The sequence below is a fragment of the Bidens hawaiensis genome, unplaced genomic scaffold, assembly GCF_021521415.1.
Source record: "Bidens hawaiensis isolate Kalapana, Puna unplaced genomic scaffold, B.hawaiensis_p1.1 tig00021511_1, whole genome shotgun sequence".
Classification (NCBI taxonomy): Eukaryota; Viridiplantae; Streptophyta; class Magnoliopsida; order Asterales; family Asteraceae; genus Bidens; species Bidens hawaiensis.
Genome location: NW_027493345.1, coordinates 217,841 through 289,929, shown reverse-complemented (window position 1 = coordinate 289,929; position 72,089 = coordinate 217,841). Strand labels below are relative to the sequence as shown.

At 37.8% G+C, this 72,089-nt stretch overlaps 1 protein-coding gene and 1 pseudogene across 2 annotated transcripts; both read left to right on the top strand.

The window, feature by feature from the left end:
* The first annotated feature begins 6,330 nt into the window (after nucleotides 1-6,330).
* LOC143563732 (serine/threonine-protein kinase STY13-like) lies at nucleotides 6,331-7,902 on the top strand. The gene is made up of 2 exons (XM_077051211.1): nucleotides 6,331-7,282; nucleotides 7,493-7,902. The coding sequence occupies exons 1-2, from the start codon at nucleotides 6,381-6,383 to the stop codon at nucleotides 7,830-7,832; spliced, it is 1,242 nt and encodes a 413-aa protein (XP_076907326.1). The 5' UTR covers nucleotides 6,331-6,380; the 3' UTR covers nucleotides 7,833-7,902.
* A 33,319-nt stretch (nucleotides 7,903-41,221) lies between these two features.
* On the top strand, nucleotides 41,222-61,670 carry LOC143563741 (lupeol synthase-like; annotated as a pseudogene). The gene is made up of 19 exons (XR_013140718.1): nucleotides 41,222-41,247; nucleotides 41,591-41,795; nucleotides 45,092-45,277; nucleotides 45,385-45,474; nucleotides 45,558-45,758; nucleotides 45,887-45,971; nucleotides 53,212-53,378; nucleotides 53,468-53,656; nucleotides 53,730-53,843; nucleotides 53,943-54,064; nucleotides 54,805-54,925; nucleotides 55,131-55,229; nucleotides 55,328-55,384; nucleotides 55,493-55,539; nucleotides 55,641-55,784; nucleotides 56,484-56,661; nucleotides 56,744-56,824; nucleotides 61,368-61,450; nucleotides 61,560-61,670. The product of XR_013140718.1 is annotated as a lupeol synthase-like (transcript).
* Nucleotides 61,671-72,089: the final 10,419 nt, after the last annotated feature.

Here is a 72,089-nt window from a genome sequence, read left to right as displayed (position 1 = left end):
AACCCTTGGTTCCTCAAACGCAACTCTCCATTCCCAAAATCAGTGGTCGCCGTAACCCAACCCTTCACCGAAATCCAGATCCATCAGTCTTTTTGGTTGTCGGGACTGGAATTGAATAGAAAATCGGGACAAAATTATATTGATTAGGGTTAGGGTTTGAATGAAAGATTGTTGGATTGAAATGGGTTTTGGGTGAAATCGGAAGTGGGACTGCCTTGACCTGAAGATAAGTTTTTGACACACCAAAGCAGACACAATAGTCAAAAAGTATGTAGCGACAATCAAGCAACAGAAGATGGGTTCAAGACTTCATCTACCTATCAACCATCACAATCTCACTCTACTTCCTCCAGCTTTCAATCCTATCCGACCGATTAATAATATCCCATCACAACAAAATCACCCTCAAGAAGCATCCCAATCTTCCGTTACGCTTCAATTCCGATGGCCCACCCCCTCTCTCGAACTACTCAGTTCCGACAACAAAAAAGACTGATAGATCTGGATTTCGGTGAAGGGTTGGGTTACGACGACCACTGATTTTGGGAATGGAGAGTTGCGTTTGAGGAACCAAGGGTTAGGCTTTTGGTGGTGATGGGTTTGATGGTGGTGACTGGTGATGATGAAATAACCCACTTTATATATTTTTTATTTTATTGAAAAATAAATGTATTTTTTCAAAAGGTTAAATGTTTAGTCTAATGACACAAACAGTCCTTAAAAGGGTAAAATGACCACACTGCCCTCAAGTGCAAGGCACATGACCAGATTTAACAAGAAAAATTAACTGGGTTAGTGACAAAGGACGTAACGTGAAACAAATTTGAAACATGAGTTATGCCTTTTGCTATTTTTTTCATTAAAGGATGTCTAATGAAAATCAGGTCAAACATAAAGAACGTCTTTTGTCATTTTGTCTATATTAAACCATCATAGATAAAGAAAATAATACAAGATACATTTACAGATCAATCAGCCTTGTCATGTGTGAAGTCGTGAAGATTAACTCTTAAGCTATGTGTTGTGGGAAAACTAGCAACTAGCAAGAGCTAGTTATTGTGTAACGTTATTGTCACATAAGATAACTAGCCATTAGTTAATTTAAGCTCGGTTAACTAGCTAATATACCACAAAATAACAATTAAACTATATAAAAATTAAAAAGAAAGTGATTTAGTGGGCTGATATGGATTTTATTGGCTGGTGCATACAATTAATTCGTAGACCAAAAAGTGGGGTCGTGAGCATAAAATCTGGGTGGCGCCTTTATGGGGATGATGAGAGTGGTCGTGACGCCACTTGATGAATAGCTCGACACGGTGTGGAGGACACCATCATGCCCATATGGTTTGGATAATACCTACACAACACGCAAACTTAATGATATTATAATATATTGTTTTATTCAATTAAAGGGTGTCTAGTTCCTACGTTCCCTAACATTTTAAAGATGGTTTTAATGGCTACGCTGGAGCACTTTTTGTACTCTTTTTTGCTTTGAACACCTAAACTAACCGTAGTGAGTTTTTCTTAATAATCTTAAAAAAATGATTGGATTAATTTAGGGTTGAAAATGAGTTGAGTTGCTCGCAAGCTAATCAAGGTCGGCTCATGAAAAGGTTTGATTGAATCAAGCTTAAACGAACCCTACCTGAGTTCGATCTTGAAAATTTAATCATGAGCTAAGCTTGAGCTTTCGAATTTAAAAATATAGATTGAAACAAGCAGAGCTCGAGTTCAAACTCTACTTAAATTGAACAAGCGAGTCGATCTCGTGTTCAACTCGACTCATTTGCACCCTTGTATACAAATGATATTTAATATTATTATTTTTAGACAAAATAGCAAAAGACGTCCGTTATGTTTGCTTATTTTTTCAGTGGTCGTCCTTTAGCAAAAGAAATGGCAGAAAACGTACTTCATGTTTCAAATTTCTTTTACGTTATGTCATTTGACACTAACCCAGTTAATATTTATTGTTAAATCTGGACATGTGCAAGGCACATGAGGGTATTTATACATTATTTAACAAATAAAATATACTCTCATATACTCTCTCTCCCCCCCCCCCCCCCCCTCTTTTCCTTTCTTTCTCTGCAATTCATCACCACCACCGTCAAACAACCTAGCAGCCACCAAACCACCACCGAACTACTGCTAAATAATCGAAGTTGATGCAGCCACCAAACAACCGCGGAGCTATCGGCACCAACCCTAAGCCGCTGAACCCGCCGGAAAAAACTGTTGCATGAACTTCGGCGGTATCGATCGGACACCAATTCAAGGTAATTAAAACAGAAATGTACTCGAATTTGCATTACGAACAAAAGCCCTATCATATGGAGCATTAATTTTGAAGCAAATTTGATGATAGTTTCTAGGGTTTTAATGAAAAAGATAAACTTGTTGAGGCGGTTGAGTGGAGAGAAATTGATGGGTTAATTGATGAAATTAATCATCTGTTGCTACCCAGCCACTGGTGGTTATTTGGTAGAGATGGTGGTTGCAGCGGTGTTTGGGATGGTGGTTTCGTCAACAAATGTTGGATTTTGATGGTCGATGCAGCAGTGGTTGAGGACGGTTGGAGGTTAGGGCGGAGATGGTGGTGATAGCAATCGACGGTCGGAGTTTATGGTAGGGTGGAGATGGTGATGGTGATGGTGATGGTGATGGTGATGGTTGAGTGATGGTCTTCAAAGTGAGTGAGAGGGAGCGAGGAGAGAGACGGGAAAAGAGAGAGAGAGAGAGAATGAAGAAAGAAATTGTATATCTTTTATTTTTTTAGTTTAATTATTAAAATATCTTTATTCTTTTTGTTATATCTAGACAGAAATACAAATTTTGTCCTCTAAACATTGCTAATTTACGGATCAGGTCATTTAAAATGTTTACTTTCAGACGATGTTCTTTACATCGCATGATTATTGACAAAACATAAAAACTAGTCCTTTATTTTTGCACTTTTTTTCAATGGTTGTCCTTTCGCAAACTAAATGGCAAAAACCATCCTTTTTATTAAAAAATTATATCACGTTAGGTTCTTTGGCTCTAACCCCGTTAAATTTTTTCGTTAAATATAGTCATGTGCAATGCACTTGAGGGTATTTTAAATGACTCTTGAAAAATTAAAATCAAATAATATTATACACACACACACACACACCCCCCCTATCTATCTCTCTCTTCCTCTTTCCTTCCTTCCCGGCACCGCCCACCACCACCACACCACAACCACCACTTGCTTCTTTATTTCCCTCGTTCCTTCTTTAAATCTGCCACTACAAACAGCCACCGTTATCACCGTTTTCGCGACTACACACAATCAGCACAATTATCGTCACTTCACCGTCTGTCGTTTATCGGAGAAGCTTTGCGCCTGGGTTGCGAGGTACACACTCAATCCGCACCAAAACCCTTCACCATTGCCCGATCTGAGCCAAGAATTATCACTGCCGCCGTCACTGTCGTTGCACGGCGGCAAAACCCTAGCTCCTTGCCATGAAAGGGAACAGATGATTACCACCGCCGCGCCACCATGGCTCGTCAACACCGCGTCTTTTTATCACTCTCTTCGCCGGAGTTGCAATAATCATCATCAATCGCCATCTTATTTACCGTTGCCATCACTGAAACCCTATTACAACTTCAAATCGCCACAGATTTCGTTCTTCCTTACTTGGTTGGGTTTTCCAGCGATAATGAAGAAAAAGATCCAGAATTACAAAAAGGATTGTGGTCCCGATTTTCTTCAGGGTGGTGAAATCAAACGGGGTTTGTTCAACGGGCTTGATTTCGCTAGTGGGGATTTGGGTTTGGTCAACGGGTGTGATGTGTTTTGCAAATATTTGGGCTGAATGGTCGAGAATGATACCTGAGTTGTGGCCTGCTAGATTCCAGTAGGTGTGTTGTGCTAAACTAACCGGGGTCGGTTTATTCTTGGGAACCGCTTCCATGTCGAGACGTAATGTGGTTTTTGAAGTGAGAGTGTAAGTTGCGGTGACTGAAAGATTTCTAGGGTAACCTAATTGCAACAACAATACTCATAATCAAATTAACAGGAAAAAAATGTTTAGTTTGTCAAGAAATGGTGTGGTTGTGGTATGGTGGTGGTGGGTGGTGCCGGGAATGAAGGAAAGAGGAAGAGAGAGAGAGATAGGGTGTGTGTGTGTGTATATGTATTTAATATTATTTGGTTTTAATTTTTCAAGAGTAAAATGACTAAAATACCCTCATGTGCATTGCACATTACTATATTTAATACAAAAATTTAACTGGGTTAGAGCCAAAGGACCTAACCTGATATAATTTTTTAACAAAAAGGATTGTTTCTACCATTTGGTTTGCGAAATGACAACTATTGAAAAAACGTGCAAACATAAAGGACTAGTTTTGATGTTTTGTTCATAATTATTTGATTTTTGCCTTTTTAACTAACCGCCATCCATTTTCTCAGTTAAGTTTTAACATGTGCTAAACTTTAAGGGTAAAATTGTAATCACATATTTATTAAAAAGAAAGAAAAATTGCATTAGCCTCTTATAACTCATCAGATCTTCTCATCTCCTATGTTTAACAACCACACCATCAGTCCACCACCACTCCGCCACCTGCAACCACCACTACGACGACGTCTCTAGAGCTTTGACGAAAAGGCATTTTGGACCTTGATACTACCAATCGCCTCCTCTGTCAACCGAATCACATTCACCGCCTCTGAAATCACGGCGGAACCCTAGCAGCTGCCGCTAGAATCGTTGGAGTCCGTCAGCGAAACCCTTACCCTTTGCTAAAAATGCATACTTCAATCTCCTCGTAATCGGACCTTCATCCTTCACAATAACCCTAATAACTATTTGAGCGATGTTGGGTCATGCCCTCATGTTACAAAAGCTGGATTGAAGAAGACGATGATGGAAATCGAAACCCTAATCAGGCCTAATCGAACTATAATGGAGGCGGCCCTATTATCTGCAGTTAATCACTTCACAATCTTCGGCCGGATTTGGGAAAAAGGAGGATGAATGGGTATTTTCGTGGTGATGTTGTGGTGAGACTCTAGAGAGAGAGAGAGAGAGAGAATAGAGAGAGGGGTTGTGTGGACAGATTATTTATTTTGTTCTAAATTAATAACAAAATTTGTTAGTATATTTTTTTTTTCATTTTTCAAAGATTTTGTAGATTGGAAATTACAATTATGCCCATCACAAGTTTGACACATGTACCTACTTAACTGAGAAAATGGATGGAAGTCAGTTAAAAGGACGAAAATCAAATAAACATGTCATGTAAAGGACACCGCCTGAAAGTAAACTTTTTAAAGGACATTTCTGTCTTTTATTTATTAGATAATGTGTAAAATTACTATACTACCCTTATGCGCCTTACACATGTCCAGATTCAGTGAGAAAATTTAACCGGGTTAGTTTCAAAGGACGTAACGTGAAAGGAATTTGAAACATGAAATACGTTTTCTGCCATTTTCATTTGCTAAAGGACGTCCACTAAAAAAACAAACGAAAATAAAATACGTCTTTTGCTATTTTTTTTTTAATAAATGTTCATTGGATTACATCGAAACAGAAGACAAGCGGGCAACAAGCTGCGCCGCAACCCCTTTTTTCTTACTTTTATTTTTGTCTAAATAATTGACACATAACCTAAGATTTTCTTTTTCGCGAAAAGAAATTTGGTAAAACTTAGAGAAGACTTGTTATTTGGTTTTTCTTTTTCTCGTCTTCGTTCTGTCTCTCTCATCTTCTTATTATTAGTCTCTCTCTCTCTCTCTCTCTATCCCGTCACCGTGTTTTCGTCGGCGACATCCGTCCACCAAAAGAATTTGATGTCACACCAATCTTCTATAACCCTTCTCCACAATCATCTGTAATCACAATCGCAGTCAAGAAGCTACCAACACCGCCCCTTTATTGATCATCATCTGTAAGTCCTTTATTATTATTTCGTAATTGGGTTCATGGCTCTCTCTTTAATTTCTAACTTTAAGCTCTTCACCTTTCAAATTTCGTTCATTTTTGTCTGTTAAACTATTTAGACTTTTCTTTTAGGTTGTATTGGATAGTTTTAGTTGCAGTTAATTTGGGGATTTAGTGTTTTTCAGGGTTAATTGAATTGGAATGAGATCAACTCATTTGGGGATTATGGGTTAGGGTTAGCTAAAATTTATTATTAGGGTTTACTTGATACCTGATTTTCTTCCATTCGAATCGATTCAAAACAGGTAATAATATGTTATGCTTTTGAAGCAGGTATTCAGTTTGAGGGCTTTGGACGTTACGGTTCGTAATAAATGAAGCGTTAAGGAGAACATTGAAGGTGGTTCTATACTTCTATAGTTCTGTTGTTGTGACTTATTAGATAAAAAGATGTTGGAGGGTCAAAAGTTTCCGGGTATGATGGGTGTAAATAATGGGAATGATAACTTTGTTGACCTTGGAAATGTGTTCTACCATAAGCTCGGTGAAGGCTCAAACATGTCAATCGACAGCTTCAACAGTTTGCAAATGAGCAATGGCGGCGGGTCGGTCGCAATGTCGGTTGACAATAGTAGTGTGGGGTCCAACGACTCGCACACGCGCATATTAAACCACCAAGGTTTAAAGCGCGTAAAGACTAATTACATTGACGCGCAAAGTGTGAATAAGGTAAGAGTATCACAAGGTTTAAGTGATGATGCGTTGGCTAAGGCTCTGTTAGATGCACGTTTCCCGACACAAGGGCTTGCAAGCTTTGATGAGTGGACGATTGATCTAAGGAAACTTAGCATGGGACCTGCGTTTGCACAGGGTGCGTTTGGTAAGCTTTATAAAGGTAGTTACCATGGTGTGGATGTTGCTATTAAGCTTTTGGAGAGACCAGAGAATGATTTAGAACGGGCCCACTTGATGGAGCAACAGTTTCAGCAGGAGGTTATGATGCTTGCAACATTAAAGCATCCAAACATTGTTCGGTTCATTGGTGCATGTCGCAAGCCTATGGTGTGGTGTATTATAACAGAGTATGCTAAAGGTGGTTCTGTTAGGCAGTTTTTGACTAAAAGACAAAACAGATCCGTGCCTTTGAAATTGGCGGTTAAGCAAGCGCTTGATGTTGCACGGGGAATGGAGTATGTGCATGGACTCGGGTTGATTCATAGGGATTTGAAGTCAGATAATCTTTTAATATCTGCTGATAGATCGATTAAGATTGCTGATTTTGGGGTTGCTAGAATTGAAGTGCAGACTGAAGGAATGACACCCGAGACCGGGACCTACCGTTGGATGGCGCCGTAAGTTTTCGATTTAGCTGGAATGCAAGTTTTATTACGAGAAATTGCACAATTGGTCCCTGTTGTGGTTTGACTAGGTTACAAGTTTGCTCTCCCACAGAATTTTTAAAATCTAGGGTCCAAATCTGCAATATGGTCAAACTACAGGGACCGTTTGTGAAATTTTCTTTTTCGTTAATGAAATTAATAATAGTATTATTGCTATTGCAGGGAAATGATACAGCATAGGCCTTATACACAGAAGGTGGATGTTTATAGTTTTGGTATTGTTTTGTGGGAACTTATTACAGGGATGCTTCCATTCCAGAACATGACCGCTGTCCAAGCTGCGTTTGCGGTTGTTAATAAAGGAGTCCGACCCACTATTCCAAACGACTGTCTTCCGGTTCTGAGTCAAATAATGACTCGTTGCTGGGACGGGAACTCGGATGTCAGACCGTCGTTTACCGAGGTGGTCAGAATGCTTGAACATGCTGAGACTGAGGTCATGACCACAGTCCGTAAGGCTCGGTTTAGGTGCTGCATGAGCCAGCCCATGACTACTGATTAATGTGGGTGGAATGGTTAAAAGGCTAGATTTGAAACTGAAAAAGAGTGTGTATCTACTGCTATTGTAATATTTGAAGGGTGAAAAGAGGAAAATTGTGATATGATATTAACTGCTGGTTTTGTTTGTTGGATTATTTTTTATTTTATGGATTGTTTTACTGAAGTAGTAGTAATGGAGAAGATTTTATGTATTTATACATGATCTTCTTGATATACCTATATATTGCCTTTCCTATTTTGTTCAAGTTCATTAGCACTTTTAGGGTATTTTGGTCATTTGAATCGTCTATTATTTTTATTTATTTATTTATTTTGTTGATTTTACCTACAGCAGAGTGTTAGTAGTTACAAAATGCTTGTCTTCATATGATATTGGTATAAAAAATACCGATACTGAATTTATGAAAAAAGTGAGTGTCAATACATTTATGAAAAAGGTGAGTATGGTATCGGTAATCGGTACCAAATAATCATTCCTGGTGTAGAGGGGCTTCAAATGCCATTATCTAATTATTTTGTCTTTATACGGCATTGGTATTGAAAAATACATATACCAGAATTACCAAAATTCTGGTAAAGTGGCTATATCTGTATTTGTTAATAAATGATCATTCATGGTTTGTGTATGGAGAGGCTTCAAATGTCATTATCCAATTATTTTGTCCTATAATCAGTTAAAATATCATTTGATTATATACAGGTTTTATTTGGTAACTTAGCATTCATGATTTGATAATCCACTTGGAATACAAACCATTTTATGAAATATATAGACAAGAAAGTCGGAGGTGGTGCTTTGATAGTGAACAACATTTGACGATGGTCGTTGGATAGCAATTGGCAAAAAACTATGGTAAACGGAGGTGATAAACGTGCTGGACGGTAGGGCATATGATAGTTGGTAATGGTACACAATTATAAGTATAATGATCTACGAGATCTCCCAGTTAAAAATCACTTATTGTAGAGACATCCTCATAAATGGACCAGAACTCCAATAGATTAAACTAGGGTTGATAGGTACTATACAGGTACCGGTATCGAAAATACTGGCATCAAAAATTGTAAATTTTTGGTATAGGTACTGAAATGTTCAGTTCGGTACATGTATTTCATACAAAATTCGGGAAATACCAGTATTCTACCGAACTGTTCCGGTACCAAAAACTCAAAACTTGGTACTGATCCAGTACCGACAGTACCAATTCAATACCGGTACCGAATCTACTCATCCTAGATTAAACTTAATCCATGTAAGTACAATCTTGGCAAGTCCAAGTCGAAGGTGGCTTATTAGGGGTAAACCCACCAAACTTTTATAGATACATGTTTTTCTCAACATTCACCAAATTGTTTTTCCTCCCAATACTTCTCTATATACTATTACAACAGATTGTTTTTCCTCCCAATACTTCTCTATACAAGTAAACAAAGGCCGAAATACTATACTCACTTGAGTATCAGAGGGTGGTCTAGAGACTTCAGTCTCTGAACCCTTCGAACGAGTGCTTTGCGGTCTTGCAGATTTGAAATGAGACAGAGATGACGAGATGTGGTCGGCTTCCTCATTATCGAAGAGCATTTGCAGTGATCAAGACGTGATATGGATTTGCTTCTTCACTTATCTACTTCCAAATCAGATATGGACCCCCTAACTTAACGTGTCGACCTAGATGTACTTCGTTTATCAACGTGTCGACCTTGATCTATGTCAAAATAACGCTAAACATATATAATCCGACGAATAAAAAACCTACTTTGAGCGCATTAGAGCTGAGGGCGTTTGATTCTGTTAAGGTGTTATGGAGTTTCCGACGCCAACTGAGGAAGCTCAGTGTTTCCGGAGTTTCCGACGCTCAAATCCGAGTCTTTATTTTTGCAGATATGTTGGCTAGACCTGTTTTTTTTTTTTACAACAACGCTTTTAGAAGGATTTTATTAAAACGCTTTTTAAAAAGGACGTGATAACATAAGGATTTATAAACGAAGAAAGTATTCAATTGTTACCATTTCACATTATCTTATTTCTTTTAGCTTATTTCATGTAGTTGGAAAATTTCTTCTTAGGTTTAGAGAGCTCTCAAAGGTATTAAGGTGCAACATGATGTGAGCACTGAGTTCACTATTTCAGAGCTTTATCCCTTTCTTTCTCTGGGTCTATCCTCTTATCCGGAAGGTGGGTCACTCCTTATTAAAAAAAAGAGTTAATTGCAAATATGGTCCCTATGATGGAACCCTCTACGCAGGTTGCAACTCCATGGTGCCATTTTCACAGATATGAGCCCTGTGGTGGCACTTTTATATTACTTTTGGTCCACCGTCAAGAAATGGCTTTAACCAAAGTGTGGAATTACTATCTTACCCCTTCTCAACAGATTTTATTCTTTTTAACCTAAAAGGTTGTTCATTTCCCCTCTCCAATCTGTGAACTCGTCGCCGCCATCTTCGATCTTCACACCGGCGATGTCTCAGCCGTCTTCTTCTTCATCGAAATCGTACTCCAAGTATGATGTGTCGAATGCAATATGTTGATGTGGTGCTACTACATGCTATCGATTTTCCAAGACTGAAGCTAACCCGGGACGTCGGCTCTTGTGTTGTGTAAGTGTTGCAATTAAGTTCGTTTATCTTACTTCAGTTAGGTTATTGTGGTCAATTAGGTTAATCAATTTGGTTAGTATGTTCAGTAAACTGATTCTGTTCTTGATTCTCCATATTTGATTATAGAAGGGGAGTTGTGGTTGGATTAGATGGGTTGATCTCTTGAATTGCAAAAGATATGAAAAGATAATTCCTGCTTTGACTAGGAAAATCAAGAAGCAAGAAGAATTTACCCAATAAAAAGCTAATGAAGCCACTAAATGGAAGATATATTTAGCAGTTAGTTGGTTGTTGCTTGTTTTTTATGTAGTGAAGTTCTAAGCAATAGTGTTTGCACACTTTGTTTATGTAGTGTTGTTCGTATTATGTTTGTTGTAAGAACATATTGTTAAGACTATGGTTTTAATTTAACATTTAAGTTGTTTATGCAAAATGTTGAGCCAACTATTCATATAATATTTTCATTTTGATAGACATCTTGTAAGCACACTAAAGCTGATGAGGAAGAAAAAGAAAACTTAGAAGTAATACAAGAAATAGTGAAGAATCTCAAGTCATTATGGAAGATACACAAAAAAGTATTGAACCAATGGATCCAGAAGAATTTTACTGTGATCCATGTAAAGATTACGACCCTGAGGTGTTGAAAAGGGCTCGGGATTATGATTCTCCTGAATTAGATCACCTAGACTGGTACCATGATCTGTATCCTGGCAAGCATTCCTTTGACTCAGAATGGTCAAATGATGAATAAGACTGAGTGGATGTGTTTGCTATTTGTAATGTCTTGTTTAATGTTTGACCTTAAGAAGTACGTACTTCCAGCTTATCATGTATTCAAGAATGATTTGATATGCATAACAAGTCATGTAGCATTTTGACATAAACATAAAAAGTCTTGACATAAACATAAGTAGTCAAGCATTGTCTTGAACAAACATAAACATAGTCAAACATAAAGGATTTAAAGACAAACTATTGTCTCTAGCATAAGAAAACATTCAACAAACAAACATTGTCTACACTCTCACATTCAACAAACAAAGAGTTAAACAAACATTGTCTCCAATCACACATCTTGACTTGGCATTGGTGCACCTTGTGTTGATGATTGTATTTCTGGTTGAATTAGTGCACCTTGACCCTTGCATGTTGTAGAGTTGTGTCCCATATTCCCACATTTCTTACAAGTGATTGTACCCCCTTCCTTGTCATTTTGCCTCCTTTATCAAATTCAGATTCTAATTCATCCAATGACATCCGCCTCTTCTTTTTAGGCCTTCCAATCTATTCAATTGACCAAAAATTCACATTAATGATCTAAATTGCATACAAAAGAAAACCTGGATTTGTTACCTGCTTATGATGCTTTGGAGGAGTTAGTCAGCGAGCCCAAAAACCTAGTCCCTTGATTGTTCTATCACATTCTTGTTTACCTTTTTCCATATTCTTAGATAGTAGCATGGATCTACCCATTTTTCACGTTCACCTGCTGCAATGTCATTGTCTGTCATGTTAAGATTGTTGCAACAACATGTTTACAAGGCATCCCTGTTAAATCCCATCCCCTGCAAGCACAAGTTCTCAATTGGACATTGACCACAAACTGGTACCTTAGGTCACTAACCTGATATTTTGTAGAATCCACAACTAAAACATTTAACTGGGTGGCTCATGTTTTTATTTGGTCAAAGTGTGACTGAGCTACTGGTGTTGATGAACCAGGAGCCTTTGCTTGAATTTTCCTCACATTAACCATCCTTTTGGTCATGAATTCTCTTATGTACTTTAAACATGTGATTATAGGCTTGTTTCTAGCACTCACTAACTGCTTGTTAAACACTTCACATCCGTTGTTCAATAGCATGTCACACTTGGCCCTACCAGTAAAATGTGCCTTTGACCAGCTGGTTGGAGGAATATCTAGAAGCCATTATGCTAAAGTTGGATCTGTTTTCTTTATGTCTTCCATAGCATTGTTGAAATAGGGCATGCTCACGAGCCGCCCTACATGCCATCCCTTTAAGGAGACCTCCACATCACTTCTCTTCATGTTTTGTAAAATATATCTAAAACAAAACCTGTGCTCAGCTCTGGGGAACATCCTGGCTAAAGCTGGTACGAGTCCCTACATACATGGACCAAACAAGATAAATAAATTAATACAGCAAAAAACTTACAGATGAATGATTCAATTAAATGTTGTCAGGATCGGGATTTTGTGCAACACACAATAGTTGACAAGAATAGACACGAAATCGATTTGCAAAGACCCACTGAAAATATGCGGCGGAATCAGACATAATCAGGACGTTAGTGATGTAGCATGATTGTAGATATTACACACACGGTTCACTCAAAAGATTTCCAATATATTAAAATTTTCAGTCAAGAACAGTAGAATCTTTTAGGGTTTCATGCATGGAACGTCTAGAGGGTTTTTCTTAATGGCGGCAGACGTACTAGGTTTGTATGGGTTGAGGTCTTAGTCTCTAATATCGTTCAAGCATGCGTGTCCGATGATGTAACCTAGTAGTCTTTATATATGCCCACAGACGTTCCTTCTAGAAACCCTAATGATTATAAAATACAATAAGAAAAACATAAGTGTAAACCTAGGTCTTCGAGTATGAATTTTCCTTGTCGAGCAGACTTGTAACCTTGAGTATGCTCGAAGCATTTCTTTGAGTAGACTTTACTTAGAATATTTTCCTTAGAAAATATTCTATTCCAACAGACTTCATTCATTCTGATTAATTCTAACTTTGCTCGAATCATTTCCACGAGCAAACATATTCTCCTTGATCTCTTCAATCTTCATTAAGGATTATTAAGAATAATTCCAGTATACTCGGGTATCGAAGTTTGCTCGAGACTGAACCATGCTCGTAGTTTTACTTAGAACATTCTTGAGATCATCCTTTATTGTATCCTTGCTCGACCCACCGAAACACTTGTAATATTGGTTTAAGCTTGTATAATTCAAGTGTTTGCTCGAATAACAAACTGTGCTTGATGATGAACATCCTTGCTTGACGAAGTGTAGCTTACTCGAAGCTTAAAACACTTAGAGGAACTTCCAGAAGATATCCTTACACGAGTAAGATATCATGCTTGAGCTAGTAAAAGTCGTGCTCGAAGATCCAAGCTTTCTCGAGTTCCATACTTAGCCATTTTCTAAGGAGGTTGAGAAGATTCCAATCTTCCTTATCAATTTTATGATTCAACAATCTCCCCATAGATTAGAACAAACTTAAATGCACCAAAACATCCCTGTGTTACTTATACTTTGTTTAAATACACATCAAATTTCAAACATAAATCAATTACATTACAAGAGCAAATTCCGCCTCAAGGGTATTACACATCAAATACATGAAACCATAAATTACAAAGTGACATAAAATTACAAGCAATATTCAAATGATCATTTCAGCATGATACTTGAAACCTTACCTTTGTTCTTGTCATTTTGCTATGTTTATTTTCCTATTTCTAACAGCTGTAGCTCGCTGCTGGAACATGTCTAATTCTACATGGTCCGGGTGATCTAGTGGTATCTCCCATTCCTTGATGTCTATAAGATCACTGACACGTGTAAACTCTAGCTCAGAGTCATTTTCAACTATCCCAAAACTTTACCTTCAAAATTTCTCAGTGTAAAGGTACCACTTCTTTTGTTGTAACCAATGCCAGTAATCCTGTCATTCCTCTCAACTTTAGCATTTGGCACAGTCATCTCCCATCTCATACTTAGGCTCTCTCTCAGATTTCTTCTTGGAGGGTTACGAGCTTGTACTTGTACTTCCTTGCAAATTTCTTTGTTAAGTTCCTTGTCTTTCTGATTGTAGAAAATCTAACCTCTCTCAATCTCTTGCTCCTTCTTGCTTTCTCAGCTTCTGAGTAATAATACCTTCTTTTCTTGTCAAGGAGAGAGAATTTATCTTTGTGTTGGCCATGCAGGTATTTGGAAAGTTCATTGCGTTGTTGACTTGCAAACATGTCCCTATGTTGACAGTCATATAGTTTAAGTGTTGCCATCTCATTTAGTTGTTCAAGTGAAAAATCTCTGAAGTCATCTTTGAATATTGTTGGGTTAGAAATTGGACAAGAAAGATTGGAATCTTCTCAACCTCTTCAGAAAATGACTAAGTATGGAAATCGAGCAAGCTTGGATCTTCAAGCACGACTTTTGCTAGCTTGAGCATGATATCTTACTCGTGTAAGATTATCTTCTGGAATTCTTCTAAGTGTTGAAAGCTTCGAGGAAGCTACACTTCGTCGAGCAAGGATGTTCTTCATCAAGCATAGTTTTCTATTTTGGCAAACACTTGATCTATCCGAGCTTAAACCAAAGTCTATGAGTATTTTGGTGGGTCGAACATGGATACAATAAAGGGTGATCTCAATATGTTCTAAGTTAAGCTTCGAGCATGGTTTAATCTCGAGCAAGCTTCAGTACCCGAGCATACTACAGTTGTTCTTAATAAACCTTAGTGAAGATTGAAGAGATCTAGAAGAATATCTTTGCTCGTGGGATTTGTCTGAGAAAAGTTGGGATAAGTCATGAAGATTGAATTCTGCTGGAGTAGAATATTTCTAAGAAAAAGATTCAAAGTAAAGGTTTTCTCAAAGACATGTTTCGAGCATACTCATTGTTACAAGGTCTGCTCGACAAGGATATGTCATACTCGAAGACCTATTTTACACTTGGATTTTTGTTAAATGGATTATGTAATCATTAGGGCTTCTACAAGGAACGTCTGTGGGCCTATATAAAGAGTCCTAGGTTTACATCATAGGGGCGCGTGCATAAACAATGAGAGACTAAGACCTCATTTATGAAAACATAGTACGACCATAATTGAATACTAAACCCTAGACGTTCCATGCAAACCTACTCGCTTCCACTGTTCTTGAGTGATTATATAAATATACTGGAAATCTTTTGAGCATATTTGTGAATGTTTTTCTACAATCATAGTGCTATTCCAACATCCTGATTATAATTGATTCTACCGGATATAATTAGTGGATCTTCATATATATTGATTTTGTGTGTGTGTTCTTGTCAATTGTTTTAAAGTGTAACACGAGATCCCGGTCCTGACAAGTGATATCAGAGCTTTGTACGCTCTTTGAAGGACACTAATTTGGAAACATTGTGATTGTGAAAGGTTTTTGTATCAGATCTAAGGTAGTCAGAAAGTATGGACGATCAAGAATTTTCTACTAACAAGATCCCGAGACTACTAGGCCAAGAGAATTATATCAAATGGAAGGTTCTGTAGGTTGCGGTTAATTATAATGACACAGAGCTTTGGGCTTCAATTAAAGATGGTCCTTATGTGCCATCAGATGTACCAAATGCTAATCAAGTTCTTGAAAGACAAATGAAGAGAAGAGATAATAAGGATATTTCTATCTTGATTTAGGGTTGTCATGGGAAATACTGACTAGTGTGAATCATCGCGCAAATGCTAAGGCCATGTATGATGCTGTTGTTGAAATGTTTGAAGGGAATGTGGAGCTTAGAGACATTAATAAGGACATATTGAAGCAACAGCTAGATCGCTTCAAGTTCAAGGAAGGAAAGAGACTAAAGTCAGTATTGCAAAGATTCATAGCAATAGTGAATGAAATCAGGACTACAGATCTCCAGATCTCTGATTGAGTTGAACAAGAAGTTACTTTCTTCATTGTCTAGTGAATGGTATACTGCAAGTAAGTTCATCAAGGAGAAGGTGAACTTTCCAAATTTTAAGTTGGATGATGTCATCTCGTTTCTACAAGTTGCTGAGCACGAGATGATTGAAAACAATATGATCAAGGAAAAGAGACCAAGAATTGGTCCTTATGTTTTAATTGAAATACGGAGATGGGGAAGGAGATGGACTACGAAAAATCCGAGATGTTATAACTGCCTTCCTACTCCTTTTTGGGCCCATCCTCCAACGCTTTATTATATATCAAGAAGTGCGCAAGAATCGATCTCCAGATCTATGTTTTTTTTGTTCTTAATTATGGGTTTTTTCCGTTTTATATAAAGTTATGTTTCATCTAAATATCTAACTTTTACGCATGCTTATGAATAAAATTCTTGGATCTAATCTTTTCGAGGTTGAACACAAGTTCTGGATGCTAAAAGTTTGGATTTTGGGATGAACACGAGGTTGTTTGATTCAAAAGTTCATCTTGATAAACCAGGGTGTTGATAATACGAAACTAGGATGCTCATCCTACAAAACTAGCATGTTTGTACGAAACTTTTGCTAAGGCACGTTAAACTTGGTCCTGTGAAACCATCTCCTATTTGGGGGAAAACCCATTACCCGAAGGCTACTGCGGTAAACGGTTGTGATTTGCTTCAAACATGAGACCTAACTGTCTTTAGTTTAAATATTCACTTTCCATCCAATGCAAAAAGCAGTAGCAATAGCAATAGTATAAAAAATAAATAAAGAAAAATAATCCTTTACTTAAAAAGTTACAATTATATACACACTCCTCTGGTCACCCTCTCCATTCCATCGCCGATTTTACCACCATGTTGGCCCAAAATTCAAGCAAATTAGATGAAATGTGCATAGAATACTTACTTCCTATCACCTTGAAACCATTTAACAAATTCAAATGAAATAAAAAAAAAACAGCAACCTCTGATCCCATTTGATGATTCCTCCAATTCAGCATAAGCCTCCCATCTCAAAGTCACCAATTCACTAAACCAAGAGGCCATCAACATCGGTTTTAACTATCAATGCCATGAAAAATTGAGAGTTAAGTTTAACAAAATTGTAGCCAAGTGGTTCAGATGCATTGAACTATATGTTTTGTCTTTAAGAGGTAGGTCCCAGCAGAGCCCAGTTGGACCCGCAAGACTCACCTCAAAGAGGGACGTCTGCGCAGTTGAAACCGCAAGACTCACCTTCAACAGGGACGTCTGCGCAAAGGCTAAACTCGCAAGACTCACCTTGAAGAGAGACGTCTGCGCAGAAACCAACTGGATCCGCAGGACCTACCATGCTCAGAGACGTGACGTCCTTACGCGCAGTACACAAGCTGTTCCCGCAGGAAAAGCCTCCCAATGGTCGACGTACTCCGCCTGTTCCCGCAGTAACGGATACTAGCCATCAGGGAAGGCTACCCGCGCAGCAAGGCTACACGCACAAGGCACTTAACTCTTAAATAATTCAGTAATGTCACCTGAAGAAGTGGAGTGAGCAAGCCGGGAGCACTCCCGCCCAAAGCCGGGAATACTCCCGCCCAAATGAGCCAGTCCGTACGCTACTGGAGGACCTTTTGTACTGTACCTGACGAGGTATGGACAAAGGTCTGACCAAAGCAGCGACAGCTCACTGTGACAAAGGAATAGTACACAGCCGGCCTGGTCACTATCAGCCGCTGCCTACTCACCAACCCCTGTCACTATTAGCCGCTGCCTACTCACCAACCTGTCGTAGCACGTGCATAGCCTGCAGTTGGTGGAAAAGAATAGTACACAGCCGGCCTGGTCACTATCAGCCGCTGCCTACCCACCAACTACCAGCATGGCATGTGCGTAGCCCACAGTTGGCAGAACAGGAATACTATTCAGCCGGCTGTACCTTCTTGGAAACCTACCTTCGGCTATAAATACTCCAACACCTCGGAATGGTATGGACACATTACATTATCTTACATTATCTGATATCTCATTATCTTATCTTCTCTAGCAATCTCTTAATATACACTTATATTCAAAAGCAATCTAGTCTGATTCTCACGCCGGAGGGTGGTCACAAGGAGGTACCCCCCTTCTCAGTGACGAGCTCACGGTGTCTGTTTTGCAGGTCATCAGAAGAACCATCTTTGCCGGACCTAACCCCTCGTGGGAAACATCTATTTAACCCCCAGATTATCTGTAATCTGCCCGGGGTCAATTAGTGTTTCTTCATTGGCGCCATCCGTGCATAAAAGCTAGAACTAATTCTCTCAGTTTTTTCAAAACCTCCGAAAAGATGGTTAACGTTACTCCGGTCCCCAGGCCAGGGAGTAACCAAGAAACCCCGGTAACCACAACCCCAGCTACTGGGGGGAACACCGGCGAATACACACATTTTACGAACACTATCCCGGTTACCCAAGCCGGGGCAAGTGCAGTAAATTTTACGAACACTACCCCGGTTACCCGAGCCGGGGCAAGTGCAGTAAACAATCCTCCCCTGGGAGTCATTGATACCCAGGTGGAAAGACAACAGACGAGGCCCCCCCGCCAAACACATGAACAAGTTAAAGCGTGGGCGGAAAAACGTCAAAGGGAATTCCAAGCTGAGTTGGATGAACGCTTACGTTCACTCCAACAGGTTGACGAATTCGGAAGCACTCGACAAAAGCTCAACATGAGCAATGAGTGCGAGTACTTGGACGATGATTCGGAGGAATCCGACACCGACGTAAACCCTCGCCATAAGGCGAAAGGGAAGCGTAAGGAAACAGACTTCCAACCAAGAAGGAATTTTGGAGAAACCTTCAAACCAAAAAACGCGGGTGGAAACCCACGTGACTTCTCTAAAACCTTCAGACCAACCGCTGCAAATGCGGGAACCTCCAAGTTTGCAAGGGACATTGCGGAAGCAATCGCCCCAAGAAGTGCCAAACAGATGTCCAACATCGGCACCTATGATGGTATATCCGACCCAGACGATCATTTGAACAGATTTATAGCGGGGGCAACCGTCAGCAACTGGACGGAACCCACGTGGTGTTATATGTTCCAGATGACGTTGGTTGGAGCCGCCAAAGCGTGGTTCGACCGTCTACCGGTCCACCACATCTACGATTGGGCAGACTTCCAACAGAAGTTCAGCCAACACTTCAGTCAACAAAGAAAGTACACTGAAGAGCAATGGACAATCCTCAACTGCATCCGAGAGGAAGATGAGTCTTTACTAGACTTCATCACGCGCTTCAATTCAAAGAAGCTAAGTGTGGGCAGTATTAGCGAAGATCTTGTTCGCGCTGCTTTCATCCAGGGCGCGAAAGACCCAGAGCTCATCCGCACCTTAACGGGTAAAGATGGCATGCCATCCACATGGGATGCCATCATGACAGCAGCTAAACGCTTCGCGGAAACGGAAAAGCAACTGGGTAGAGATCTTCCCCAAAGCACAAACCTCTACACCCAGAAAACATAAGAAAATAACGTCCTTACCGCCCGACTAAACAAAAATAGGAAGCTATGTATTTGGCAGTCAAGGGTAAACTTCGACACCTCATCCGGCTCGCACCCTCGGTTAGGCGGAAAGGACAACAGGCAGTCGTCGAACCGGAACCCCCGGTGGACGCCGCTCACCAAAAGCGTCACCGAGATTTTCGACACCGAGAGGCTCCCATGGCCAAAGGCTCCAATAATCCGAGAGCGTCACAACGCTGATCAGAGCAAATTCTGTGACTTCCACAGGACAAAAGGCCACAACACCGACGAATGCATAGACTTGAAAGACATCATCGAGACATTCGTCAGAGATGGAGAACTCGCACACCTCGTGGCGTAAAGGATGCTGAGCAGGCCAACGCGTGTAGAACCCCAGTTGGGAAAAACACGAAACTACAGCTACAATGTTGGAGACTACATACTGCGTAAACAACGAGATTCCGAACCAAGTGCATATTGGCTCGATGGCACTCCCATCCAAACAACATGGAAGAGAGCTCAATTACACAGTGCATGTAGATCAATTCCAAACTTGTAAAAGAAAAGGCCCAGAGCCACTTCTAATGGAAATGATTCTCCTTATCACATTGACGCTGATAATCTTACATTTATACTTATGAACTTTCCACACTGATATGCCGGTCTTCACCGCATACATAAGTGGGGAAGTAAGTCGTTGCGTGTGGAAGGCGGCAAAACCCGCATAAACACAAAAAACGGCCAACCTTCACGCAGGTCAGTTATAGGTAAAGTTGGGTCATCCCACTAAATGAAAGTGCCGGTCCTACCCGCACAAATCATGATAGAGGAAACCGAACTAACCTATTGACATCCGCGCGTCGAACGGTTAATTTATTCAAAACACTGATATGCCGGTCTTCACCGCATAAGTAAGTGTGAAGAAGTCGTTGCGTGTGGAAGGCGGCAAAACCCGCATAAACACAAAAAACGGCAAACCTTCACGCAGGTCAGTCATAGGTGAAGTTCGGTCATCCCACTAAATGAAAGTGCCGGTCCTACCCGCACAATCATCATAGAGGAAACTGAACGTTAACCTATTGACAACCGCGCGTCGAACGGTTAATTTATTCAAAACACTGATATGCCGGTCTTCACCGCATAAGTAAGTGTGAAGAAGTCGTTGCGTGTGGAAGGCGGCAAAACCCGCATAAACACAAAAAACGGCAAACCTTCACGCAGGTCAGTCATAGGTGAAGTTCGGTCATCCCACTAAATGAAAGTGCCGGTCCTACCCGCACAATCATCATAGAGGAAACTGAACGTTAACCTATTGACAACCGCGCGTCGAACGGTTAACTTATCCAAAACACTGATATGCCGGTATTCACCGCATAAATAAGTGTGAAAAGAAGTCGTTGCGTGTGGAAGGCGGCAAAACCCGCATAAACACAAAAAACGGCAAGAATTTCTAAGGAAAAGATGAGGAAAACCTTCACGCAGGTCAGTCATAGGTAAAGTTTGGTCATCCTACTAAATGCAAGTGACGGTCTTACCCGCACAATCATGATAGAGGAAACTGAACATTAACCTATTGACAACCGCGCGTCGAAAGATTAACTTATTCAGAACACTTAGAAAATCTCTTAAGGAAAAAATGAGGAAAACCTCCACGCAGGTCAGATATAGGTAAAGTTTAGCCATCCTACTAAGTGAAAGTGACGGTCTTACCCGCACAATCACGAAAGAGGAAGCAAAACTTTAACCTATTATCTGCCACGTTGAAAGGTTAACTTATCCAAAGTACTTAAAAAATTGCTAAGTTAAACTAAAGTATGCACAAGCGAATCATATATTGTTTATGCGGCAAAACAAGTGCCAAATTAAACTATAATATGCATGAGCAAGTCGTATAACGTTTATAAAGCAAGAGTGACGGTCCTACCCGCACAAAAGATTTATATTCCATAAAAATTCAACTGTTACAAGAATGGCCGGGTATCTACCCGCCTACGAGAATATAAATCTATACAAAGACGTAAATCTATCCTAACAGTGGGAAAGGATTTAAAGATCAAGCTTCAGGGCCACTCCCTCCAAACCCACTTGTACCCGCACCATCAATTGGCTGTGGCGGTTCAAGGAAGGTCTTGAGAATGGTTAGCCCATCATCAGCAGCAGCAACTTCGTTCACCTTCTCCACCACCGGGTGCGGGAAGGTGGCATACTGGTTCACTGCTTGGTCATATACAGCTTCAGTATCCACATCATATAAAGGGAAGTTGGAAGGCGGGATGCCCTTCTCAACGAACCCTAGACCAAGCAGGAAGCCAGCCTTTTCCCCATCCTCATGAGAGGCGTTGAGGGCTGCGCTCATGGCATCGTCATATGATGTGTCCGTGAAGACCCGATGCACAACCTACAAAACAAAAATACAAGTATCAAAACCTTTTCTAAGTACAAAGAAAAGCGTAAAGAAATTATGAAGCTATGCATACCTGCGACAACGCTTCTCGTAGAAGCCATTCCTTGGTAACCAGAGCCTCCTGGAGGGCAGCTTGAGCTTCATTACGGGCGCGTTCGGCTTCGTTCTTTGTAAGGTTGGCAAGCAACACATCTTTGGCTGCAGCCTCTTCGACGCCCTTTAGCTTACGCTCAGTGTGGTCAAGCACTCCCCTCTGGTCCAAGATCTCTTGGAGCTTCTTGGCATCTTCCATGGCCAAGGCATCATGAGCCTGCTGGAGCCTCTCTAATTTGGCTTTGAGTTCCTCATTCTCAGTGCGTAGAGGCTCAGCAACAGCCTCAGCCTTGGTGGCCCTCTCAGTTGCGTTCCGTGCAGTTTCCTTAGCCAACCGAAGCTGTTCATTTACAGCTTGGGTAGCCTTGGAACGGGCCTCGAGACGGGCCTGAACTTCAACCTCGAGGGCCTTGAAAGCCTTCTCCTTCTCCGCAGCAACGGCAGAGAGTCTCCTGTTCTCCTCCCTGATAGCCCGCGCCTGAGCTACTTCTTGGATACGAGCCGCCTTTAACTTGTCGTTTTCACGACAAAGCAGCTCGACGCGCGGCTGCATCTGGGCAAGGAGAATTCGAAGCTCGTTTGTCAGCCTACCCTCTTGGTAGCTCGACATAGCTTCTCCCAGTGCACCACTGGGGGCGGCGTGGCGCGCCCACTCGACGCAATCCACAGCCGTCCGAAGGGTGGTTCCCCGGCGGATATTCCACCGCGGAACAAACACCTCATTCGAATCCGACACTGCAAAAACAAAAAACAGTTAGGAAAAGATGATATAAAAAAATATATATATAAAAAGGCCAAAATAACCCTACGCACCTGTAGGGTCGACAACAGGCCAGTAGCCGCCGAACCCATCACCTGAACCTAACGGATATCCATCCAAGAGGTCAGGCAGATGGGAAGGAGGCAGAGATTGGCTAGAAGCCCCAAACATACCTGCTGAACCGGCCGGGGGCGAAGTTGTCGCCGGTGCCGGAGGCACGGTTGAAGCCGCCGCGGTAGAGACCACCGGTGGTGAACTCACTGGAGGTGAACTCACAACCGTGGCCGCCGCTGCGGAGGAACCCGCAGAAAAACTCACCGCCGGCTCAGTGAAGGACGCAGTGAATATGGCACTGACAGCCGGCGGAGACGTCACAATTGGAACGGTTGCCTCAATCGGATGAGCAACTGAACCAATGCTGCAAACAGGCGCAGCAGCCTGGGTCATCGCCTCGGGTAGGTTGACCAAACCTACCGTCATGGGTCCAGAGCTGCTCCTCCCCGCATCACCTTGGAATGCGGTAGCATCCACGCCTGCATGAAGACAAGATATTAAAAACAATGGCGGAAAGAAATTGCGGGTAAGATTAATTTATACTTACGAGTTCTCTTCAACTTGAAGGTTCTGACCGGCGGGGACAAACCCGACGGAGCCGGCCTCTTCACGCCGGTCACCGTCGTAGAACTTGGTCGCGCGGCAGTGGCAGCTGTCTCAACCTCCGAGACTGTTGTCTCACCACCACCAGGGTTCCCCGCCACCTCCTCGCTTTCGGTCTCTGAGTCAGACCGATTCACCGGATCGGCAGTAGAGGCAACCTTCGCCTTGCCCTTCGCGCCAGCAGCCTTCTTCCTCACCAAGAAAGGACCATCTGCGGATTCCTCATAGAAGATGACAAGATTAGAGGAATTCCAGCAGAGGTTTGAGCATGGAGAGGGCGGGGGTTAAAAAGTTCCTTACCTGGCCGCGTGGCACTCAAAATCTCGTGGCCTGGCGGGTAGACCTCCACAAACCGATCCGCCGTTTGCTCCAAGATGGGCAACTCGTTCTCATCAAGAGCACGGGTACCCATCCGAGCGGGACCATCAGCTTCCCGCGGATGCAGGAGCGATTGCAGGTCGTTTCCCTCTGAAAATAAAAAGAAAAACAGTTTAGCGGAAAAACCCTAAATCAGCAAGAAGGTATGAACCATACCGTAAGGGACAGAGTTCAAACCGTATTCGAGGACAATAGGAATCTGTGGCGCCTCTGCCCCAGCATCCTTCCACACCCGGCTCATCCCGAGCATCACCATCCCAGACTCCGCAAAGCGGTAAACCGGAGACTGGACCCGGGAAATCTTGGAGAACCATTCCGCCTCCTCGTAGTTGAAGGCGTGAAGGTTCGGGAGAGCTCTCCCGTTCTTGAACGTCATCGCTATGGGGACGACGCGAGTGGAGATATAAAAGAACTCCCGCATCCAAGACCGAAGACTGCGCTCGGTAGCGCAGATCTTCAAACCCTTGATCCGAGTGACCAAGGTATACCACCCCTGGATGCACTTCCAGGAATAGAAGGTCATCAGGCGGTCGACATGGGGCTCCACGCCCAGAATGAGGCACACCCATTCAAAATGGCGAATCTTGGCGATCGCCATTGGGTGTACCTCCGTCAGATGTACACCGTGTCTCTCCAAAACACGGTACACAAACTTCGTCAATGGGAACCTGAGATTCCCATAGATGAAGAATGCAGCATACACCCCTATTTTGCCCTTGGGGGCATCGTACACCGTCTGGTGTGGCTCAGGAAACTTAGGCTCGAAAGGCTCGAGCATGAATTTCCTGACGATGTACTGATACTGGTCGACGGGAAGAGCACACTGGCACTCGCCAGCAGTACTCTTATCGTCCCTATCAGAAGTGGACGTCGGGTTCTCGGAATACACGTCCGACTCTTCAGCAGTAACTTCAAGATCATGAGAAGACATGTTTTGAATGTAAAGAACGATTTCAGGAGAATGCTCGACAGAAAAGTTAGAGTATTCGCCGGAAATCGTTTAGAAGAAGAAGAGAGGTGAAACTGTGAGTTGAGATGCATCCTCTCCTCCCTTTATATACTCATCGCAATGAATGCGATGAATTTAATGCGGAAGAGAGAGGAAAGCGCAGGTGCAATGAAACTATGACACGTGGAATATGCAAGCTGGCAACAACTGTTGACAGGACGCGTGCCGTAAACTTCGCGGCCACGCGCCCGAAAACTCGCGCCCACGCGCCTGAAAAAGCGTCTGGAATGACCATATACTGTCACGTCGCCATAACTTCCTGCACCAACAGTTTGGACTGTTCTTATCCTTTCACCAACTCTTCAAATTTCAAAAAGATTCAAAAAGATTCAAAAAAGATTCAAAAGTAAGCGGGACTATACCCCTTACCTTGGCAACCAAGTAACTATAAGACAGGTGCGAGTACAGTGTTAAGGCAAAACCCTTCACATACTTAGCACCTGCAGGGAATTGAAGCCAAGAATACCTCGGCAACCAAGTAACTATAAGACGGGTGCGGTACAGTGTCAAGGCAAAACCCTTCACATACTTAGCACCCGCAGGGAATTGAAGCCAGGAATACCTTGGAAGTAAAGTAACTATAAGACGAGTGCGGGTACAGTGTCAAGGCGAAACCCTTCACATACCTAGCACTCCGCAGGGAATTGAAACCAAGAAGGATCTTCTGGGCCATGCTTGCGGAAATGGGAATAACATCCCCGCATAGCTGGAACGTCGAGAACTAGATTGTTTGAAGCTCCAAGAAGGAATTGGTTGTTTAAACATAATTGATCACTATGTTCAAAACCACCAAAACCTCATGGAGAATCTACACAAGTGGAACTCAACGCTCCTGACTTGCGAGGAGGTTACAGACCTACCCGCATCATACCCAAAGATCAAGCAGAAAAGTCGGGAATTTCTGCATGTGACATTAGGACTTCCGCGGGAAGAATCCCCATGGAAAACCTTAAAACTAAACCCTTTTCAAAACCCTTTGCTTAAGTCCAAAAGTTCACCTCACTTATTAACAATTCATGAGAAGAACATTGGACTGGGGGGACTTGAAGAGGTAGGTCCCAGCAGAGCCCAGTTGGACCCGCAAGACTCACCTCAAAGAGGGACGTCTGCGCAGTTGAAACCGCAAGACTCACCTTCAACAGGGACGTCTGCGCAAAGGCTAAACTCGCAAGACTCACCTTGAAGAGAGACGTCTGCGTAGAAACCAACTGGATCCGCAGGACCTACCATGCTCAGAGACGTGACGTCCTTACGCGCAGTACACAAGCTGTTTCCGCAGGAAAAGCCTCCCAATGGTCGACGTACTCCGCCTGTTCCCGCAGTAACGGATACTAGCCATCAGGGAAGGCTACCCGCGCAGCAAGGCTACACGCACAAGGCACTTAACTCTTAAATAATTCAGTAATGTCACCTGAAGAAGTGGAGTGAGCAAGCCGGGAGCACTCCCGCCCAAAGCCGGGAATACTCCCGCCCAAATGAGCCAGTCCGTACGCTACTGGAGGACCTTTTGTACTGTACCTGACGAGGTATGGACAAAGGTCTGACCAAAGCAGCGACAGCTCACTGTGACAAAGGAATAGTACACAGCCGGCCTGGTCACTATCAGCCGCTGCCTACTCACCAACCCCTGTCACTATTAGCCGCTGCCTACTCACCAACCTGTCGTAGCACGTGCATAGCCTGCAGTTGGTGGAAAAGAATAGTACACAGCCGGCCTGGTCACTATCAGCCGCTGCCTACCCACCAACTACCAGCATGGCATGTGCGTAGCCCACAGTTGGCAGAACAAGAATACTATTCAGCCGGCTGTACCTTCTTGGAAACCTACATTCGGCTATAAATACTCCAACACCTTGGAATGGTATGGACACATTACATTATCTTACATTATCTGATATCTCATTATCTTATCTTCTCTAGCAATCTCTTAATATACACTTATATTCAAGAGCAATCTAGTCTGATTCTCACGCCGGAGGGTGGTCACAAGGAGGTACCCCCCCCCCTTCTCAGTGACGAGCTCACGGTGTCTGTTTTGCAGGTCATCAGAAGAACCATCTTTGCCGGACCTAACCCCTCGTGGGAAACATCTATTTAACCCCCAGATTATCTGTAATCTGCCCGGGGTCAATTAGTGTTTCTTCAGTCTTGGTCCCATTCCCTTCGACCAGTCCGGTTATGATAAGCTATGCTTCAAACTCCTATTGAATTTATGTGATTAGTTACAATCTACATTAAAAACTATCAATTCGAAATTAAGGCTGATTCAAGCACGCTCCTTTCACTCACTTTATCTATTTATTGTCGAAGCCATGATTAATTCATTCTGAAGTATGAGTTTCAAATACATTATTAAGGCTGCCTTTTTATTTTATAATTTTCGTGTTTTTAAATCCCAAGAAATTACTTAATTTAGGTATTTATATGGCTTTCTCATATATAGTTAAAGTTTTATTTATTTATTTTTTTAACTTTTAGAATTTATTAAAAACAGTTATTCATAGGGAAATTATCAAAATAGCCTCTTTATAGAGATATATTCCATAAACGTCCCCTATTCTTTTGATTTTCCGTATTTGTCCCTAACCTATCTTGTCGCCAGCGATGCGTTAGATATTCCCGACAACGTGCTAGATGTTCCGGAAGACGCTACAGCCAGGGTTTCTGCTCCTTGGGCCCTGCTACTAGGGGCGCTGCCCCACGGACCCCCAGGGTTTCCAATGGGAGCTTTGCCCCCTTGGAACTCCCATAACTTAGGCACTACCAATAAATTTATAAAAAGATCAAATAAGTGTGCACTATATAACTGACTTATTTAGATTGATGTTACAATTAACTTGATCAACAAGTTAATCCCCTGTTATACTAAAATCTCTAATAGAAGGTCTTCTTAGTCTCTAGATTCTTATGGTAGATTTTAATGATGTTATTAAAGGATGTCGATAAATAAAAATCAGAAGGTAGTACTCCCTAATGATCAATTTCTTAAAAAATTTAATTTTTAATGAACATCGCATATTCCGTAAATACCATTCAAACCATAAGTTTTTACACTTCAAGATCACCAATTTTATGCGTAAAGTTTTTGAGAAATAAAAAAAAAATCAATCTCCGTCATAATACAGTCGTAACAGCCACAACCCAAGTTTTAAATGATAAAGTTGAAAGTTCGCATCCAAAGACAAGTTGAATTGCTGTATGTAGAGATTCTATGTGTGGTGGTTAAAGTCCATGCATGGATTCATCATATCATATTGCATCATTTGGCGCTGACTGTATCTGGTCCTTCACCCTTTGTCATTAGCGCTCCTATTCACTTGAGGCTGTTGTGGTAAGTTAGCCACTCACGCCCCTTAAGCTCACCCTCCACTCCCATTAGCGGCCATGTGCCCATTAGCGCCACCCACTAGCGCCCCTGTTATCGCCCCTCCGTTGTGGAATTCGTGATCTACATGGGCTGTACCACCCGTTAGCGCCCCAATAGAGCCTAAAACACATGTCTAATCACAAAACAAAAAAAAAACATAGAAGAAGGAAAACCGAAAAGCTATCCTCTTGAAATCTCAAACTCCCGAAAAAATCAGAAATTACTTTTGCAAAAAAAAAAAAAAAATCAAAAGAACCAGCTTGTTCTCTGGATCACCGCCTCGACTCATTTTGATACTTGGGTATCCAGAATCGATTTCTGCCTGAAATCTGGTTCTGATTACGCAACAAAGAAAGTATAAATCACCCACAAATCACCGAAGCAGGTATCTGTTGTTTCGGATACCCTTGGTCTCGGAGAGAAAAACTGGTGCTGGTGACATGCCTTCCAAGTGCCAACTCACTAGACATCCTTGGCCGCCGATTGGAATTTCAGGACTATCAAATCTTGATCAACTGACTTGTTGATCACCTTAGTTTGATTGCATCGACGATTGAACTTAGCTCTGATACCAATTCAAGTCCCAATCGATAATCAAACACGAATTAAAGACGGAATATTTCGCACAACTCTCCGACTTTACTAATCAAGAAAATAACTTAAAACTTGATCAATTCTCCGTTAACCGTGATATGAATTCTTTAGAGTTATATATAGACTCGATTACAATTGAAAACCAACACAAACTCTTATTTATCTATTAAATAAAAATTCATCTTTATCTAGTAAATAAAATAAATTATTATCTCTTATTGAAACAATTAGTTAACTAATTAATGAGATGAATCCATTAACTCAAACTGGCACCACCTTCCTGACCCATAACTCGATTTCAAGAATTAACTCCAAAAGGCATCATACGAAAAGATATGGTTTTTAATATATCGAGCAATTTCTATATATGATGAAAACAATATTTAATCGTTTTTCGTCGAATAAGAGATTGATGAGGTGCCAAAAGAAGCTAATACTCAACAAGAAAAATGATCAAATACAAAGCGTTATCCAAACCCTACTCAACAATTATGTAACGGGAAACGCATTACAAACTTTTTCTATTCAACGTAGATGTTTTTTTGTCAATTTAAAGTGATTCATCTTTTCTTATATTGATATCGTATTTTAGTTCTATTCATTATTATTTACATCAAAAATTTTAAAAATGATAAGAAATGGAGAATGAGAATGATACGCATTTCAAAGGTTAGCTTAGAAGATGAAGAATGCATAGTCTTGTACACGAACTGAGTGAACACGAACAAAGGTATGTTCGTGTTCGTTTACTTAACTTTAAACGAACAAGAACACGGACACTTAATCAACATATACTTGGTGTTCATGTTTGTTTGTTTAGAAAAATGAATATGTTCGTGTTCATTTATTTAAAATATAAACGAGCAATTCACGAATATAAACGAAAATACATGAACATAATTGAACAAAGATAAACAAAAATAATAGAACATATGTGAACATACTTATATGAACACAAGCATAAATGAACACAAAGAAACATAAATGAACAAACATAAACGAACATGCATAAATGAACATATACGAACGCTTACAAAATTAAAGGAACGACCAAAACATATGTTCATGTTCGTTCGTAATAATTAAACGAGCACAACCTTTTTGGTCATCTTCGTTCGTTTATTAAATAAACGAATTTCCCGCCAAACTGTTCATGAACATTTTATTGAATGATCGGTTCGTTAATGGGTCTAAAAATGCACGCAGAATGATCTAATGCTGACGTAGCATATGAAAAATAGAGAATTACGAGTACACTAAATATAACCATATATAAGGGGAGGGTTTATGTGCAATTTAGTGTTAACATGAGAACGTAAGAAATAATACCAATTTATAAAAAAATGAGAACGTAAGAAACAATACCAACTACAATACCAATCTATATAAACAATTATTTATAATAACAAAGAAAAAACCTAAAAATTACAACAAAAGAATCAAAATCAAGAACAAAATAATAACAACATATACCAGTAAATACTTATATTAGCAAAAGAAAAAATATAATAATAAAAACAAAATATAAATAAGCAAATATTTATAACGTCTCATAATAAAAATTAGCAAATATGAACAAAAAATAACAACAAACATTTATAAATTATAAACCTAATTATAACAACAAATTAGTTCTCACTGTTTTTATGTTAAGAATAAAATGCATTTGATCCTATTTCTTTTCCCATATATAATGTGTAATAGCATTAAGGATGCATAATTAATACTCATCCCAACTATATTTTAAAAGCCAAAGTTCGTGTCTATTAAATTAATAATAACAAAATTTAATAGTAATTATATAAAAAGATAAACTTTGATTATATAAAGCTTCCTCTATTGTTTCCTAACCTCATCTTCGTATTTTAACAGAATTCGTTAATAAGAACTTACTTTTTTCTCACCCCCTAACTCCATATATACCTCCCCTGCATTTTATGGAAAAACAAACATATTCCCATATAAATTTGTGTTCACTGTGCACCCCCCATCTATTTTTCAATATTGTTTGTGAGTGAATGTGAACAGATGGGATAGAAAAAACGAATAAAAATGTATTGTTTATATGAATAGGGATAGACTTTGAGGGTGAGAATGTTAGATGTTTTTTCAAAGGGAAAATTCCTAAAATAGTTCTATTTAGAGAGAGACCCTAAAATAATTCTTTTTTTCTTAAAATCTTTTATAATTTGGACTGGCAATACGTTTTATGAAAAGATAAAAATAAAGAGGGAGCAGGCCAAATTCGAAAGAAAGTTAGGTAGGGGACGAGATTTCGTGAAATAATGAACGTAAACTCCAAATTTTTTGTAATCTTGGAGCAAAATTAAAGTTCAGATTTTTTCAAAACTTTTTGTTTCAAAAAACTGTCTTGAGAGACTGTTTTTTATGTTTCCTACATTTCCCGTCCATATTTTCAAATTCTTGGAAAAATATATTTTTTACAATTATACCCCTGAACCACCACCACCACCATCTTGAACCACCACCATCACCGACGCCGTCGCCCCCACCCCATCACCACCACCGTCACTACCACCATAGCCGCCTCCACCACCTTGAACCACCACCATCACCGACGCCGTCGGCCCCACCCGAACCCTACCTCTTCTTCAATGGCGAACCTGCAAAATAATGGTGTTTTGACCGAATCTCGCCTTCTTCCATATCGATTTTGAAGAAATTAAACCATTATCTTCAAGCCCCATAAAATCCATTTTGAAGAAATTTATTCCTGTCCTTAACCAACCATTGTCTTCGAACCGATACTACATGATCATAAAGGTTATTAGAGAAAAGCAAATATACATACCCTTTATGAGAACCATGTGGTTTGAAGACATCATATATGTGTGGAGGCGGCTATGGTGGTAGTGAAGGTGGTGGTGATGGGGTGGGGCCGATGGCGTCGGTGATGGTGGTGGTTCAAGGGGATGGTGGTGGTTCAGGGGTATAATTGTAAAAAATATATTTTTCCAAGAATTTGAAAATATGGACGAGAAATATAGAAAATATAAAAAAACAGTCTCTCAAGACGGTTTTTTGAAAAAAAAGTTTTGAAAAACTCTGAACTTTGTTGGAATTATGGACCAGTTCGGGTAAGTCAATACGGCCAATCGGGTTATGACCCGTGAGAGTTACACCTTGGACAACGAACCAAAATCCGCTTAAATAGTTTAACCGGTGAATGACGAATAATTAACGAGATTACTTATTTATACTAAATATAAATATTTAAAGTTAGTTGGTGGATTTTTCCTACATGGGCTTGGGGGCCTGCTTTGTGTTTTAAGGTTATTATTATTATATAATAATGATTATCGTTAATCATTATAAAAAGGGAAAATATAATAACAAAAAGAACAGACCTTGGAATTGATTGAGCAGCCGCCATTCTGGTTCCTTTGCGTCACCTTCATTGCCGCAAACAGAGATCCGTAACCCAGCCAACTTTAGGCCACCACCGCTGCTCCGCGAAGCCTCGCTGATAAGCACCGTTGTAGTCGCCTGTTCGCTGCTGTCACACGTGTCAACAAGCACCACCGTCGCTGCCGTAGTGCACCGCTGCTGCTCGTTTGTTAAGTTCGTCACCTAGTTTTGTTCGTTGAACCTTGGTGTCTCAACCGGTTATTTATTAACCGAGGTACTTAAATATATCGTTGGTTTAATTATATATTTATTGTTTGACTCGTACTCGTATTGTATGTAACCGGATCCTGTCAAGTTTAGTTTTCGATGCTGATTAATTGTATATTCCGCTGCGTATAACTACAATTAATAAGATTAATTATTAATAACCACGTTTATTGAACCGGTTTTAATAAACAAAATTTTAACTGATCACCACTGAAACCCAACAGTGGTATCAGAGCCTTGGTTACAACATACGAGTTGAATCCGGTATTTTCACCGGTTCTACATCATAAACTTCAAGGTAGTTGACGTTTTTAATCTAGATAAAATATTAGGGCAATTTTAGTTTGGTCAAAATTTTATTTATTTCATTTGACCAAAATATTGCCTGACTTATTTTTCGTTGAATATGTAAATCTGGCCCGACCTTGTTTGTTTGGTTGAATGATTTTGTTTTGGCCATATGGATGGTTCAAAAGTTGTATTTAGTTTTCGGTTTTATTTTATGGTTTTTGGCCACCTTGATGGTTCAAAATTGTAATAGATAGGGTTTAGTTTTTCATTACTTGTATTAGTGTAATTTTGTAATGAAGAAGATCCGAAGGAAACCGAGGACGAGGACGAGCTCATGGAGTTCTTGAAGTCAGTGGGAGTTACCAAAGATGACGGGATGCACCAAGAGTCCATCCTTGTGGTTGTTTTGTATTGTGACCCCTTGACCCGATTGATCTTGCTAATAGGCTCTACGAAGATCAATCACTAATCTTGGCCATTTAAGATTTACATATTCTGTTTGCTACTTTGGTTGCTTGCTTGATTATAATAGGATTATAATACCACCAACCTAATACCAAACATATTAAAATAAATTAACCAATCAAGTTTTGCAAAATTAAACTAAAATTTAATTTTTCATAAATAACTTAATAGGTAAAACTATTAACCTAAAATTGGTTGGTATTATCGCGACAAGCTTAGTTTAAATAGGTTATATAAAACTACGTGTCCTGAGAGATGAAATGGTTCATCAAGTTGTCTCGATCAATAAAGTAAAACTGGACTTTTACTCTATTCGGTAATAATTAAAATTAATCTCAATTTAAATCAATAGCCTATGCCATCCTACTATAAGTCACACTTGAGGCATACTGCAAAACTTCAAGTGTTTGGAGCTACAACACCGCACTTGATTTCTAGCCTATCCATTCAAGGTGAAAGAGTTTCGTTGACACATCCGGCTCTTTCAAGTGACTATACTAGGGCGACTATTACTTTACTCTCTTGTTACGTGCTACAGCTGTCTGGAGACTAAGGTGGGCATAGATGAGGCTAAACGTATCTACTTAGGCAAATGTTGTCTTAATAGGCCTCATAAACGAGAGTTGTGCTCTATCCACAATTGGCAATCGTTGTCTGTTTGCCTAACCACTTGCTAATGTTGTGTGCTACAGATGCCATTAGTAACTGGAAGCCAGATTCTCAAATTCCTATAAACTAATGTCATTGGGTCATTAATAATAGGATTAAAACATCGAAAATACTAATGAAATTTACTTTTGCTTAATTGAACATATGTCTATTGATAATAACTCCTCATTCACCCTCAAGGCTATCCTATAGAAAAAAAAGTTGAATGGCACCAACTTTCTTGAGTGGCACCGCAACTTGGGACTTGTTCTCAAGATGGCAAAGAAGCACTATGTTCACGATGGACCTGTTCCAACCGAGCCTGAAAACAATACTGCTGATGCTAAGAGGGTTCTTGAAAAGCATATGGATGACTCTGCTGAAGTCGCCTGTATCATGCTAGCCACCATGTCTTACGAGCTTGCAAAAGGCTTGGAAGATTTTGGTGCCTATGAGATGCTTGAGCAACTCAAGGGCATGTTCCAGAAAGAAGCCCGTCAAGAACGCTATGACACCATGAAGCAGCTTATCAGCTGCAGAATGGAACAGGGATCACCTGTTAGTGCGCATGTCGTCAAGATGAAAGGGTACATCGAACAACTAAGGAAACTTGATTATCCCCTGTCAGATGAAATGGCAGCGGATTTCATCCTGAACTCTCTTCCCAGCTCTTACGACCAGTTCGTAATGAATTTCAACATGAATGGCTGGGTGAAGACAGTACCGGAGCTTCATGGAATGCTCAAGACGGCTGAGATGAATATTCCCGCTAAAAACAATCAAGTCCTTATGGTTCGATCTGCTGGTGTCGTTAGTTAAGCCTAAACCCAAGAACCGGGGTCATAACGGTAAAGGCAAGAAGAAGGTTACTGCTGCTGCCAGGAATGCCACCAACACTAACAAAGGTGTTGCAAAGGTACCACCGCCGCCTCCTGAGGAGCGCCAGTGCTACAAGTGCAACAAAATGGGACACTGGAAACGTAACTGTCCTGACTACCTTGCTGAGCTGAAAAGGCAGAGGACCAATGGTGAAAGCTCCTCTAAAGGTATTTCTATTTACGTTATTGAACTTTTCACTGTCTCTAGCAACACATGGGTATTTGATACCGGATGTGGTTACCACATCGTTAATGTCTTGTAGGAGCCCGAAAACTGGAAGAAGCTGAAACAAGGCAGCATGGAACTCATCGTTGGTGATGGGAAGAGAGTCCTAGTTCTTGCGACTGGCACATATTGTTTTGCTTGTCCGTCTGGCCTTGTAGTTACTTTGGATAACTGTTTGTTTGCACCTGGTTTGACCAGAAACATTATTTCAGTTTCTTTACTATTTGAACAAGGATTTAAGTACGTTTTTAATAGTATTGCTATTTCTGACTACTTGAATGATATCTTTTATTTTGAGGCTAAACCTCGAAATGGTATTTATAAGGTTGATGTTCAAATAAACAATAATGTATATAATCTTTCTAAACATATCAGATCTGGCATCAATGATACATTTCTATAGCATTGTCGACTTGGCCACATAAGCAAGGCACGAGTCAAGAGACTCCAATCCGAAGGGATTCTTGAATCCACAGGACCGGACTCTTTTGATGACTGCGAATCTTGTTTAGCTGGCAAACTCGCCAAAGGCTCCTTCACTCATAAGAATGAACGAGCAAAGGATCTGCTGGGAATTATACATACTGATGTATGCGGTCCTTTCAGAACCATGTCTAGGAATCATGAAAGATACTTCGTTTCTTTTATTGACGATTACAGTCGATATGCCTATGTGTATCTCATGAAACACAAGCATGAAACCTTTGAAAAGTTCAAAGAGTTTCAAAACGAAGTGGAAAACCAACTTGGGAAAACTATTAAAATGCTTTGATCAGATCGAGGCGAGAGTATCTCAGCTGAGAATTCATACATCATCTGAAAGAGCGTGGAATTGTTTCACAGCTCACTCCACCCGACACACCCCAACATAATGGCGTGAGCGAGAGGAGAAATCGAACCTTGCTAAACATGGTCCGATCGATGATGTGTAGAACTAACTTGCCTCACTCCTTTTGGAGTTTTTCCCTTTTGACTGCCACCCGCATTGTCAATCTGGCTCCAACTAAAAAGGTAAGCAAAATCCCATATGAGATATGGCATGGGAGAAAACCCAATTTGTCTTTCCTTAGAGTATGAGGATGTGATGCTTATGTCACTAGTGCCTCTGACGATAAGCTCGATCCTCGTGGCGTAAAAGTTGTTTTTGTCGGATACTATAACCAAAGCGGATATTATTTCTTCCATCCTGATACGAATGTGATTTCTATCAAAAGAAAGGGCCACTTCCTCGAGACGGAAATTATCGATCGAGGAACTGGAGATAATATTGTCAATCTTGAAGAAATTCAAGAACTACAAACTACCGCTGAGGAAGTTGGAACGTCTGATCAACAAGTTGTTGTTGCTGATACATCGGACATGAACACAAGCGTTCGCAGAAGTAATGGGAATCGCGTACCGAATTCTAAATACCTGTGGCATCTAGATGGTCCCGAGGTCCTCTTAGTAGCTTAGTCAAGCGACGAACCTACTAATTACAAATCTGCTATCTTAGATCCGGAATCTGAGAAATGGCAAGATGCCATAAACGCTGAGATGCAATCTATGCGTGACAATCAAGTCTAGAACTTGGTTGAGCTACCCCCGAGTGTCGGGCAGTAGGGAGCAAGTGGATTTTCAAGAAGAAAACCGACATGCATGGAAATGTACAAACTTATAAAGCACGGCTAGTCGCGAAAGGTTTTACTCAAACTCAGGGTATTGACTATGATGAAACCTTCTCGCCCGTTGCTATACTAAGTCGATAAGGATATTACTTGCCATAGCCGCATAGTATGACTACGAGATATGGAAAATGGATGTCAAAACTGCTTTTCTTAATGGACATCTTTCTGAAGATGTCTATATGGTTCAGCCTGAAGGTTTTGTCGATCATAAATATCCTAACATGGTGTGCAAACTGAATAAGTCCATTTATGGACTTAAACAGACATCTTGCAGCTGGAATCTTCATTTTGATGAGAAAATCAAAGAGTTTGGTTTTATAAAAAATGAAGATGAGCCTTGTGTTTGTAGAAAGGCTAGTGAGAGCACTATATCATTCCTCATCCTGTATGTGGATGATATACTGATAATTGGAAACAACATCCCTATGCTTAAGGAAGTTAAGAACTGGTTGGGCTCTTGTTTCGCAATGAAAGATCTTAGTGAAGCTGCTTATATTCTAGGAATTAAGATCTACCGAGATAGGTCTAAGCGGCTTCTAGGGCTGAGTCAAAGTACATACATAGACAAAGTAATGGCATGCTTCTCTATAGACAACTCCAAGAAAGGAGCTCTCCCCATGGCTAAAGGAACCGTGTTGAACAAAATCGCAATCTCCGACAACGGACATTGAAACTAAGCACATGCAAGCGATTCCATATGCTTCAGCGATTGGTTCTATCATGTATGCTATGTTATGTACTAGACCTGACGTCTCGTATGCGCTGAGCATGACTAGTCGTTTTCAGCAGAACCCTGGCATTGCCCACTGGACTGCTGTGAAGAACATTCTGAGGTACCTGAAAATGACGAAAGACATGTTCTTAGTGTTTGGAGGAGTGGAAGAAGAACTCACTGTAAGGTGTTACACTGATGCTAGCTTCCAGACTGACCGAGATGATTCTCACTCACAATCAGGATATGTATTCACTCTCAATGGAGGAGCTGTTTACTGGAAAAGTTCTAAGCAGAGTGTGATGGGGGATTCTACCACTGAATTAGAATACATAGCTGTATCAGATGCTGCTAAAGAGGCTGTTTGGATGAAGAAGTTCATTGCTGATCTCGATGTGGTTCTGAGTATTCATAAACCAATCGAGGTGTTCTGTGATAACATAGGTGCTATTGCTCAGGCCAAAGAGCCCAAGTCTCATCACAGAGCCAAGCACATTCTAAGGAAGTTCCATCTCATTCGGGAAATAATGGAACGATGAGACATCATAATAAGCAAAGTAGACACAGATCAAAACCTAGCTGACCCGTTCACTAAACCGATGACTCAAGACAAGCATGATCATCACAGAGATGCTATCGGTCTTAGATTAGCTAGTACTTTGTTTTGATTTATTATTTGGATGTGTGAACATTTAAACAGTTATACTTTTGAGTTCTCTTTTGAATTAATGGTTAAATGCAAATGTTGAATAATATAACTATGTTCGATTTTAATACGTTTAATCCATGAATATTGTATTCTAAATTATCCGTAGTCGGTCAGACTAGTGGGAACTACTCTGAATTAAGACTATTCTGACTTTGGTCTCAAGGGGTTGACTACCCAACTCACAGACCTCATTAAGAATGACGTTGGATGTAACTCGCATCAAATCATCTTCATGGATCTTAGTCATAAGATGTTTCGATACTGGTATACTCATTTAGTATCCTTAGACCTGAGATACATATTAGAACTTTCGTTTACTAAAGGTTATTCTTTGATCAGTGTCAACCGCTGTCGCGTAATTGCCAGCTATAAAGGCATTGGTTGGGAATGATCTGAAGTTCAGTGGGAGTTGTATGTAATCAAGATGAGATTCTATACTCTTACATGATATGTAACAGTTAGACATCTTGGCGCCCTCGTTGATTCAAACTGGTAAAGTTTGAGGCCTCACCCAAACTAACTGTGTGTTTGATTGGGCCACTTTGATTCTAGATCGAGAAATATAATGATTGAACGCCATATGAGATTGAACCTGATCCATGTCTCATTGTTCAATTGATGTCTTATATAGAAAGGATAGATGACAACGATTACCATAAATTCATTATCTTGCAATAGTGTATTCCAAGATAGTTTTGGTTAATGAATTTAAAACGTTATAACCTGTTGGGGGCAGCTATGTGTAGCTAGAGCACCGCCGGCTGTCAGTATTGAGTAACTTAACCGGAAACCATCCAAGTGGGAGACTGTTGGAATTATGGACTGGTTCGGGTAAGTCAATACGGGCAACCGGGTTATGACCCGTGAGAGTTACACCTTGGACAACGAACCAAAATCCGCTTAAATAGTTTAACCGGTGAATGACGAATAATTAACGAGATTACTTATTTATACTAAATATAAATAATTAACAAATATTTAAAGTTAATTGGTGGATTTTTCCTATATGGGCTTGGGGCCTGCTTTGTGTTTTAAGGTTATTATTATTATATAATAATTATTATCGTTAATCATTATAAAAACGGAAAATATAATAACAAAAAGAACAGACCTTGGAATTGATTGAGCAGCCGCCATTCTGGTTCCTTTGCGTCACCTTCATTGCCGCAAACAGAGATCCGTAACCCAGCCAACTTTAGGCCACCACCGCTGCTTCATGAAGCCTCGCTGATAAGCACCGTTGTAGTCGCCTGTTCGCTGCTGTCCCACGTGTCAACAAGCACCACCGTCGCTGCCGTAGTGCACCGCCGCTGCTCGTTTGTTAAGTTCGTCACCTAGCGTTGTTCGTTGAACCTCGGTGTCTCAACCGGTTATTTATTAACCGAGGTAAACTTAAATATATCGTTGGTTTAATTATATATTTATTGTTTAACTCGTACTCGTATTGTATGTAACCGGATCCTGTTGAGTTTAGTTTTCGATGCTGATTAATTGTATATTCCGCTGCGTATAACTATAATTAATAAGATTAATTATTAATAACCACGTTTATTGAACCGGTTTTAATAAACAAAATTTTAACTGATCACCACTGAAACCCAACAAACTTTTGCTCCAAGATTACAAAAAATTTGGACTTTACCTTCATTATTTCCCCAAATCTCGTCTCCTGCCTGACTTTCTTTCGAAATTTGGCCTGCTCCCTCTTTATTTTTATCTTTTCCCAAAGCGTCTTGCCCGTCCAAATTATAAATTTTGAGGAAAAAATGGCTATTTTGGGAACTCTCTCTCTAAAAGGGGCTATTTTGAGAATTTCCCCGTTTTGAAATATGAGAGATAATATTAAAAAACCGACATGCTTTAATTAAACTATAGAGACGGGGAAGGAGATGGACTATGAATGCTCTTATGTTTTCGCAACCCCATTGATCTCCATCGGAAACTGAATTTGATTCTCAACCCCCTCAAAACCCCATTGATCTTAAACGAAACTCACCCACAGCAGTTAGGGTTTTGGTTTGCAATGGATGGCCGGTGGTGTTGCGATTTTAGGGATTCGATTCTACGGGTGGTGGCAGTGTTGTGGCTAATTAAGGTGAGGTTAGGTTGGTGATAATATAATGAAGATGATGAACCAAGGTTGGGTGTAATTGTTTTAAAAACTATTTGGATAAAAGTCATTAAAGTGAGCAAACCAGACAATTACGGCAGTTTACTCCATTTAAAAATATAATAAAATATTAAACAAAACCGGAAAGATGGATCTACCCTTGAGTTAACAGAGTTAACTATTTGGATGATATTGGTAATAACTAGGAAACCTTAAGGATCCGAATATAATAAACAAATTAGCTAAACTACACGAACAATTTTAACAAATTACTCTACTAATTACTCTGTATTTAAAGCACATATGAATGATAGTACATTAGTAATCAATAATCATCCCAACCATATTTTAAAAGCCGAAAATCATCCCAACCATATTTTAAAAGCTGAAGTCCTCGTGTACGCCTTTTGAATTTATAATAACAAAAATTAAACGTTATATAAATTGATAAAACTTCAATGATATAAACCTTCCCTGCATATAACTTACTACATTTTTCCTCCCGTATTACGAGAATTGTTTTACATTATTCTTTTATAATATTTATATATTTTTTGAATATTAATTTTATTTATTGTAAGTAAGTTAATAATATACTTAAGGTTTGATCATTAAAATGTTTCACAAATAAATGAGATATTATAACACAGTTTAAAAGCTAGTTGAATTTGGTGAGATTCATGGCCCCGTTTATTTTTTTTTACTATAACACTGTTTTTAATTATAAATAATATCTTAAAAAAACTGATATTAATTTGTAGTATATCTCTAATTTATAGGATTCTTATATCAAATATTTTGTAAGATTAATTTTTAATTTAATAAGATGTTATAACCCGTGAATTTGGGTAAATACATGAGAAGCCTTTATTTATAAATAAATTATCTGATGGCATAATAGAATGTAAAGAACAACCAAAAAAGTTTTTTAAAAATTTCGTTTATATATATTTAAGATTACTTATATGTCTTTCTATATAAACGGTGCATTCCGCCTTGCTCTCCACCATTCACATCAGAGCCCACTAAGTACTAGGTATTTTCACAAAAGATACCTAGCTACCAGGACCACTTTCTCCCCCTCTATGTATGTATTTATGGTTGTGCAAGTATTATTAGGGTATGTGCATGCAATAGGTTAACAATCAAAGTGCACGTAGGCCATCGATATCAAGATGCGTAGAGATCGAATTTGTCATTTCTTATGTGATTCAGAGTTTAAGTCTAGTGGTGAACGAGAGACTAAATTTAGAAGTACAATTACAAAGTCTGCGTTAGCCATTTAAAAAAAATGGGACATTATGCGTGTAATAGGTTAAACAAATCTTTGCTTCTCTTCGATTTGTAACAAAATTGTTGATGAATTTTGAAGCAGCTAGGAACATGTGGAAGTTGAAGATAGCAGAAGGAGGTGGTGAAGAGTGGCTAACAACCACCAACAACCATGTCGGCCGCCAACACTGGGAGTTCGACCCGGACGCAGGAACTGAAGAGCAACTAGCTGAGATCGAGAAGATTCGTAATAACTTCAAAATTAATCGGTTCGACAACAAACAAAGCGCCGATCTGTTAATGCGTATGCAAGTAAGTCAATCATGGTAATTCATTTAAGCAAATCCGGCCACTAGATACGAATTACGAAAGTTAACATAAGTAGATCTACTTATGTTATTTATTTTGTTGTTTATCATAAACAAAAATAATTGAGTCTTTTTTTTGGGTTGTTTTTATTGTAATTACTTGTGTTGTTTATAAAATAGTAAGTATTTGTATGATGTACCTACTACTCTCCTTTACGGTTATTTGTTGATGTTCATTTTTTAAATAAACGAACATGAACACAAAATATGTATTCATAAAAATGGCATATGCAAAGTGCTATTAAAAACCTAGATTAGTAGCACATGAGCTAAATGTCATTAAAAACGCGTGACACTAGATTGTAGTGGCATACACAAAGTGCCACTAAAAATCATAAATTAGTGGCATTAAAACTAAATGCCACTAAAAAGGTGTTATAAGCAAAGATGGCATACGCAAGGTGCCATTAAAAACGCGTGGCACTAGATTTTTAGTGGCATACGCAATGTGACACTAAAACCATAAATTAGTGGCATTAAAACTAAATGCCACTAAAAATGTGTTATAAGCAAAAATGGCATACGTAAAGTGCCATTAAAAACCTAAATTAGTGGCACAAGAGCTAAATGTCATTAAAAACGTGTGACACTAGATTTTAGTGGTATACACAAAGTGACACTAAAATCATAAATTAGTGGCATCTAGTTGATTTTAGTGGTATACGCAAAATGACACTAAAACCATAAATTAGTGGCATTAAAACTAGATGCCACTAAAAAGTGTTATAAGCAAAGATGGCATACGCTAAGTGCCATTAAAAACCTAAATTAGTGGCACAAGATCTAAATGCCATTAAAAATGTGACACTAGATTTTTATTGGCATACGCAAAGTGACACTAAAACCATAAATTAGTGGCATTAAAACTAGATGCCACTAAAAATGTGTTATAAGAAAAAATGACATACGTAAAGTGCCATTAAAAACCTAAATTAGTGGCACAAGAGCTAAATGTTATTAAAAGCGTGTGACACTAGATTTTAGTGGTATACACAAAGTGAAACTAAAACCATAAATTAGTGCCATCTAGTTGATTTTAGTGGTATACGCAAGTGACACTAAAACCATAATTTGTGGCATTAAAACTAGATGCCACTAAAAATGTGTTATAAGCAAAAATGGCATACGCAAAGTGCCATTAAAAACCTAAATTAGTGGCACAATATCTAAATACCATTAAAAACGTGTGACACTAAATTTTTAGTGGCTTACGCAAAGTGACACTAAAACTATAAATTAGTGGCATTAAAACTAGATGCTACTAAAAATGTGTTATAACCAAAGATGACATACGCAAAATGCCATTAAAAATCTAAATTAATGACACAAGAGCTAAATGCCATTTACCTTTTTTTGTAGTGAGAGTAAATAGAAAGTCTGTTTATTGGGGGATAAACAATATTATTAATTTATTGGCATGATGTTACTGATTCATCTAACTCACACGGTCGGGTGACTAGGTGTACGAGTATGGTGCTTCATGATATGAATACACGTACTGTTGCAACCGTTTTATAAATCTTTTATCTAATTCGTATCTTAATTTATTGCTTGAGCGATGGTTGTAGGGCACTAGGGATAAGGTTCCTCTTTGTCCTGTAAAAAAACAGTTACCAAAGTATATAAATGTTTTATACTTTATAAATTAATGTTAGAACTTGTGTATTATATGAATTTTTTAAAACTACGGATTATATATAATAATGGTAAATTGGTTTTAAATAATCTCCACTATGTTATATTAGCAAATAGCAGTTTCAACTCAATACTTGATTGGTGGTAGTTCAAACTAAATGTGTATTTGTTTGTAACGGTCTGCTACTAGCAGGTGGTTAACTTTGTTAGTCTCTAATGCTTACGCATCATGCTTTCTTGTCAAAAACTTGATTACATGGAATTTGTCTCACCACAGCCAGAAACCACCACCACCACCCATCCACCTTCTTCTCCGGCCTCACCTCGTCGGAAAATCTGCATACAACTACGGAGACGGAGGACCAAGTGAAGAGTGGACATCTGTTTATACCGGCCAAAGTCCGGACATCTTCTAGCTGTTTATACCGGCAAAGATCAACCTCTTCTAATCCGATGGGATTCCTTCCTTCTCTTGGATCTTGGCTTTGACATTATCGATAGTGCCGGAGCTATGGACCTTAAGATTTATGGTCTTGCCAGTTAGAGTTTTAACAAAGACTTGCGTATGTTGAATTTCAAATCAAAACGGCTGTTAAGAACAAATTGAAAGTATTTGACCACAAAAGTAGACAAATACACATCAATCAGGAAATTAAGATCAATAAACCAAAACACCTAAATTTACGAATCAAACCCAAAGCCTAATTTCAAATCCACTTATTCGTGAATTCATTTGGAAAATATGATAAGAATAATTGAAATCGAGATAGATAAAATTGATAAAATCAAGATCAAAAAACAGATTCGCCTAAGTTAACGAATCAAATCCTATAACCTAATATCAACAACTCTATACTTTACCGATTCACAAACTTGTTGAAATCAAAATTAAAAGAATAATTATTCATCTAATACTTTTGAATTAAAACAAAACACTACTGAACCAACAAGTGTGTTGATTATCAGGTCAAAACAAAACAAAACAAAACACAACTAAATCTGTCTCCGTGGTTTATTATGTATGAGTTGCAGGTTTTCGTCGTGGTGTGTGGCTGAAGAAGGTGGATGGGTGGTGGTGGTTTCTAGTTGTGGTGAGACGGATGCCATGTAAGCTGTCACATGATCAAATTTTTGACAACAAAGCGTGCCCATCGGACTAACGGAGTCAACTATTCGTTAGTCACGGACTTTTTGAAACAAATAAATTAACCTTTAGTTAGAACTATCACTAGCCAAGTGCTAAACTGAGACTATTATTTGTTTTTATAACTCTCGAACCTATTCTGTTCATTACAAGAGAAAGACTTATCAACATAATTGAGATTATTTAAAACCAATTTACCTTTAATAATTGAATTGTTACAAATTGTAACTCAATGCTGGTAAAGTTAAAACCATACAAGTCACCATTATGTATAGTTTGGTTATCAAATTAAACTCACATTACTGATGACACCGGATCCCGGTCCAGCCGCATTGACTGACTGGTTCGGCCCAGATTTCAAAACATTACTATTAATTTGCCAGCTATATTATTTTCCCCCTAAAAACGGTCATTTTTTTTTTAATCTTATTTCAATACTTTCTATCTATTTGTGAACTCAGTTAAAAAAAGAGAACCCAGTTAAAGAAATCCCAGAAGCGATAAAATTGGAAGAAACAGACGAAATAACAAATGAAGCAGTCACAATTACCCTCAGAAGAGCCATTAGCTTCTACTACACTATCCAGGCCCATGATGGCCACTGGCCTGCTGAATCCGCTGGCCCTTTGTTCTTCCTTCCTCCGCTGGTAACTACGTTAGAATCATTAATCATACACACTAATAATAATATGCATCTATCTTACCCAAGTATATAATATTTGCATCATTTAGTAATATGTTTATATATACATAGGTTATAGCACTATATGTGACCGGAGACTTGACTGCAATTCTAACACCTGCACATCAACTTGAAATCAAACGTTACATATATAACCATCAGGTACTATAAACATTTTTTATATTTTGAAAGTATATGCTATGATTTTATATTCCATTCGGTTTTGTTTTGACTTTTTGTCACAGAATGAAGATGGAGGCTGGGGATTACACATTGAGGGTCACAGCACAATGTTTGGATCAGTACTTAGTTACATTACCTTGAGATTGCTTGGAGAAGAAGTCGATAGTGGCACAGAGAACATGGCGGTGGTTAAAGGTCGTAAATGGATCCTTGACCATGGTGGTGCAATTGGGACTCCTTCGTGGGGGAAGTTTTGGCTTACTGTCCGTTTCTTTGGCTTATGATTCTTGCACATTGTTTTCACTTCCGCTCACATTAACATAGTTTATATATGTATGTTAACTGCAACGATTTAGAAGATACATGTTCAATATCTTTTGTGCTTTTGTAGGTACTTGGAGTATACGAGTGGTCAGGTTGTAACCCTATGCCAACTGAATTTTGGCTCCTACCTAAATTTTCCCCGATTCATCCAGGTTAGTTTCTTTTAAATCAGACGACCTCTTTCTTGGATAATTTTTCTATGGGAAAATTCCCAAAATAGCCCCTTTTATAGAGAGAGTCTTTAAAATAGCCTTTTTCCCTCAAAATTTTTTAAAATTTGGACTTTCCAGACGCATTGTGAAAAGATAATAATGTAGGGGTAGCAGGCCAAATTTTTAAAGAAAGTTAGGAGGAGACCAGATTTGGGAAAATAATGAAAGGAAAGTCTAAATTATTTCGAAATCTTGGAGTAAAAGTTCAGATTTTTTCAAAACTTTTTTTCACAAAAAACAGTCTCTCAAGACTGTTTTTTTATGTTTCCTACCTTTTCTGTCCATATTTTCAAATTCTAGGAAAAAGAGGTTTTCAAATCTTGTCTTGAAAGACAAAATGCATTTCGGATGAATTTGTTTTTAAGAGACGAGATTCTTTTCTTTTTTCCAACTTTCATGCTACACACACACTTATACACACATACATATACATACATATATATGTATATATATATGTATATATAAATTCCGTGTATGTGTGTGTATATAAATTGTGTGTGTATATACATATAGATATATATATATATATATATGTATATAAATTCCGTATATATATGTATGTATGTGTGTGTGTATACATATATATACGGAATTTATATATAAATATATATATATTTATACATATATATGTATGTATATATATGTATGTATAAGTGTGTGTGTGTGTAGCATGAAGGTTGGAAAAAATAAAAGAATCTTGTCTCTTAAGAACAAATTCATCCAAAATGCATTTCGTCTTTCAAGATGAGATTTGAAAATCTGTTTTTCCTAGAATTTGAAAATATGGACGGAAAAATGTAGGAAACATAAAAAAATAGTCTTGGGAGACTATTTTTTGAGAAAAAAAGTTTTAAAAAAAATCTGAACTTTTACTTCAAGATTTCAAAATAATTTGGACTTTCCCTTCATTATTTTCCCAAATCTGGTCTCCTCCCTAACTTTCTTTAGAAATTTGGCCTGCTACCCATACATCGCTACTAGAAAACTGGGCATTTGTAACCACCCTTTCAGTTACAAATCAGTCGCAAATGCCCTTTTGCGACCGGTTTCAACGGCGGTTAAAACCTGGTCGGTAAATATTTTGCAACCATTTTTTGCAACCGAAAATATTGTTGCAACGGACTTTGCGACTAGAATTTCAGTTGCAAATATATCGACCGAATTTGTGACCAACTTTTTATTGCAACCGATTTTGTGACCGAACCTTTAGTGACCAAGATTGTGACTGCAATTTTCCGCGACTGGTTTTGTGACCGAAAATTTTTACTACCGATTTTGCGACTGAATTGTTAGCGACCGCAAGTAAACTTTTTGCAATTGAATTCTTTAGCAACTGAAGTTGTGACCAAAACCTTTTACGACTGATTTAGCAACATTTGCAACCATTTTTGGCTTCGGGTTTTCTGCTACCAATTTTGCAACCAACTTTGCAATGTGACCCGCTTTGCAACGGTTCAGTAAAAAAATTAAGATTTAAAAATATTTTCTATTTAGATATTTCAACACATATTACCCAAACACAAATAATTCTATAAATTCCTTGAATCGTATACAAACCATATGACTCAAATATCCAAAACACACAACTAAATATGACCCGAGCATCTAAACATACATATTTCTCAAATAATAACTGCTAAGGTGAGAAACTTCTTTAATCTTATCCATGCTTTTAATCTTCGATTGTGGCTCATTTCATTCTTCTACAAGGGCTTTTGATCTTTCTAGCTCAACGACTTTACCATTTGGCTTGTCAACATTGTCCTCGACACTTTTTAGTAAATCATCCACCTTGAAAAACAAAGCAATTAGTGGCGAAGCTTGGAGTAAGACATTTTTTTTGGGGGGGGGGACTCAAAATGTATTGAGAAAATAATAAGCGAGGGGAGGGGGTTCAAATTTTCATTTAAAAACGGCTAAATTTACACTATGTATAAAAAATTTCGGGGAAAAAGCAGGTAAACGCATACTTCGCCCCTAAAGAGGCAATATCACAAGAAATAATACTATCAAACGTTATATTCAAAGCTATGCACACCTACGAAACAAGAACTTTGCATACCAAATGTAAAAACTCTACTGTTGTCTAGGCTCAACACTACATAAAGATTCTCAAAATCAATCTGCACATGAAAATGTCAAGAGCATTACTAGGTATAGTTCTATGTAAAGATTAATTTATGGATCATCCTCATATGTAACAATTACAAAATGTGATTTAGGGAATTACCCACACTTACATGACAGCTGCAATGCCATCACCTCTGTGATTACAAACCAAATCCATTGTGATTAACTAAAAACATAGTGTGTCAGAAAAATAAAAGAAATGATTTTGAATAGCAGCAACGTTTTATACATGTAAATTCTTATTAGCAAAAAGAACAACACAATCCCTCAAAATGAAGCTATTGAGAATGTGCAAAGGGAATATTTAAAGCACATAAAAATTAGGAAATATATTGACATATTCAAGACCCAAAACATTATGATTCGGTGAACAATTAATATAAAGCGACAGACACAATATCAATCAGTTTCACATAGGTTAACTTGACGGGCATGAAATCCTATGTTAACATGCTTCACATCATTACCTTTGCTGCATCTCTTTGAAGAGTTTATTCAAACAGTTGGTGTGCGTCTTCGAACCTGTCCAAACACACACAAAAACGAATCTGTTAAAACATAGCGCATCAGGGGAATTAAGTAAAACAACATATATAGCAAAGTTGTCTGTACAACATATACTAAAAAAATCGAATTTTGCCTCGTAAACAAGCGGTTTATACCAGATCCGATGGTGGTCCGTCAGCGATACCGCTTGTGGTTCAGAGTGTAGCGCCGGCAGGGTCGTGTTGTGGTGCGGTGGTGATTCAAGGTGGTTGGTTAGCAGTTGGGATTTCACAAGAAACAAACACATCTAGAGAGAGAGAGAGAGAGAGAGAGAGAGAGACGCATGGTCGATGAAATGGATTGGGAGAGGGAATAAATGAAAACTAATTTGACGAGCAAATGAATATAAAAGGCCCAATAAGAATTAATTGTATAATAATATAAATATAGTAAATGAACTTTTTTTTAGTTTTAAATAAAATAAAAAAAATAATACATCTTTACTTGTAAATATACTCTTAATGTTATAATAATATATGATAATATCTAATATGATCGAGGTCGTATCAGTGGTAGGTCTTAATGTGTTATGTTAGGTTAAAATAATAATAGATCAATCAAGCACAACAAGTAATAAAAGTTTAGAATATCCTAAGCCAAACTGCTAGCAACAGATAAGTGAACCTATTGGGTGTAGTATAGCTATAGAAAGACCGGAAATATCGAACCTTAGTGACACTTGTTAAATTAGCGAGACAAGTTCTAAACGCTAATTAAATTAATAATCAAGAAAAAGATTATTTTTGGGTTTATTTATTTTATTTTTAAAACTAATAATTAATTAAACTAAATTAAGCAAACTGACAAACTTTAGACGAAAACAATAAGGAGAAAAGCGTTACCTAAGCTTGAAATCCTATTTGTGAATCTTGGACGCTTATCGGCTATGGAAACTGTGATGGAACCGGGATCTAAAGATACGACATCCCTAGACAACCTAGTAGATCCTTGATCATTTTGTGGGTGTGACCTAAAAGGAAATCCTAAGGGACGTATAACGGCAAACCGGTTGGTTGGATTACCTTTCAGTATCTCCAACAATACTAAAGTACTCTAATAACTAGATCACCTCTCAGTATCACTAATCACAATACATCCGGGTGTGTAAGGGACGTAAGGAGTAACCTGAATATGTTCAAAAAGACTCGGGATATCAAAAATCAAAAGACAATTAGGGGGAAATCCACTCTCGTGCAATCCATACCCAAACCACCTAATAAACAAGACAACCCCAACTATCTATTACCTCCCAGTCTCAAGATAAGTAGAACACTTAATTTCTTTAAACCCTTAAACAATAGTTCCTATGGATTATGTCGACTATAAACCATAAACTAGTTACAAACACACAGTAAGTAACCAAATATACGTCTACACATGAAAGACATTCACAAAAACACATATGGAACGATTAAATAAAAGTAAATTAATATTAAGCATGCATATTCATCTTATTAAATATCAATAAGCTAGTTACAATAATATTAATCCAACACAAATAACCAATAAACCGACAAGCAATTCAAAAACTCAACAAATATTCATTCAAAACCTAGGTAACTAGGAGAGTTAATTTTCTCTAAATGACCAATGTCGATTATAATTTTCCTAAACGGCCAGTATTGATGTTAATTGTCGTTAATTTATCATCATTGACTATCACCGAACATAATCGACTAGTTTTGTTTTTTTTTTATAGAACATGTAACTTGTATACCCCCTAAGCTTACTCTAAATCTACGCAAACATATACCATGAGATTAAACCTTCAATCATTTTCTGGAGAAACATGTTTACTATTAACGAGCAGTTAATATGGTAATTGGCGAACTCTTACTTAGACTAGTTGAAGGGAAAAATGGCAAAAAAAAAGGCCATAGGTGGCTAGCCTAACTATAGACCCTTAATTGCTGAAATCAAGATTTGGTTGCTATATTTGCGACCGGTAATGTTTTGGTCGCTAATTTTGCACCCGAACAACTTCGGTTAGAAAATTTAAGACCAGTTTTCAGGACCATATTTGCAACCAAAACAATTTCGATCATAATCTCGGTCAGAAAATTTGCAACCATTTTTATGACCAAATTAATTTGCATTTTGCTATCTTTTTCTATTTTAAAACTGGCAGACCATATTTGCAACGGAAACAACTTTGGTCGCTACATTTGTGACCGATTAACGACTAAAAAAGTCCATTCGCTAATTTGGCGACTGATGTTGTTTCGGTTGCTAGTTTTGCAATCAACCAATTTCGGTCGGAAAATTTGGTACTGATTTTGCCCCCAAATTATTTTTTATTTTATTTCTTTTTTAAAGTTTTAAATTAGCGACCGCATTTGCAACCGAAATAAATTCGGTTGTTACATTTGCGACTGATTTACGACTGGTCACTAACTTTGCAACCAATTTTGTTTTGGTCGTAAAATTTGCGACTGATTTGATTTGGTCGCTAATTTAGCGACTGATTTAGTTTCGGTCACAAATACTGTCGCTAACTTTGCAACCATTTTGGTCGGTCCCAAATTTCGGTCGCTTTTACCCACTTGTGTAGTAGTGATTATTATCTTTTTCAATGCGTCTGGAAAACCCAAATTCTAAACAATTTTAAGAAAAAAAGGGTTATTTTAGGGACTCTTTCTCTCTAAAAAGGGCTATTTTGAGAACTTTCCTTTTTTCTAGCTGGTATTATGTAAGTTGTTAAGAATATTAAGCATCATAACATTAGTTAAAGTGGCATTTGTGTGGTTTATTATTACCATATGTTGACAGTTAATTTTTAAATAATGGGTAATTGGATATGGGGACGTGAATTCCAACGCTAGTTGTAAGCTAGTTTATTGTAGCTAGCAAACATTAACATCAATTTCATATTACGTCACAAGACCTCCTGAGCCTAGTTTATTGTAAGCTAGTTTCTACTAGTTTATTGTAAGCTAGTTTCTATGTATTTTACTATCGATATGAGAACATGGATTCCAACGCCTAAGGTGACAGAATCATTTCAGTTTGTTTGAATAAGTACTGTCCCTAAACTTTAAAGACCGGAACCATAAAATGCAACACTGGTCTGCAATGCCAAAGAAGACGTATGAAGAAAAATGGAGAGAGAAAAAGCCAAAAAGGTGAAATCTCAATGACAAGATCATTCACATTTTAGTCCCATTTCGGGAGTCAACTTATCATGGTTGTTTTTTTGTTGCACTCTTTTTTCTTTTTTCAAGCTAGACATCGAATCTAAATCACGTTTAACTAGACGGCATGTTAGAATATTAAGGCTGTGTGCTATGGTGAGGGGCTTCGAAGCCCATTCACAGTGCCATGTCAGCGTCACGTGGGCACTGGGGGCATCGATGCCCCAGGACATAATGACCCTCTATGGTGAGGGGGCTTCGAAGCCCAACATTTTTCTTTTTTTTATAAAACAAAAAAACCAATACAATAATATATAATACAATAAAAAAAATATAATAATACTAAAATACAAAATAAATTAAATAAAAAAAACATATAAAAAAATTAAAGCTATGTGATGTGGTTAAAATAGCAAGGGCTAGTAAAAGCACCACGTTATTACCACTCTCTTTTGGCCGTTTAACATTCGTTACTTTTCAAACCCGACCTATTTCGAATTTTCAATTTTGTTTATAAATATATAAATATATATTTTGTAATATTCTCAAGTTTCGTTTATCATTCGTTCATTTCTAGTTCATTTTGTTCAAATAACGAATCTACGGGATTTAAAGTTTCTGTTAAAACGAGTCTCAATAATACATTAAATATCCAAATTATAACTTCTCATTACATTTCAAACACGTCTCAAAGTACAAGGTCCAATTGGTAACTTATTTTAATTTCTGTTTTAATAAAGCTTCAAAGATCAAGGGCTAAAAGTGAAAATACATTTAAATTATATTATTAATATAATATAACTAATCAGCCATCTCCTTCATTCCCTCTTTTCCGATTTGGGTTTCCGGCGGCCGGAATCCGACGCCGGCCACCTTAAAAAGCCTCCTTAAACGTGTATTTTAACCGGATATTAACATTGGTTTAAATTAAATTAATATAATACGTTATTATCCCCCCCCCCCACCTCCCTTCCGCGTCCGCCTTCCCCTCCACCGCTACCCCCTCCGCGCCCCACCCAACCGCGCCCCCTGGCGGTGTTTGCAGCCCCACCGCGCGCTTCTCCCCCCTCCACGGCGCCCATAGCGACTAGTCTAAGCGTCACAATATTAATTAATAATTAGTATTTTATGTAGTTTATGATTATCATGTGGTGATTGTTAATTGTTAAGTAATGGGTATTGCCAAAGGGCATGTGGTTACCATGTATATGCGTTGTCTTGTTATGCGTTGAGTGAGAAAAGAAACATCAGTTTCATACTATGTCAATATCTTCTCCCTGTCCTATATTAGTCTAGGCTAGTTTCAATTCTCTTTGTACTATATTTAATCTCAATAAAATTCAACTAATAATGTCATTAATGTAAAAACACAGGCAAAATGTTATGTTATTGTCGCTTAGTTTACATGCCGATGTCATACTTATATGGCAAAAGATTTGTGGGAAGAATAACTGATTTGGTTAAAGCGCTAAGGCAAGAGATTTATACAGAGCCGTATCAAGATATTATTTGGAATAAAGCACGAAATAGTTGTGCTAAAGTTTAATTTATCCTAAAAAGGCTAAAATTTCTCATTTCAATCTAACAAAATATGCAAAATGTATATCATGTGGTGATGATGTATTTCAGGAAGGTCTCTACTATCCGCATCCTCTTGTTCAGGATATGGTATGGGACGTTCTTCATAACATTGTTGAACCGACCTTAGCAAGTTGGCCCTTTTCGAAACTACGAGAAAAGGCCTTAAAAGTCGCAATGGAGCATGTTCACTATGAAGATCAGAGTAGTAGATATCTTTGCATTGGATGTGTGGAAAAGGTTTTAATTTGTTTCCATAAGGAACACATAATCTGTTTTCATAACTTTAAGAAGCAAAAATTAATTTTACTAGGTTATATGCTTGATTGCGACTTGGGTGGAAGATCCGAATGGGGATGCATACAAGCGTCATCTCGCAAGAATACCAGACTATTTTTGGTTTGCCGAAGATGGAATGAAAATGCAGGTTTTAGTCACTTGTTACCAAATTTAGTCATTTAATCATTCAGATGCTATATTATTTATTTTATTTTGTTAAACATACATGTTAAATGTTTATTTTTAGAGTTTTGGCTGTCAAATGTGGGATGCAGCCTTTGCTATTCAGGCGATTATGTCAAGTAATCTAACAGAAGAATACGGACCAACTCTTAAAAAAGCGCATGACTTTGTAAAATCCTCACAGGTATGACAACAAGAAACCTTCTAAAGAAAATATGAAAAGGTCATACAAATAAAACTGTGTATACGTATTAAATGTTTTCAGGTTCGCGATAACCAGTGGCGGACCCAGGATTTTTTGCCAATGGGGTCCCATATTTTCGGTGTTCAAATTTTTCGGGTCGGTCGTTGTTCAGGTCGGGTCGAGGCGAAGAACATAATAAAAAACAATATCATAATAAAACTTTCTTTTCAATCATCACTACCTGAACGGGTCAAAATGGGTCGGGTTGACACATAAACACTTTGTTTTCCCTTTCTTAAACATTTTTGAGATAGAACCTAGATCCACCCTTTCATAAGCATGTGTTGAAAACCATTAACTTAAACTAGTGAAAAATAAAACTGATATTTTAAAGTGTTTGAATGTTTCTAAAGAAAACATGCATAAAATTGAAAACAATGATATGTATTTTAGAGGTGTTTGAATGTTTCCAAAGTTATCATTGCAACATTAGCAATCAAATGATTGATTAACACTAAAAATTAACACAAAAAACCAAAAACTGAGCCTTGTAAGACTTGAACCCATGACCTTTCAAAGATAAAACAAGGGACTTTCCACCAGACCACATCAACATTAATAGTATGGGTTCCAAGTATTAAATCTTATGGGGTCCTCAAAAAATTTAATATACCGCTTCTAATAAATTTTTAAAAAACATTGGTGTCCCGGGACCCCGATCCACACTATGTGGGTCCGCCCCTGGCGATAACCCCCCTGGAGATTTCAGTAAAATGTACAGACACACTTCCAAAGGCGCTTGGACCTTTTCCATTCAAGACCACGGTTGGCAAGTTTCAGATTGTACAGCGGAAGGCTTGAAGGTTCTTGTTTAGTTGTGATATTTACTAATGCTTTTTGAAAATGGTACCAGAATCTATCTTCTCTAAAATTGATGTTTGTTTTATAGGTTGCACTTATATATTCAGAAATGAGCCAAGAACTTGTTGGTGAGATGTGATATTTACTAATGCTTTTTGAAAATGGTACCAGAATCTATCTTCTCTAAAATTGATGTTTGTTTTATAGGTTGCACTTATATATTCAGAAATGAGCCAAGAACTTGTTGGTGAGAAACTTGACACTGAGTGTCTCTACGACGCTGTCAATGTTATTCTTTCATTACAAGTATGTCATCAAGATTGTTCTGTTATATTGCCATTGTTCAATATTAATTCAGCGTTTGGGATATCACTCTGATGTAATGTTCTGTAAATTAAATGTAGAGTGAAAATGGTGTTTTTCCAGCTTGGGAACCACAGAGAGCATATTCCTGGCTGGAGGTACTTAATATTTCTTTTTTGAAACTATATATTTAGTGAAAACACAAAACAAAACTAGCACGCCAAAAATAAATCGTAACTACATTGTATGTTCATTATGAATTACAGAAGTTCAATCCAACAGAGTTTTTTGAAGATGTGTTGATAGAAAGAGAGTATGATTCGCACCTAAATTATTTTGTGTTAATGCTCATCATGTTTAAATGGTTTTTGTTTCTCTAACATAAATAATTAACTAAATCTATTGTTGTTTCAGGTATGTGGAATGCACATCATCTGCCATCCAAGGTCTGGCACTCTTCAAGAAATTGCACCCCGCGCATAGAACGAAGGAGATCGAAAATTGCATTTCAAGGGCTCTTAAGTATATTCATGACACACAAAACCCTGATGGTTCATGGTAAGCGTGCCTTCTTTCAATTCGTGTATGATGCAGAGTGGAAGCACAAAAGATAACCAAAAACAATTTCCAAGGAAAAACATAATCTTTTAAATTTGACAAATATTGCTAAATCTTCGAAATTGAAAACTTACTTAATTGATGAGATTAAATACATAAATAAACATGTAACGTAACTCAATTAGTGATTTTTATGTCTCACATTAAATAAAGATAAAAATAGACATCACTTAACCGGTGGCAAATCTTAAATGACAAAATCGGAACTCTAGATGATGGAATTTGAGTCTGGTTGTTGCCGAACTGCCTATCACCATTTGTCGTCCGGCTCCAGAAGACATTTCCGTCCACTACTTAAGGATTGATTTGTAACTCCATTGGTAGCCCAAGTTAAGTTTTTCTTTATGTTGGGGTGCTTTCTGTCCCGTTTATCATTGTCTAGATTGTCCAAGTAGGGGTCGGCGGGCTAACCCTTTGTTGATCTACTGCGTATCAAAGTATTTGACTATCCTTTACTCATGGAAGTACAACAAGTAATTAGGCCATATAGTCATATACTATTGTGTATGCATGGTGAGATCGTTCTTATTGTTATATTAGTTAAACATGTCTTAATTTCTAGCTCAGTTAAGGTTGGAAACCAGCTAATTTTGCACATGAAGTTTAAAATATTGACGTGTAAGCTTGAAATCTGTGTAGGTATGGTTGCTGGGGAATATGTTACACCTATGCTACATGGTTCGCAGTAGATGCACTAGTAGCTTGTGGTGAGAACCTTAATAACAGTCTCACCCTTCGAAAAGCTTGTGAATTTCTGCTATCCAAACAACTTCCTGATGGTGGATGGGGAGAGAGTTATCTTTCGAGTGCAAATAAGGTAAGAATGGAATGATAGAAACTGTGCAGGATTTTATAAACAAATAGTTGGCCTAATGTTTAGTATTTCTTGTTTGATATAGGAATATACAAATTTGGATGGAAATCGATCAACTTTAGTACAGACATCATGGGCTTTAATATCACTTATAAAAGCCGGACAGGTTCGTTACTCATGCTTATTTGATTATAAGGCCAACTCATCACAACTTGGCTACAAATCTAGATTTTTTGGAGGGAATGGGTAGAAACTCTAGTTAATTTACAATATATCCAGACATTTCAAGTGGTTAACTTGCCAATCATAAAGCTGCAAATATAGGAAAAATCATTGGAAAATCGTTATTGTACATTAAAAATCCCTTATAAACTTAAAATTAGAATACTGGGAAAACCAGTTAAAACAACCAAAGCTACAAAATATATAATGACGGACTTTAATGAAATTTTATTTTTAACTAAGCGAGTAATGTATTAACTTGGGTAATTTTCCAGTAAAATGGGTTCAAGTCAACACGAGCCGTTTTAGAGAAGTTTGAATTTGGTTCCGGCTTTAACACCTCAAAACCTGGGATGTTATAACCTGGTTTACACGGAAGGTTTCAAAACCATCTCAAAATTCATAAGACCATTACAAATGTAAAATTTTACAAAAGAAAAAAGACAGTGAATTTAATAAAATTACATTTAATGCAGTCCACTATACGCTCTTGTCAAATAGCTAGAGATGCATTAACACGGGTTAGCTTACACAGACGAGTTTAATATAAAATATAAAAACTTTAAATTTCAATATTTATAATTATGCAAAACCCTTCATTCTAAATATCACACTTTTCCATCACCAAACTAAGTCTATAAATGACCAAACGAACACGAACAACATGTTCATTCATCTAACTTCAAATGAACACGGACACACACACAAACACTTGATTGAATAAATATTTGGTGTTCATGTTCGTTTGTTTAAAAGATGAATATGTTTGTGTTCATTTATATTTGTTTATTTAAAATCTAAACGAACTGCTTACAAACATAAAAGAACATAAATGAGCATGATTGAACACAAAGAATCATAAATGAACATATGTGAACAAACATAAGCGAACATGAATAAACAAAAATATTCGAACGTTTACGAACATAAATGAACGAACTAAACCTTTCTTCAAAATGAACACGGACACACACACAAACACTTGATTGAATAAATATTTGGTGTTCATGTTTGTTTGTTTAAAAGATGAATATCTTTGTGTTTAAAAGATGAATATGTTTGTTTATTTAAAATCTAAACGAACTGCTTACAAACATAAAAGAACATAAATGAGCATGATTGAACACAAAGAATCATAAATGAACATATGTGAACAAACATAAGCGAACATGAATAAACAAAAATATACGAACATTTACGAACATAAATGAATGAACTAAACCTTTCTTCATATTCGTTCATTTATTAAATAAACTAACTTCCGCCGATCAGATCACGAAAAGTTCATTGAACGTTCGATTCCTTTATAGGCCTACTCCAAACTATGCACCTAGCATTTTTAATTCAACACGAGGTAAAAACCACCTAAGTTCTTGCCAATAATCCCTATTACGTACCCTTTCCTATCCTCTTATCAAAACCTATACATTTAAAGAACTTTTCTGACCCTATATCATTCATAAAACTTCTTTCATTTTAAAAAGCTCTTTCCGGTTCCAATTAGACAAGCCCAAAAATAGCTAGTTTAAATTTTTATCATTCAGGTTACTCTTTTTTGTCCTACACATATATACTATTAATCCATATCTCTTTTCTGATTTATGAGTAGTTCATACTATTATGCATAAAAGCAGTGGCGAAGCTTGGGATAAATCATAAGGGTGACTTATGGGAATGAGCTATGATAGAAAGGTAATATATTTGTATTCTCAAGGAGGCAAAGGGAAAATAACACAAGTGGCTAAAGTGTAACAACGGGGTAGCATAAGTAACAGATGAATGATAAGGTTTGTGAGGGTTAGGATTGAGTTTGTTTATATCACTAAGGTTCCTGCGTGATGCATGGAGAGAGGGTATAACCTTGGATTATCTTGTAACTTTTCTTTTACGTTTCAGTAGTACAATCCTTTTGTCTATTTTGTTCCTATTATCTTCCCTAAATCTAATCTATCTCAATCAACATATCAATTCCTATCATTAGCTCGACCTACTATTGACCTGTCGAGATCATGGTGAATGAGCATTCTCAATTGGAAGCTCACGAATAGCATATTCAACAATTACAATATGATATTTCTGAGACTAAAAGCTACTCTAAAAGCATTGTAGGTTGATCGTGGTGAATCCAACGAATTTTGAAGCATGGTGTTGAATTGGATGAAACAACAAGAGCAAAATACTGATTCGGGAGGCAATTTCGGTGAGGTACTTCCCTATTCTCGTCCCAAATCTGGTTCTGACAGGGATTCTAGTCCCAAATCTGCATCTTATGGGGATTTGCTTGGTGGTCATTCGTCTCTAGTAGTTCAACTAGAGGCCCATGTTTTCATATCTGAAGAGAGCTTGCGTAGCTATGGATGTTGATGTTTACTAATCATACGCGTATTCACGTTCTTCAGGTTATGATTCTAAAATCCGACTCCAGGTATTCTATTTGCTTTCATCAGATCTCCGTTAGATCAATTGAAGGATATAATTTCAAGATCTGGCTATTAAATCATTACCGGAGAGGAAAACCAAACCGAGGGATGCCGTTCTGATCCCAGTGCCTTCAACTGTGTTTCCCTCTGTTGATTCAGGCTTGCAATGGAATTTAAATTTATTTGAAGGCGTGCCCACCCGATCTGCTGGTTGACTCGGGTTCTGAGAATTTCTTAATCGCTGTAATTCTGTTTCAGTAACCTCCATCGCTGGGAAAACAACTTCCGATGGTAACAGTGATGTCTGTTTTCATAATCAGTGATTGACGCTTGCGTTGTAAAGGAGGGACTACACCCTACATCTTGAATTTGGATGCCAGATATCACAAATCCCCTATATACATATATGCAGGGCTCGTTCTTTCAGTTTGGGTATCACCACCTATACCCTTCGTTCCCTTTTTGAGTGTGTCCCAACTAATAACCCATGGTTCTATTACAATTATGGGACTATGTAATTTTATTTTGGCCTACATCTAACTATTGAAGCCTCCGTAGTGCAATATTCTAGACCCCTATGATTATGGTTGGTTGCATTCCACCTTTTAAAGTAGTGTTTCAGGAAATAGCACACTGTTTGGTTGTTATTTCAATTATCATCGCCAACTTTCACCATTATACCCTTTTAGTCAATGATTGTGTTGTTACGGGTTCGGTTATGTGAATTTCTTCACCTTTCCCATGGTTGAATTGCATGTTCTTGTACACCGCATCCCTTGTCACTCAACATCATGGCAACATCCCTCCTAAGTTGTTTGTTTTGCATCGTGAGCCGAAACTACCAGATCCTAACATGCCTCAAACTTCATATCCTATCCAAACTATTCAGCTAGTTTCCCTTCTTGAAGTGACCTTGGGAACAAAGAAGACCTCTACATGGATTGGAGTCAGTTAACTAATCCTAGTCTTGAGGACAAGACAAGTGGTTAAAATGTAATATTGGGTAGTATAAGTAACATATGGATGATAAGGCTTGTGAGGGTTAGGATTGAGTTTGTTTATATCGTTAAGGCTCATGCGTGATGCAAGGAGAGACGATATAGCCATGGATTATCTTGTAACTTTCCATTTATGTTTCAATAATACAATCATTCTGTCTATTTTGTTCTTATTATCTTCCCTAAATCCAATCTATCACAATCTAACACATATCAATTCATATTAGTGACCGAAGTCATTAAGGGGTGATCGGACTCGATATCTAATTTTTTTTTTTTGACAAAATGGCGAAAATTTGCTGAACGAGCGAAAAACGACTGTGACCGGGGACTCATGCCCCCTTTAAAGCTATGCCCCCCTACATCAAGGCCTTTCTACCTTATGAAGAGTTCTCCATACCATATTACGTGTCCGAAGGTCCTTTAATAATTTTAGAAGAATACTTTAAACACATAGTGACATAATTTTAAAAACAATTAACATACATTAATAATTTTTTAATCAAATACTTTTCCATTACTACTTACAGTTACTCTATATCCATGTCATTAGACTCAATGTAATCATGATATATTTTTCTAGACATTGGTTAATAAAGTTTTTATCCGTCAAAAATATGTTAGGAAAGATCACTTGGCCGATGGAGTGACGTTGATACTTGGTAGAGTGACATAGGCGTGTAATAGGAGGCAAGCTTGTTATTATATTTATTTATATTTGAACATTTCCTAAACTCATCTATTAAATATTCTGAAAACCCTTGTTGTGGAGATTGAATCATCATCCCTTAATATGAAGGTGGTACTAGTATTGGTAGGCTAGATCCCTTTGGTTATTGTAACATTTGGTACGAGCTTGTTGTAATTTTCATTTGTAAGGTTATTATGCCCTATGATAACAACTGAATATAAAAGAGATATACATTTCTTATATAAGATCTTATATAAGAGATATACATTTCTTATATATGATCTTATATAAGAATTGAATTTTTGGGATTCATTGTTTTATTCTCTCTTTTATGTATAGTTAAAACCAAATACGATCTGTTTTATTTATTTTTGCTAGGCTAAAATTGACCATACACCTATAAAACGTGGAATCGGCTCCTTATAAATTCGCAAATGGAAGATGGTGACTTCCCTCAGCAGGTTTATCAATGATATTTTTAGTTATTCCTCAATTTTGTAAACATTTTGCAATTGATCTATGCCTAAATGAAATTATATGATTCTCAAACATCTTTTCTTTGAGTTGCAGGAAATCACAGGAGTTTTTATGAAGAACTGCACCCTCAATTACACATCATATCGAAACATATTCCCAATATGGGCTCTTGGGGAATACTGTCGCATTGTTAACTGTGCATGAAACTCTTTACATTACTTATGTTTTCTTTTTATGGCCATTGATCTTGGATCTGATGGCACTTTATGAATAGCACTAGCATGCATGCAAAATAATGAGATTGAGAGCAACACTTTAAAAATGTTTATGGTTTGAATATTTGAATAATATCATTAACCCGAAAGACCCCAATATATTGTGTAAATGTTACTTCCTAATGGACCAACAATATAGGCCCGAGATGAATACAAATACATAAAATCTACACAAATATATTCTAATAATCTTCTACAGTTGTAGTTCAAGCGGTAGTAAGACAAACATTCAAACTAGATCTGAAGTCTTGGAACAATTGGTGAGGGTGTCTTTTAGTGAAGATATTTGCATACTGAGAGGTAGATGGTACGTGAAGAACCCGACATGGTCAATATGCGCTTTTTCACGAACACAATGAATGTGTATCTCATCATGCTGATCTTGAAATGTCTTCTTTGAAGGTACGCTTCATACATGTTATCGTACGTAGTAAATGGTAGCTTTGAGAATGGGAACAAGGCTCAAGGAGTAGATTTTGTGATCAAATAGCTTCAATGACCATTTTAGAAAACAATAAAACACAACCATAATAGTATTAATCAAAATATAAGAATCTTAGCCTCGACAGACCAAAATAAAGGCACTAGCTAGCTATTGGTTTAATCATACTTTTTGACACTCGACAAATGATGAAACGCTTTGGAACTGTTGAAACTCGATCAATACAATGTGAGGTGAGGAGTGGAATCGATGAGCAAATGGGAAATGAGATATTCTATTATTAAGCAATTTTGAGTCGTGCACAGCCTGCCAACATGTAGGCACGATCATGCCATTATCTATGTTCGCATAAATTATGTTTGATGTGTAAGTTTTTTGCATCACGAGCGTGCCTTTCTTCGAGCATGAGCGTGACTTCCAATAATCGTATCAGCCCAACTGTGTCATCTTGAGGCACGATCTTCACATCTTTCAACAATTTTGGCCCAACCATGCAAATGCAAAGGCACAGCCATGCATCTTTTATAAATATGTCGACTAAGTCAAGTTCTTGGTTGGCGTAATTGCGCTTTCTTGAAATCATGTTGCTCAAAACATGTTCCTATGTCCTCACGGTTGTGCTAATCTATTTTGTCATAGTTTTGATGAGGCACAGCTTGTGTTTCAGTGTTTGTTTCCTAGATCGTGGAGCAGCACGACTGATCGATGTCGAAAGGTCAATCAAAATTATTTATAAAATACGTTTACTAGCAAGGGCAAGTAAGGTGTCGAATGCACAAGGAATTCGTGAAAAGTGATAACAAGATCAATTGTTTATTAATTACTTAACTAAGGGTGGACAAACAACGTCAAGCAGTTTAAAGATTTGATTATGAGAATACTTTTAGCAAAAAAGTTCAACGTAACTTGCGAAATCAATGAGAGAACTAGTGACCACACTTCAGGTTCAGGTTATGCACGACCTAACTAATAATAAATTTAACTAACTGAAAAATCATATGGACATGATATACTCATTAGAATTAAAAGATTATTACCAAACAATTTGGTTATGATGATTCACATCACTTAATTCAATGAATTAACACAACTGAACATGGTCTACCTAATTACCAGCACGTTTGTATAAAACCTAACAACTATAAATTGTTAATGATAAACGGTTCAATGAAGATAAGAACTGAATTCTAAATGTTGGTGAACTCAAACCAAATAACTGATGATGATAATCATAAATATCAAACAAACAACTGGTTAGTCAATTCAAATAAACATAAATTCAATTAACTAGAAGACTAATCAAAACCTAATACAAATGCAGGTAGAAATCACAAAATAATCAATTTTGAGCACAAACCCTACATCCGAGGTGGTCACGAATGGTTTAGCCTGGCCTCTGCATCACCATTAGCTCGATTGTTTGTTGGAATCCTGAAATCATGGAAGAATTGATGATCGGGAAGTGTAAAAATGATGAAGAATTGCTTCAAAATTTTCTCTGACGGCTGAGGTAACAAGAACATACGACCTAATTTGAAAACAGGCCTTACTCATGAAAATCGTGAAAATCCTATACTTCGCGTCCGGATGGTCGTAAGCTACGGCCTGGCCATAGCTTATGATTATCAGCTCTGCCTTACGGCTTTCCCTTACACCCAGTAGGGGTCGTAAGACATGGCCAGGCCATAGCTCTGAAGTCAAACGTCCCATTTTTCATTTTGTTGATCCTCCGATTGATTTCCTTCATCTATAACTTGATTATTCAACATCTTGAAAGCTCCAAATTAGCTCTTTAAGCTCCAAACACTAACACACATAATACCAATCAAACTAATCGTGTTCGATATAAATAAACAAGTAAAATACACGATATTAAACACTAAAATTATATTCTTTTAAACCTAGCCACCTGTAACATCCCAAAACGTTCGAGCCAATTTGACAAGTGCAAAAGATGAAGGACCAAATGAAAAAACTAATTTCCTGGACCATCGAGCTATAAGATGGACCAGAAACAAGTCCATAGCGATACGCGATAAGAATCTCACAATACCCAATAAAGAGCGGTGTCGATCTACACGATGGACCAAGGGTAAGGCTATCGTGATACGGGATACAACCCCCATGGCTAGATCCACATGTCAAACCGCATGGTAACATGTGGTACAACCAGACAAGTCACATGGCAGGTCTAGGGTTGACAGTGTAACCCTAGTGAATGGCGCCGCGGTATGTGATGGCTAAATGTTCCATCCATCGTGATACGCGATAGATTAAAATAATAAGAGGCGCTTAACCAGCCCATTGAGCTATGCGATGACTTCTTTTGTTCTCCATCGTGATACGAAACCAAATCCAAATCTTTGCCTATAAAAGGGGGCTTGGGGTGAATATTTCCAGCATCCCAAACACACTCACAAAACACATAGTTAGTCTCGAAGTTCATTCCAAATCTCCGACAATCCGACGAGTTCGTTTCTCGAAGTACATGAAAAGTAGTAAGAGGTTTGGCATTACATTCCATCAATACCCGACGAGTAGTAGGAGTACTGCCCGCTCAAAGCCTAGTCATTTCATTCGAATACCGTATCAAGGTAAGGGTTTTGTCTAAGTTTATTAATGATATAGCTTAGACCATAAAGTCTACTGTATAGTCTAAATACCTTGAAGAGTTTAAATATATACTTTTTGTAGATAAAGGTTTATAAACATTTCTTCATAATGAAGAAACATAAAGGATTTTCATTTAAAGGTTATAGTCAAAATAGACGTTTCTTCATGAAGAATAAACGTAGAATAAACTTAGTAAATAAACTATGAGACTATAGGTCTAAATGTTTTACAAAATTAAAATGATTTATCAAGGTTGGAAACTAAAATCAGTCTAAAGGTCCGAAGCTAAATCTTTTGATCTAGATATCTATACAAAGTTATTCTCGTACTATAGGTCTGAGGTAACTCAAAGCATAAATCAATGAAAGTGATGATCATATCAAAGGGGGATACGCTCATATCTACAAAACTCTTTAACCGAATCATTTACCCAGAAAACAAAGTTTACATGGGATTGAAAATCCAAAAACTTTATTATCTATTGGCATTCATGCTAGTTATACATGTGTCTGGATCTTTACAAATGTGGGCAGAGTGTAGGCATAACTCCCCCCACGTGGTACAAGTTCCCGTCTTATTGAGCCAGTCTATAGGGTTGTGTGGGGTTGACTAATATGCGAAGCTAGTCAGGCAAAGATGAGTAACTCTGCGACAGCTGCTGCTGCTGACTCCAACTCTAGCAATTCCTCGAAACATAAAAGTTTTGAACCAATTAAATTTGTTAGAGGAGGTGAAATGAAAGATGAAGTTATTAAACTAAATAAAGAATCAAATATAACTTTTTTTTTGAAAATAAACGGGGTTTAAATCCATTTATTCAACCATATTATCAACAATTAAAAGTTACAACCTCATCATCTAAGTAAACTAGAGTAGAGGATTTTAGTCCTAGAGCTAGCAGTGACAAAAGATTTAAAAGACGATCATGTTTTTATTGTCACAACGAGGGTCAAGTGGTTAGTGTGTGTCTGTTCATGAATGGTGATAAAGAAATTAAAACTGAACCTAAAATATCAAATTCTAAAAATAAAACGGTTCAGAAGCAACAACCGGAACTGTAGTTGGGGAAAAGGGGGTTAAAGAAGTAAATTTAAATTTTCAAAGAAATCATTTTACATTTACTCCCAAGTCCTCAAATTATAAATATTTTAATAGACCTCAAAGTGCTTCACCAAGTTACAATAAATTTAAAGGTCAGTCTAATTTGTTTCGATCAATGAGGTGTGAGCAACCAAGACAATATTAGAGTTATGGGAATCGTCATTTTTCAAATAATAAGAATTATAATCAAAGGTTGGGGAATAGGGGTTTTTACAACTCAGATTCTTACAATTCAAGATTTTAAAATGATTATAGCTGCACAAACAGATCAACAGGTAATGTAACTAAGACACAAGATAAGTGTGATGGTTATTTGAAAGAATTAATGTTGATGAGTTTGGACAATCCAAGACCGTAATGGCTTGGATCCCTTGTTCTAATTAATTTGTTTAGTGAGTGCAAGAGTAGTAGGGAAGGACTGTCAACTGAAAATAAGTTGTTGATGGTAGGCTACTTCTGGCACGGTTTAAGGGAGTATGCTGGTATAAAGAGTTGGTATTGGTTATTTGTTTTATGAGTTTTAAGTTGTGAATGTGTGATGTGTCTACCGGGTAGCGGGTTGATAAGAAGCAATTGGATTTAGGTTGTTTAAATCCATTTATCCCGCATTTGAAATTTTATCCCCCCTTAGTGCAAATTAAATGTGAAGAGAAATTCCGAGTAACTTTTTAATAATAATAATAATAATAATAATAATAATAATAAAATACACAATATTAACATAAGAATAATAAAAAAAAATATATTAAAAAGTTATATAAAAATTAAATTTTAAAAAATGTTTCTTTTATCTTTCATATTCTAAAAATAAAAAGAAATAATCAGAAAAATTACAAAAATATTTTTATACGTATGTGGGATATGATTTAAATCTTCGTGTGAACAGTAATATCAACACACGTAAGGTACTGTAGCAGAAACGTATAGACTCTGTAAACTATGTGTCGGTAGGCTTAGCCCTTTAGAATGGACGGTCGGTTTGGCCGTTGACTTGTTGGAAATTAATGAACTTGTTCTAAGTGGGACACATCTTAGGGTCTTGTAAATTTAACTAAGTGTTGTGTAAGGATCTTGATGAAAGGTCGAGTCATACTCAAGCCTTGTGTCACTTGATCACAACTTAAAAACCTACTTTTGTATACGTACTTATTATATGTATATCTTATGTATATGTATTTATTGCCGCAAAGCTCCATACTATGTTGCGTGGTGGCGCAGACCTTAATGTTGATGCTAGCAGAAGATAGTTTTGCTCGACATTATGTTACGTGGTGTCGCATACTAGAGTCTTGAAGCAATCTGTATATTGTCCAACATTGTGGATTTTTAAAGATTCAAAATATCAAAAGCAAAGGCACAAGCCTAAATGTTTAATCCAAAAATGCTCAATGATATAAAAAGCCAAAAGGCCAAAAAGCAAAGAGCACTAGCAAAGCTATGTAAAGTTTATAGTTAAACCAGCATGAAAGGAAACTACTATCGGTTAATCTTGCTTGCAAGGACCACTTTAGAGTCTGTAGGTTGTATATTGAGTCAAAACTAATTTTGATCATGTGGCAAAATGTTTAAGTCAAGTTGGGGTGACTAGGTTCAGTAAAACCGTAATGAAACTCGGTGAAGTGGTTTCTTGGTTTTTGAATGTGGGTCCCACTAGCTCATACGAACCTAACTTGTTTCCGGTCTTATCTCTCTAAGTAAGTATTACGGGCATGCGTTTAAGTGGAAAACAATACCGATAATGGACCAGATCCTACAAAGTATGTGTCTGTTGATACGTGTTTCTTGGTCGAACCTAGAACAATTTGATCCCAACAAAACATACTTGCGTATATAGTTAGATTTATCAATATTTAGTTCTTTATTGTTATGCTAATGTATTTAAACATAATGGTTATTCATGAGTTTTTTCTCAAAGATTTCTCAAATTTGATCCCAACAAAACATGCTAGACTTTTTGAATAGTTAAACTTTTGCAAATGTTTGGATATTTTTACTTATTTTCGTATGAGACGTAGGTAGTTTGTGGTGAAGAAACTTGCATCTCAAAAGGAGAAGACAGACATAGCGAAATTGGAGATAAGGAGAAGTTAGAGGAGATATGGAGAGATGATTTGAAGATTTTAGGATTTCTGATGGTTTTTGTAGTTGGTGAGATCAAGAGACGTCAAGGCTGATGATCCCAATTCTAAATTACTGAAGTTGGTGAGCTGCCAAGTTCATCAACAATATAACTTGGTATGTAAGCTGTAATTTTGGGGGAGCCAGATGTACTTCAACATCATTTGGATGCTATCTACATTTCAGGGGGAGTAAAGTTAGTTGATCGGTGATTACGTTAGAGACGGAAGATTATTGAAGACCAGTACAGAACAGAAAGAGATAAAGTTTTTGAAGAATCTGAATCCTTACGGGGAGGAGGATTATGAGTATTATGCAGATGTTGAAGATTCACAGGTTATTCTAGAAAGAAGATATATCAAGCGAAGTCATTGGAAGATTGAAAGCTGAAGACCGAAGACTAAAACTTGATGTGCTAAAAGTAGTTATATAATTTATTAACTAAAATATGCTAATCTAGAAACTAAGTAATAATTCTAGACTCTTAACTTAACTAAAATATGCTAATCTAGAAACTAAGCTAGGATATCGAACCCACAAGACTCTTTTAATTACGAAAACTAGCTAAATTACACTCAAATACATACATGACTATTTATTTTATTATTATTTTGAGAGTGGGTGTTTACTAAAATACTAATTTAAAAGTAATTAAACCTAATTAATAAAACTAAAGACGACTTGACTTAGAACTTGGATTAATTCAGATGATGACAAATAACCATCTAGGCTAGAATCCCCAAAGTTTTAGTATCAATTAATCGGAAAAATGCTTTTTATGGAACTGGGATCATAAAATAGTCACTTAAAGAAACCCGAACAGGACCCCTCACCCTTCTCAAGAAGACACATATGGATTTGTATTAAGTTTGTAAAAACACCAGTTTAAATATTAGACTTCCTTACGATTATCTAATTGATTATGAACGAGTACCTTTAAACGAAATCCTACCTTACAGCGCGGAAATCAAAGGTAGTTTAATAATTTCATTCGACTTAATAGATGAAGTTGAAAAATCAAAACTAGACGGACTCCTTACGAATAACTAAATCTAGCAATCTTAATCAACAAAGACCTATCAAATAATCTATCACCTCACAACTTTTTAGATTAGTAGCAAACTTTTATTTATTTGATTAATAATATTGTTTCTATGGTTTTAATGCATATAAACCACAAACTAGTCAAGAATACATGGTAAATGATCTAACAAAATCCAATTATATGACAGAAAATCACCAAATAAACTGTGAAACAATATAACTCATCAAATAAAACCAAGCACACATACGCATCGAACAAATAATATTAAACTCTTTACTAATTCCTAAAACTATAACAAAAGAAAAATCCAAATAAAATCAAACTTCAACAAAGGTTCATCATAAAGTCTATGCAGTCTTAGAAGTTTTGGCCTAGCATTATTAAATTAAACAAAACAGATAATGTAGAATTCATGATGAAACTTAGATAAAGATGATAGATTAGGGTGACAAAACCCATAGTCTTCGATCTTGTGTTGGTAGCTCTTCACCATATGAAGGTCTTCAAACGCTTCAAAAACTTCAATCTTGACTTGAATTTCGATCGTAACTGCTCCTACTTTGTCTCATTTTGATAGGGTTATGGTTAATGAAGTTTGCATAGTTGATATAGGCTCAAAACCCGTTCAAAATTCGGAACTTTCTAGAAAATGGGCCTCGCCGCGTCACGCGTGACGAGGGAAGGAGACTTGGTTGCACGTGGCGAGGAGCTCAAAACTTAAAAACACCACCCCGCCACATGCGGCGAGAAAGGGAAGGATTGACCAAGCGTGGCGGCCTGCCCCTTTTTGTCGGGTTCAATTGTCGGTCTGGTCCGGTTTAATTCTGATTTGTTCCAGTTCTCAGTTTTAGCTCGTTTCTTCTCGTTTCTTGCTCCTTTCAACCATGTTTAACATCTGAGACCTATAAAATATTATTAAGTTAGTAGTATACAAATTCTAAATGAAAATAAACGAAAGTAATCCATTGCGATACAAACTACACAGGGGAAAACATATATATCTAGCAGTATATCAAATATCCCCACACTCACTCCTTTTTCGTCCCTAAAAAAGACATATGCAATCTTAGAAAACGCAAAAACCGTGATCACCGATATTGTTGTCCACTTAAACCCATGCCCTGATTTTCACTGGAACAAGTAAGATCTAACAATTTCATTATTTTTATATAATCTAGTGGAACCCATAGTCAAGAACCGTTTTATTTTTGTTCTTACCAGACAAAGCCATCCCAATTTGACTTAAACCTCATAATTAGTATATCAAAACTCTGTTATATGAATAGTTAAGACGATCAAGGATATTGTTTATCCAGCTAAATTTAAGCATCAAAGTCTACCAAAGCAGCTATTAAATACTATTAAGGTATATTATTTCAAATAACTAGCTAGTGTTCCCCACTACATGACATGCCCCATTATCAAGCAGCACTTCTGGCCCATTTCCACTTGTGATTTTACAAGTTTTCATCTGTTGACTTACATACGTCGTGTCTCTAGTTGATCCTGTTCTTAATGGCATAGTACGCAAGTAAGAGGACCACGCATGACTAGCAGCGAGATGATCACTGGATCATAAAGATTTTACTTCACTGCAGTTGATGTAAGTGAGCTTGATGGCATTAAACTGTGGGTTGCATGCTTAAAAGCTTTAATTTTAAATATCCGAAGATACCCGGATGATAAACCGTAAAAAGACCCATGATCTCCGGACTCGAGGCATCCCATCAATACAAGAATTAAGGTTATAAAATCAGAAACCTATGAAATGTTAACCACTAAAGCTATAAGTGGACAATTTAGTTTATATCACTGGATACTTGGCATACTCTAACGTTAAACCTACCAAAGCATCATATAATAACGTATTCAATTTTCTTTAAGGTTTGTAACTTTTCTACATTCAAACTAAAAATGAGGCTTGAGTATGGCCCAACCATTCATCTCATATTTTCCACTGACTAACATGTTTCCCACTAAAATTGTAGGTTCCCTGGACGGATCACACGAGATATCCCGATGTACACAGGTGCGGAATCCCTGTGTAGATCGTTACGGACGTAGAACACAAGCTCACAAACACACGAACACGATACGAACAAAACCACGTTATATTAATAACTCGAACCGTGATACTTACAGACTCTCGACCTCACGTCACTTGACTCACTGAATTACACGTAAATTAACCAACTCGATCAACTCTAAAACCGTAATCTGTAAACGATATAAATACACGACAACTTCGCCTCAGGCGAAGTTGTCCATAACTTCGCTCGTTCAACAAGTTCGCCTAGGCGAACTTGTCAACAACTTCGCTTGGTTAACAAGTTCGCCTAAGCGAACTTGTCAACAACTTCGCTTTAACAAACAAATACACAAACAATATTACAGACTCGATTACAGACATTAGACATATGAACTACTGACATCTATGCACCAACAGACTCCCCCTTGGCAGTAGCTTCATATCTTGATCTTTCAGCTCTTGTCTCGTAATCCTGTATCTTCAAGCGTGCACTCCTTCTCTAACACACACCGTGACTACTCGCTGATATTTCCTTGCTTCATCCTTCCAAGCAGAAATATAGAATATCTTCTTTTCATTCAACACTTGCAGATCAGCTTTCGATAAGTTAACAAGATGCATCGGATCATACACCCTCAGCACTTCTTGTTCGTCTTCGTCTTCCATCACGGCTTCAGCAGTCTGGCAATCAACGTACCACCATTTTAGATTCTTCAACACATCTTGAGGCATAGTCTTCATTGGAACCTCCTTGATGCATCGGATCGGTTTGTACTTCATCACCATCCATGGCTTGCCATCTGCTCTCAATCCCCTTTCTGTATCCTCCACGAGCTTTCCCTTCTGTGGCTTTAATAATTCAAACTTCTTTTCTTTTATGCTTTCTTTCCTCACGATCTTCTCAATCACTCTTGCCATGTTGTTGTCACTTCTATTTATCAGGCCCAACCTGGCCAAATCCTTCACCTCACATTCCGGCAACGTATTGAGAGATCTCAAC

Bases quoted from the DNA above. Each gene is read 5' to 3' on its own strand.
- LOC143563732 (XM_077051211.1), top strand. From the start codon at position 6,381: ATGTTGGAGGGTCAAAAGTTTCCGGGTATGATGGGTGTAAATAATGGG. The intron at 7,283-7,492 runs GTAAGTTTTCGA...TTGCTATTGCAG, and splicing joins ACCTACCGTTGGATGGCGCC to GGAAATGATACAGCATAGGC.